Below are 63,080 nucleotides of genomic sequence, written 5' to 3'. Positions count from 1 at the left end.
GGGAAGACAAAGCACTACATGGCCAATACATGAAAAAAAGAGCTGGGAAAGCAGATAATAATAAACCTGGCAATGGCTAAGAGCAGGAAAATTGAAGAAAGAGACCGAGGGACTAATTCTGGCTGCACAAGACCAAGCCTTAAGGACAAATGCATACAAAGTCAAAATTGAGAATACAGCAACAGACAGTAAGTGCCGCCTATGCAAAGAAGCTGAAGAAACAGTGGACCACTTGGTAAGCTGTTGCAAGAAGATTGCACAGACTGATTACCAGCAGCGACATGACAAAGTAGCAACAATGGTGCATTGGAGGATCTGCAAAAAATATCATTTGCCTGTAAGCAAAAACTGGTGGGATCATAAAATAGAGAAAGTCATAGAAAATGACAAAATTAAACTGCTCTGGGACTTCAGAATTCAAACAGACAAGCACCTGCAACATAACACCCCAGGCTTAACAATTGTCGATAAGAAAGACAAAAAAGTCTGGATAGTGGATGTGGCAGTGCTTGGAGACAGCAGAATAGACGAGAAAGAACTGGAGAAGATAACAAATTACAAAGATCTACAAATAGAATTAGAAAGACTGTGGCAAAAAGCAAGCAAGGGTAGTACCAATAGTAATAGGCTCCTTGGGTGCAATCCCAAAACAACTGGAGCACCACTTGAACACCATTGGCATTGACAAATTCGCTATTAGTCAATTGCAAAAGGCGGGCTTATTAGGAACTGCTTCCATCCTGCGACGATACCTGTAATACCATCAAACATCCACATCTGCCTATCCCAGGTCCTGGGTAAGGACTCGATAGGTAGACAAAATACCAAATCCAGTCTGAACATCTGGCTGACTGTGCGATGATTGAGAATAATAATAATAATAAACAGCTAGCACAAGCATTAAAAGATGCAAATATTGCAATATCAAGTATAAGCACCAATTCATTGCAAGAAACAAACCAACTAATGTACAGCACAGCTGCAGTTATAACAGAATACCTGGCATGCAAAATCAACAAAGAAGAAAAACGAACAAACAGTGCACCAGAAAAATGGAAGGTTAGACTAGAAAATAAGATCAGCAAGTTAAGATCACATGCAAGCAAGCTAGAACAGATGAAAGAAAAGAAGCTGAAGAACAAGAAGACCAAAGAATACCTAATCAAGAAATACCACTTAGAAACAAGGAAGATCAAGGAAGCACTGGAAATAATAAAGCAACAAATAACAGCTATAGCCAGGAAAATCAGTAGATATGAAGCTCGAATTGCAAACTATAGGCAGAACCTCCAATTTCAATCCAATCAGAAACGTTTCTACCAATCCATCAATGGAGAAACTGCAAGGAATCAGTCAGTACCTGACAAGGAAGAAACAGTGCAGTTCTGGAAGCAGATATGGGATAACCCAAAGAAATACAACAAGGATGCGGCTTGGTTAAAAGAGGTGGATGCAAATAAAACAGAAGTTGAAATGAAAGAACTAGTAATAACAACAAAAATGGTAGAAAAAAGAGCAAAGAAAATCAAAAATTGGTCAGCACCAGGTGAAGATGAACTGCATGGGTTTTGGTTGAAACATCTAACTGTTATACACCCACTCATTGCCAAGCAGTTCAACAATATACTACAAGGAGGAGAAATTGAAAAGTGGCTAACAACTGGGAAAACCTACCTAATAATGAAAAATCCAGCAAAAGGGGCAACACCAGGTAACTACAGGCCAATTACCTGCTTACCAACAACTTTCAAATTACTAACTGGTGTAGTAGCTGATGCAGTGCAACAGCATCTAGTTGAAAACAATCTCTTTCCACCTGAGCAGAAAGGAAACCGCCCCAACAGCAGAGGAACAAAAGATCAACTCCTAATAGACAAAATGATCTTGGAAAACTGCAAGAGAAGGAAGACCAACCTGAATGTGGCATGGATTGACTACAAAAAGGCATTTGACTCTCTGCCACATGATTGGATAATAAAGTGCCTAGAAATAACAGGAGTCAGTAGAAACATCAGAAAATTTGTGCAAAGATCGATGGCACAATGGAAGACACAGTTGCAGATCAATGGTGAGAGGCTGGGAGAGGTTAATATCAAGAGAGGAATATTTCAAGGAGATTCATTATCACCATTACTATTTGTTATTGCACTGTTTCCTCTGTCAACAATACTGAATAACTCAGGACATGGCTATCAAACATCAAAAACATCTGCCAGACTATCCCACCTCCTTTATATGGATGATCTGAAGCTGTATGGAAAAACATCATCTGAAATAGAATCGCTGCTCAACACTGTCCGTATATATAGCCAAGATATTGTAATGGAGTTTGGCTTGGACAAATGTGCCACACTTACTATCAAACAAGGAAAAATAGTGAAAACTGAAGGAATCAAGATGCCCCACGAAAATAACATTAAGAGTCTGGATGAGGAAGAGTACTACAAATACTTGGGTATCCTTCAAGCTGACAACATCAAGCACACTGAAGTCAAGAAAAAGATTAGAGGTGAATACATCAAGAGAGTGAAGAAGATCTTAAAATCCAAACTCAATGGAGGAAATACCATAAAGGCAATCAACACCTGGGCAATCCCAGTCATTAGGTACACAGCTGGAATAGTGGACTGGACTCAAGCAGAACTAAAAGCAATGGATAGGCAGACCAGAAAAATAATGACAATGAATCATGCCCTTCATCCACGCAGTGACATTGATAGACTTTATCTACCAAGGCAAATAGGTGGGCGTGGAATGCTACAAGTACATCAGATGGTTGAAGAAGAAAAAATGGCTTTGGAAGAATATCTGAAGAACAATGATGAAGATGCACTGAAATTAGTATATCAGGAAGGCTTACTAACTACTGGAGAGACCAAACTGGCCTACAAGAAAGACCAAATGAAGAACAGAATAGAGGCATGGGAAGACAAAGCACTACATGGCCAATACATAAAAAAATAGCTGGGAAAGCAGATAATAATAAAACCTGGCAATGGCTAAGAGCAGGAAAATTGAAGAAAGAGACCGAGGGACTAATTCTGGCTGCACAAGACCAAGCCTTAAGGACAAATGCATACAAAGTCAAAATTGAGAAGACAGCAACAGACAGTAAGTGCCGCCTATGCAAAGAAGCTGAAGAAACAGTGGACCACTTGGTAAGCTGTTGCAAGAAGATTGCACAGACTGATTACAAGCAGCGGCATGACAAAGTAGCAACAATGGTGCATTGGAAGATCTGCAAAAAATATCATTTGCCTGTAAGCAAAAACTGGTGGGATCATAAAATAGAGAAAGTCATAGAAAATGATAAAATTAAACTGCTCTGGGACTTCAGAATTCAAACAGACAAGCACCTGCAACATAACACCCCAGACTTAACAATTGTCGATAAGAAAGACAAAAAAGTCTGGATAGTGGACGTGGCAGTGCCTGGAGATAGCAGAATAGAAGAGAAAGAACTGGAGAAGATAACAAAATACAAAGACCTACAAATAGAAATAGAAAGACTGTGGCAAAAGCAAGCAAGGGTAGTACCAATAGTCATAGGCTCCTTGGGTGCAATCCCAAAACAACTGGAGCACCACTTGAACACCATTGGCATTGACAAATTCGCTATTAGTCAATTGCAAAAGGCGGCCTTACTAGGAACTGCTTCCATCCTGCGACGATATCTGTAATACCATCAAACATCCACATCTGCCTATCCCAGGTCCTGGGTAAGACTCGATAGGTAGACAAAATGCCAAATCCAGTCTGAACATCTGGCTGACTTGCGATGATCGATAATAATAATAATAACAATAATAATAACTGCTTCCATCCTGCGACGATATCTGTAATACCATCAAACATCCACATCTGCCTATCCCAGGTCCTGGGTAAGGACTCGATAGGTAGACAAAATGCCAAATCCAGTCTGAACATCTGGCTGACTGTGCGATGATCAATAATAATAATAATAATATTTATTTATTTATTTTTAAAATTTATAAGCCGCCCCACTCCCGAAGTACTCTGGGCGGCTAACAATAAAAAACACATAAAACATAACAAACAAACAGTACAAAGACAGTCATCCAGGGGTCAGGTTTTATAAACCCCAGGCCTGCCGGAAAAGCCAGATCTTAAGTAGCTTACGGAAGACCAACAGGGTGGGAGCGGTCCTAATCTCCGGGGGGAGCTGGTTCCAAAGCGTGGGCACCATCACAGAGAAGGCCCTCCTCCGCGGCCCTGCCAAATGGCACTGCTTCGCCGACGGGGCCTGAAGGAGCCCAGCCTGTGGGATCTAACCGGACGTAGGGAACTATGAGGTAGTAGGCAGTCTCGCAAATAGCCTGGCCCTGAGCCATATAGGGCTTTAAAGATAATGACCAACACCTTGAATTGGACCCAGAGACCAAGAGGCAACCAGTGCAGCTCACGGAGGATAGGTGTAACGTGGGTGTATCGAGGAGCACCCACTATCACTCGCGCGGCTGCATTCTGGACCAACTGTAGTCTCCAAATACTTTTCAAGGGTAGCCCCATGTAGAGCGCATTACAGTAGTCCAGATGTGAGGTGACAAGGGCGTGAGTGACTGTAAGGAGAGCCTCCCGGTCCAGGTAGGGTCGCAACTGGTGCAACAGGCAAACTTGTGCAAAGGTCCTCCCCACCACTAATAATAATAATAATAATAATAAAGTTGGAAGGGACCTTGGAGGTCATCTAGTCCAACTCCCTGCTCAGGTAGGAAACCCTATACCATTTTGGACAAATGGCTGTCCAGTTTCTTCTTAAAAACTTCCAATGTTGGAGCATTCACCGCTTCTGGAGGCAGGTTGTTCCACTGGTTAATTGTTCTAACTGTCAGGAAGTTTCTCCTTAGTTCTAGGTTGCTTCTCTCTTTGGTTAGTTTCCACCCGTTGTTTCTTGTCCTGCCTTCAGGCACTTTGGAAAATAGCTTGACTCCCTTTTCTTTGTGGCAGCCCCTGAGATATTGGAACACAGCTATCATGTCCCCCCTCATCCTTCTCTTCGTTAAACTAGACATACCCAATTCCAGCAACCATTCCTTATATGTTTTAGCCTCCAGTCCCCTAATCATCTTTGTTGCTCTTTTATGTACTCTTTCTAGAGGCTCAACATCTTTTTTACATCATGGTGACCAAAACTGGATGCAGTATTCCAGGCCTTACCAAGGAATTTTAAAGTGGTATTAATACTTTATGTGATCTTGATTCTATCCCTCTGTTAATGTAGCCTAGCACTGTGTTGGCTTTTATGGCAGCTGCAGCACACTGCTGGCTCATATTTAAGTGATTGTTTACTAGGACTCCGAGATACCTCTCACAGTTACTACTATTGAGCAAGATACCCCCTATACTATACCTACACATTTGGTTTTTCTTGCCTAAATGTAGAACCTTACTTTTTTCACCATTGAATTTCATTTGGTTGTTTGGGAAGTTAGTTCCTCTATTTGTCCAACCAGGGACAAGAACCTATGTAAGCTATGCATGGATGACTGACAGCAGCCTATAAGATAGGCTATGTGGAAATGCTATGTGGAAGAGAACAGTAGCCTTGCTAACATTCTGGAATTTCAACTTCAAGGCTTAAATAGACAGCTTCATTATCTTAGTTAAACCTCTATATCAAATGATATTTTTCCACGGTCCTGGTGCTGACTCCCACAAGATTATTTTAATAGGTTATTTTAATCTCCTTCCAAAGACATCAGCTTTTCCCAGCCTTCATTGATAGGATGTCTGTCTACACTTGATATTTCAGGCAAGAACATTGTCACTTGTTTTCCTTCTGGGAATAAAGTTGTTGTGAGTGGACATATTAGTCAGTGAAGGGAATAGGCTGATGGCATCCACTGAACAGGCTGCCAAAGCATTTTCTTATAGGTAACTTTCATTTAATCAACAACTGTGGTTGAAAACCAAAAAGCTAACCTGGAACATGCAATGAGTAGGGAACTAAGGAAATAGTTATTGTGCACCTGGGATCTTGAGTAGATCTAGTCCATCTCTCCTAATAAAGAACCTTTTCCTGGAATCACAGGAACTCTTGGCTGAGGGCACATAAGGAGACATCTCGCTTTCTCTGGGGGCTAGTTTTGTCCTACTTGCATACTTGATTCATTTGTCACATGAACTCTTAAGTGGGATCCACAGAGCATCTGCTTTATGGTATCAGGGAGAGGGTTACCATGGGTAACCAATCCTTTAAGTAGCTCATCATTCCTGTGGCAGCTCAGTATGACAAGAGTCACTGAGGAGAGAAAACAGGTGGAGTGTTGCACTTTGAAAAGATTCTGGTTCCACCTTCAGGGACATCAAGAATTCCATTCATGTTCTGTGGGGAATCAAAACCCTTTGGAGAGAACTGACCAATATTGCGGAAAAAAGCTTTGTATGACACTTCTTACTGTTTCTACAAGGCTGAAGAGTCAGTGTAAAAATAGGGTAGACTTTAGAGCAACCCTATCACTCTTCAGTCCTCTTGAAGTCAATCTGGAATAAGGTTAGCATATCTGCAATGTAAACATCCAAATGACCATTAGAAGAAACCAAAAGAGAAACATTTCTTTTTCTCTTTGCTGCCATCTAATGTTAATCCAGACTTTTCAACCTAGATGTGGTAGTCATATTATGAAAGGTTTTTCATAACTGATGTGGGTTTTATTGATTTCAGCTGCAGTGAAAAGTTCAGCAAATCAATCTGCTGATCATCGAAACAGTGGAATTTAATTCAGTTTAGCTTTTAAATGATTTCAGTCCATACTTCTTGAATTGTGAGTTAGGTTGTCCTACTAGACATTAAGGTATACCCCATAATTTGGTTAGCCATTCTTCCATAAGGAATAAAAAAAATCTTTTCCAATAAAAACATAATAAAAACCCTTGCAGGTTCAGTATAGAGATTTTTATTTTAATAATTTTATTAGAGATTACCATTAAAAAGAATAAAACTATACCAATCACAAAAATATAAAGAAAAACAAGAAAAAGATCTAATTTCCTCTCCTTGTCCCAATAAGTACACACAATTTAAGTTAATTTATTGCTATATCTTAAGATGTAACATATCCATGTTTTACTTCATATTTCAGGTCATTTATTTATTTGTTTGTTTGCCAAATTTATTTGCCTCAGTTCAAGGCAACTTTCTTAGCTAGAAACAAAATCCAAAATCCTTGTCATTTATTGTCCCCAAAGTGCCTTTTTCAAAAAGGTAAATGGACTTTCTTCGGTTATTTTTTTTCCCTTGAAAATGTTTCACTTCTCATCCAAGAAGCTTCTTCAGTTCATGGAATAGAAGATTTCAGCTTATTGGATGAGAAATAAAATGTTTTCAAAGGAAAAAAACAAACAAGAAAGTCCAGTTACCTTTTTTTTTAAAAAAAAAAAAAGCACTTTTGGGACTACCATGACCTGGTTGATTGAGAATCTCCATAGACATTGGTCATTTATTCCTTATCAGCAAAAGTCTAATAAAGGTTGTCAGATATAACAGATTGTCTGTCTTAACCTTGATTGACTAAGCTAACCTTGTATTCCTTCCCTATATTTTTAATAATCATAATCTTCAAATAATTGCTATTTGCTTTCTACTTATCTTATATTACCTCACCATTCAACAAGCAGCAAAGAGATTCCCCCCCCCAATAAATCTAGAACAATCACCAGATACAAAAGAGCAGTTCCTACTTTAACTTCAGTTTGTGAGGTGCAAATAATGCCTTTTGAAAAAGAGGCCACATCTCCTAAATGGAGACATTATTAAAAGGGGGGAAACTGCTTTTTATATTAGAGTCCATCTCCTAATTGGCTATTATCTGTCTAAAAATTTCCACAGGTAACCCTGAGAATCTCTAGTGCTGAATCTGAGAAAAAAGTACTTTGGATGAACTGGGCAGACTGATAGATGGAGAAAAGATTGTTTTGTCACTCCATTTTGTTTGGCCATGAGACAAGGTGGGGGAGTTGTCAGGAAAAATAGACATTACCTAGTTGGATAATGAAATGTCTGCAAGCAAGCAGTTAAGCCCCAAGAAGCCAAATACTTCACAAAATAAATGATGCTGAACTGTGTATAAATCAGTTTAATCTATTCCATGCCAAGGAAACTACTTGAGCCCATGAAGTGTGGCGTCCGGCTGTCCCTTCTTTTGATTTTCCTTGCATACAGTATCCTGTTGTTTGGACCTGTGTACATTCCAATGGGTTGCACCCAGAATTCTATTCACAGGGTAATCCCATTGGAAAGAAGGTGATTTGCATCATTTCTCCTTTTTTCCTTGTACCTCCTGAGAAGCTGCTTTGTAAAAACTGATGGACCCTTCAGAGCACTGTGGAAGACAAAATTGGGAGGGGTTATACGGGGAGACTGAACTGGTAAAACCAAATTCCTTTTTTTTTCCTTAGTAGGAGTCTCTGCCAAATGTACTGCTTTCTAAGTCAGTTCTATAAGGGAACAGATATTTTGATAACATTATATTGTTTTTGTATATTGCCTTATAATTTTATACAAATAATACAGCTATAGAAAACAAAATCAAATCTCCATTCCATGGAGTGTGTAGGGCAGTGGTGGTGAACCTATGGCACGCATGCCAGAGGTGGCACTCAAAGCCCTCTCTGTGGGCATGTGCACTGTTGCCCCAGCCCCACCTCCCCCTGTGGCCCCCTCCTCCTCAGCAGCCCCCCTGGAGGAGAGTTGCCCCCAAGTGCAGTCCACGCAGAGCAGCACAGCCAAGGGCATGGCAGCCAGGCAGTGGGGACAAGACTGCCCTCACACCCTGTCACACGCAGATGATGCTGCGGGGCATGGGTGCGAGGGCATGATACAATTAAAAATAGCACAGTACAAAGATACTACAAAATAATTGTCTGGAAAAAGAACACCAACATCCCTAAAACAAACATATCAAAAGGGATCCATCAGCCACTCAAGTCCAAGGCCAATTATTCCAGTCAAGAAGTTCATTAATTTCCCCCTCCCCCAACTACCAAAATAAGAAAATTTATATAATCTGAAGGGAAAAACTTTTGGATTGGGTCAGATATAGTATCAAGTGCTAACCATTCCTTGGGCTGCCACAAAACAATGCTGGCTTAAAATGTGATGCCCCCACTGCTAATGCCTATTCTGCCTCCATTCGTATAAGTAATTGCTGAATGATGGTCTAATTTGTGCCTCATAAGAAGCAGGGGGATTGGTTTGCTCCTCCCTTTTTGCTCTCCATGAAACTTAACACATATAATACCAGAAAGAGAGGAACACACCCCACAGTCAGGGCATTGAAGTCAGAACGGTGATGGACCTCACTTTGGGATTTTATCCATCTTGTGTAGTTAGCTTATCTGTGGCCCTTTGGAGCATTTAATAAATTAAAATAACGTGAAACAGACAAAGACATCGGAATGTGCCTGAGCCAAAATAACCCCAGAAAGGAAGACAGTGGTTGTGTAATTGGTAAATTCCTGTGGAGCCTTATGAGGAACCGTTCCTGTTAAGTCCTTTGATCGTGGGCGAATGATGAAGACTCATTGTGTAGTTAACAGCTCTTTATTCGTTTAACAGCAACACTCCAACAACGCAAATGGCACACAGGCCTCTCTTTATCTGCCCAGAGACCCGGACACAATGGCAACAAGTAGCGGAGCGTTTTCGCGCCCTGCACATGCGCGCAAGGCTGGTGCTACTGAGTCTGGTCCCAGGCAGCTTTTGGAATGCCCGGGACCAATGCAACCTCCCAAGCCTGCTTTTGCAGGCTCAGGACACAACAATTCCCTTATTTCTAATATAGGTAAACGAGCAAATAAACACAAGCCCCCTCAACTCCACCATGCTTCTGTCTCAAATGGAAGAGTGAGGTTTTTTTCTCTTCTACCTTGTTGGTAAAGTGAAGAGAAGTTGATGTCAAAAACACCTGAAGGTGGGAAGTGGCACCTAAAGAGATGAAAAGCATGTAAGTGTTTGTGTGTGGGTATGGGTGTGGGTGTGCCAATGGAGAGGGCAAATGCTGAAAGAGAAATAAGTCTAGCCAGTGATCAGAATGGAGGGGCATGCCTGCAACTCCTAATCCTCCCAAAATGTACCTCTGATCACATCCTCTGCTTTTTACCAGACTTTGAATTCACAGTAATTGATGGCTAAGTTCTAATAGATTTTGCATTTGTTGAATAACGTTGAATAACGTTGTAATAAGAAGCTGTATTTACCAATAGTGATGACTGAAGCCTATCTCATTCATGGTCTGGGGATGAAACAAGGGCAATAGCAAGGGCTGAGGAGGGCAAGTACCTTAGGAGTTGTCAGGGTATGATTATGTTGTGGTTGAAATGGGGACCCGATGCATGAATAAAGTCAAGCTATTGAGAAGCCATTCTTGAGAGTGATTGATTACATTAAGCTGACAAGCCTCTCCAAAGGAGATCCTTCTCCCTTTTTTCAAACTAGGAAATGTTTACATTTGGGCAGTTCCTATAAATATATTCTCAACCACAGGCAGTAATATGAAAAGGCTGATCCAATTTCACAGAAAGTAGCAAAGGGATGAAATTTAATATATTCAGCTGGGAAGGGCTGAGTATAAATAACATGTTTTGCATGAAATTATCCATTTGCTTTGTAGCTTTAAATCTGTCCATATTTTACAACAGAAACTCACTTATGCCTATGGCTCCTTGGAATTTTCTTCTCCTTTCTTCTCTGACTAGTCTCTATTTCTCATGAGTTTGCTATTGTATAAATCCCCAAGAGAACCTTAAGCCTTGAAATGAATTATAAACAAGAAGGAGCACAAGGACATCCTCAGAAAATAGCTGATAGCAAAATCCTTTCTAACCTCCAAATTATATTTCTTATATACTAAGATTCTGTGCTATAAATACATGACTTCTTTCAGGGATTGATGCAATTGTAAAGGACCCAAGCCTAGGTCCCTATGAATAGGATTGTTCTTAAATTCAGAGGTGTCCATGGCTCTCTGTGTGTGTTTGTGTGTAAAAAAAATCAAGCTAACAGTTGTGATCAATCAAAGCCATGTCCTTTTATTAGGGCCAACTTTTTTTGACACCATACCCTCTCATATGTATGCCCTGGTTAAGTCTATTTCTGGTTCCTTTTATTTTCTAGCGTCTTTACTCACAGTCTTTTCTAGCCTCTTTTCACATCAAATTGCCAAATTTTTAAAATCCACATTAAAAAAAATATGTATTTTGGACATATATGCTCCAAAAATACTTCCTTAATTGTGTATTAGATGCTTTTTTGCATAGAGAACTGTGGCAGAACATTTGAGACACAAAAGCCAGTAGATCACTAAGTGTGATCCTCACATTAATTCTGGAAGTACAAAATCAGACTAGGCTGCACTGGAACTGACTAAGCTGAGATCCCTCAAATTTCCTTTTCACTGCCTGAGGCAAGGGATTCTGATTACCTGCTACTTAATACCTTTTTCAAAACTGGAGATTCTCAGGCTGAGCATTCTGCCTGCAAAGCGTTCTGGGACCTGATCATGTCAACAGCTTAATGGTTGCCTCTTCCTGGCATGCAAAGTACTTTCGATAACAAGTTAACATGGACTTTAATAAGATTACTTTACAAAGTCATCTTCTATTCTCTGCCAAAGACCATAAACTTGATCTTATGAAAGTTTTGTATTTAAACAGACTTTGATACAAAGTCCATGTTTTTTATTAGGAGCATGTACTGTAGATATGATACATAGGTTTGTACCAATTTTGGGGGGCATATTGTTTTCATAAACTTTTCTTTAAACTGCACGTAGTTTTCTTGAATCTATGAACTTTGTCCATGAGAACAATTAACCAGTGGAACTACCTGCCTCCAGAAGTGGTGGGTGCTCCATCACTGGAGGATTTTAAGAAGAGATTGGACAGTCATTTGTCCGGAAACATACCAGGCCTCCTGCTTAAGCTGGAGATTGGACTAGAAGACCTCCAAGGTTCCTTCCAAATTCTGTTATTCTGTAATTCTGTAATCCTGTAGTTTTAAACTATTGTAATTTCCGGTGTATAAGACGACTCAGCGTATAAGACGACCCCCGACTTCGGCACCGATTTCCGCGTTTTAGAAAGTCGTCTTATACGCCAGAAAATACGGTATATGATTAATTTATACTTAACCTAAACTTGGTAGACATACTTCTAAAACAACAAAGAGAACTTCTTAGTTCCTAATGGAAGACACCTACTGTTACAACTAGATTTTAAAAGTTGGGATAGGTTTGAATATAAGGACCCTGAGATTAGATTCATTTGGAGGAATTCCACTTATGTACTTTGTTTTGTCTCAGACGTTGCATGAGTTAGCATCCTATCTAAAAACGTCTTACACTATTGGACTGTAAATCATATTTAACAGAAAATAATAATAATAATAATAATAATAATAATAATAATAATAATAATAATAATAATAATAATAAAGTTGAAGGGGAGCTTGGAGGTCATCTAGTCCAACCCCCTGCTCAGGTAGGAAACCCTATACCATTTCAGACAAATGGCTGTCCAGTCTCTTCTTAAAAACTTCCAGTGTTGTACAAATAGTCCTTGAGTTACACAAATTTCCATTGTTAAGTGAGACATTTGTTAAGAGAATTTTGCTCCATTTTATGACTTTTCTTGCCACAATTGTTAAGTGGCAACTAAAGTTAATTGCCCAAGTATTCTTATTTTCTGTAATGGACATTGAATTTTGTTGGTACTATATCTGTATCTGAACTTATTTCTATGTCTCATATATTTTGCATGGTAATAGCAGTAGAGTTAATTTATTGAAACAAAAGTTGAATAACAAACTCTTCATATGTCAGAGAACCAGTCCAATATTTTGATATTCTAGAGTATATAATCATGCTGAATTCGAGGTCAATGACCCTTACTATCTCGCTCCCTGCTTCCTTTCTTGAAGATAACATCTGCTAAATTAGGATGTTATAAATGTTCTGTCACTAAGCAATGTTCTTAATCCCAGTGTATGCAAAAGTCAGCAACCACAATGACTGTATTCTGTTTCACAACTGTAAAAAAACAAGTGAGGTCAATAACTGCCAGACCTTGTATTAAAGGTAGAAATGTTTATATTGTGGCTAAAAAGAATCTGTCAAATATATCAATAACAAACCACAATGTTCCAAAACAGAGAGCATATTTTCTCATTTTTCTTTTGCTAGTTATTCTTTGTAAGTGCACTCAAAGTATATGAGGAGAAAGAACATGTGGTAGTTATTTAGTTATTTAACCCCTTCTGTGAATTATGCATGCAGAAAAACTCTGCTTTGCTCTGATTGCCCAAAGTGTCTAGAAAGATAAGATAAAGATTTAACCTTTTTAAAAAACAAATCTCACAAAATTCATTTGAGTATGTCCAATCCTTGCTCGTCCTTGAGCTAGTTTGCTTGCAGATGTTTCATTATGCAACTAGGTAACATCATCATCATCACACTGATGATATTACCTAGTTGGGTAATGAAATGACTGCAAGGAAACAGTTAAGCTCAGATAGCACCAAGGAAGCACCAAGGACTCCATAATTCAATCCTGAGTTACAGACATTTTTTTTCTATTGCCTCCTGAATATATTAGTGGGATGGATTGAAAGTGGAGGAATTCTTTTCTTTACCCAGAATTTTTCCCAATGTTTTCAACATTATCTAAGGCCCTAACAGTTTCCAGAGCATCCAGCACGTGGACAATAATTAATTATTATTGATCAGTGGATGTGTAGTTTAATAAGTTCTGAATTCCTGCTGAAGGCTGGAACTGTTTTGTGATCAGTTCATTTAACTTCCTAAATAGATTTGGCTGCCAAAAGGCCCAAGGCTTTGTAGAGAATTCTTAATTTTCACCTAGAGTATTGTTGAACTAAATTTTTCCTTAGCATAAAATCTGATGTATTTTAAAATAAGCCAAACACTTCCTTAAGGCTAAACATTTAAAGAGGTTAAAAGCTTAAGAGAAACTAGTTTGAATATTCTATTAATGTACCATAAATATCTAAGGAATCCAACTGCCTCCAAAATTGTGCACTTTAGGGGGAAAACAGATAATTGCAGTTTCTTCATAGTTCAGCAAGCAGAATCAGCAAGCACTGATTATTTTATTGTCTTGTTTTTGTATAATTTATATAGCTGGAAATGAATGGTATTTGTGTATGTGTGATACATATGTAGAAAAAGTGTGTGAGAGAAATAACAATATGAAATAAGCACATCCTTTAAAAGACAGTTTTTATGTGTTACTTGTTTGCTTAAATGCTATAAGAGGCAATGAAGTACTGTAAATGTTGTCCTATGCACCCTGGACATAAGGATCTGCCTATATCGATAGAAAGAAAAACAAACAGAGCTGGGGGCTGGTATTAAATGTATCATCAACTCAGAATCCTTACATTGCCAAAAACAATCCAAATCCAGCTCACCCTGAATTCCGTTGCCCCTTATCTAGCACCAATTCAGATTTGAACTTTAGTTGACTAGATTCTTGTGTATAGGCTTGAACAATAAATCCTCTGTGCTGCAAATTAACATATGGTCCTGATTCTTTGCACCTAACAGTATCTGCATTAGGAAGTTATTGGCGACTTTAATCCATCCAGCAAGGGACTATATTCCTATAACACTTTATTGGCATAGATTGGTTCAGCATTCCCTTCCCTTCAGTTGCATTTGCAGACAAAGTGTCTAAATCTGCAAAATAGCAGGAATAGCATAATGTCTGAAGCCCCATTCCTTTTGACAGGCATAAAATGTTAACACATGTATCAAAAAGCAATACCACACCCCCATCTTGCAGAGGTTGACATCTCACACATGCACTGCCAATGCTGCTGCTTCCTTCTTTACCCCAGAAAAGTTCAGATCCTCTTCCTGGGTCTCTTTACTCTCTTTCCCAACCCAAGAGTGCTAGCAACATATATCCATGTTCAGAGCTATTTGAAAAAGTGTTATCTTGTAAAGTTTATTTATTTTTAATTTAGAAAATTTATATTGCTGCCTACTCGCACATAGCGACCCAAGGCGGCTTACACGGATATAAAAACACCATGTAAAAAGAATAAAAAATAACAAGAAGAAAAATAATAAAATAATAACCTCCCCATCCCTCAGCCCCCACTCCAGCGACAACACACATTCAAATTAGCCATTTAATAGGCTCCATCCCACTCTGAGTTCCCCAGGCCTCCTTCTGAAACAGTATTAGAGTGAGGGGCCAGTCTAATCTCTGAGGGAATGATATTCTAGAGAGAGAGGGAGCCACCACAGAGAAGGCCCTTCTTCTGGGTCCCACCAGATGTATCTCCTTAGGAGATGGGACCTGCAATATTCCTTGCCTCCCCACTCTAGTGGGTTGGGTAGATGTGATCAGTAAGAGATGGTCCCTCTTGCTGATCATTCCATCTTCACAATTCACAGGGGCCTCTATTTTCAAAACCATCTCCCCATCATTTCCCTCACCCCTCTTTCTTTTTCACAAACTACTGACTGCTGTGCATGAATATAGATCCTGGAAAATACAGTGAATGTTGGAGAACAGTGGGCAGTTAGCTCATCATTTCATTTCCTTCTTTTGTGCAGTGGGAATGGGAGGTTCTTCCTAGACCAGTGATGGCGAACCTTTTAGAGACCGAGTGCCCAAACTGCAACCCAAAACCCACTTATGTATCATCGGGTGCCGGGTGGGCGTGGCTCATTGGGTGGGCATGGCTGTAATGGTAACAGCAGACTGAGTGGGACTAAAAAGTTAAATCAATCAATTCCAACTTTGCGAGATCTTTTTTTTCCCGCGAGAAGTTGAAATTGACTGATTGAACCTTTTTTTTTTGCACATGGCGGTAGAGAAAAGATTTTATAAAACCCAGCTAAAGGCCTAGGACGGGGGCAATGGCACACGTGCCCACAGAGAGGGCTCTGTGTGTCACCTGTGGCATGCATACCATAGGTTCGCCACCGTGGTCCTAGACCGATAGCAGCACTGAGGTCTGCAGAAATGAGCATGGGTCCAAGTCAGTTTGTTACAGACTGCTGGTCTGGAGGTGGCTTTATCATTTTTTTTTCTCCAGCTGTTCCCGGATTTTGAACTATCACTCTTTCCATCCTAAGCATATCTTTTTCTTGTTTTTTTTTTGTTGCACTTGTATTTTGGTCTGTGACCGCAAAATAAAAAATTATTATTATTATTAAGGCCATCCTAAGCATTTAATAAATAGGTAAATGTACTATATGCAATAGTGGCAAATATCTGTAGTTCTGGTGTAGGATGAAGGTGAAGGTTTGTTCTCCGAGCTTGTGGGTTGGTTTCCAAATGTTTCATTATCAGCCTAGATAACATCTTCAGTGGAGTTTAGAGGATGTCACTGTCAGTGTCATTCTGAGGGGTTTATAGGCTAGTTGTAGGTCAACATAGGTCATTGACCTACAACCAGCCTACAAACCCCTCAGAATCCAAAGCAATCTCACAGCCAACTAGAGACTGCACCAACTCTCAACCAACCCATGTAAGCCCCCACACCAGCAGTTCACCTCCCAATGGCCTGACCTGGTATAACCTCTCCATCACAAAACCCATCACAAGACTCACTGATGACTCACACCTGACCCATTACAAGACCCATCACAAGACTCTCACTTGACACACCCATATCTGAAGCCTTATAAACAGAAGAATACTGACACTGACATCCCCTAAACTCTCTTGAAGATGTTACCTAACCTGCTAATGAATTGTTCGAAAACTGACCCACAAGCTCAGAGAACGAACCCTCACCCTCAATGCACTGTATGTTGATTGTTTGTAGGTAAGTGTGTATGCTGGTCTCATGTGTTAAAGTTACTATCAAAATTTTTTTCTGAGCCTGGATTTTCAATAGGAGGTCATCTCTGCCCCTTCTTCTGCTTTTTAACAAGAATTGGGTCCAAAACTGTCTGAGACGGTTTCAAAGTAGGCCAGTATTATTAACAACATTCTGCAGAAGTCTCACAGAGAGAATAGGTTGCTTAATCCCTACCAGTTATTATCAACATTGTCTACGTTGTTGCAAATCACATGATGCTAGATTTCATGGCTAATGTGTCCAGAAGTCTGGTTGCCTCATATCAATTGTCTCTTTCCCAAATATATCATTATCAAATAGTACAAAATAATCTCAGAGGACAAACTACCTCCATGCCATCTTTCTGATCAAATTAATTCTAAGTCTTTAGACATGGCTGGTTGAGGTAGTCTGGGAATTGAAGTCCATAGAAGGACTTAAAATAGCCAAGATTGAGAAACATTGTTTTATACTATATGATGAAAATTGGAGTTGTCCCTTCTTCCTTACTCAGGAACAAATTCAGGTATGGTCACTTTGTATTTCTGTAGTCATCTCTGCTTTGCTGTCACAATTCAGCCTTAGGCTTTTTTTATATATATATACCAAGACTGGCTATAACAAATCCAACATCTTTCTGGAGGGTTCAAGGACGATATTTATACTTTTCTGCAAAGAAATGGATTGGTCTCTGGAACTGGTCCTATAGTGGTGTCAACTGCGTATTAATCTTTATTGCAGGAATCCAAGCTGAAGGCTATTGTACAGCAGAAAGCACCAGAAAAATCTGTTATCACATTGATTGCACACATTGTGCCCTTGAAGGACTTAATTGTTTTCTCTTTCCCATGTATTCCTTTTCTGTAAATCAGTAACTAGGCAGATCTCTTTAAAAACACCCTGAGCCTGAAGAATAATATACTTGCAAACCAACCTTTGGCATATTCCTGTAAAAGCAAGTGCAAAGCTTTCACTTGAGAGTTCAATAGAATTTACAACTAGTTTTAGTGAGGGCTTTTCTGAATTTCGTCTTCCCACCTCAGAGATTATAAAAGCCAGAGAAAAACTTCTAGATGCACCTTCTCCTCATGACTTACCTTAAAGAAATTATTCTTAAATATTGACCTCAAGTTTTTCTTTTCCTTTCAATATTCTCTTGGGATCAAGAAACATTCCTGCCTCTGTAAGAGAGGTGAGATGGGCGACAAACAAATTTAATGAATATATAAATAAAAATAAAATGTAAAAGCAAAATGAAATATGAAGCACATTACAATCTATAAACAACATTCAGGAACGTTTGATACAACCCTGCCTAGACGGATACAATTCTTGTTGGTTTCAAACAATAGGTATTCTTTCTCCCTCCTGCAACCACTTTCCTATCTGGTGGCAATTTCCTTACCTGAAAAATTTCAAGTGCAGCTTTTTTGAATTCTCAACCAATAATGAAACTCTTGCATAGTAAGAGATTCTGGGCAAACTCCATTACTTATAATGGGCATGCCTGTTTCAACTTAATGTAATTTACTTGCCGGTAAAAATTCATAAGGCTAGCTTCTCATTGAAACAAGGGCCATATAAGGATGTTGTCATTAACTGTGCAATCCTTTGCCTGTTTGCTAGAAAGAAAGACCTATTTGAGTTTGGACATTATTTTTCTGCGGAAATCATTCATAACTCGGCATCTTCACTTGCTTCCTATGGGATTTCACCAGGACTTCAGTGTGACTGACATCTGCTGCATTGTGCTAAAGTCCACATTACTCCCTTAGGTTTTCCAGTAGTGCATAAAGACAGAGAACTGTGCATCAGACTATGCTCTGTAAGCTTCATTATTTGGAACTGGGAGGCCAGTACTAGCATCTCATTTTCTTTTATGGATTCAAAGGAAGGAGTGAGAAGTGATTAGGCAAAGGGTGGAAAGAAAGAACATGGCAAAGCAAGAAGAAAGCATCTTCAACAATTGTCTTGTTTGTTCTGTTATTCCTTTATTCCATTAGAACTTAGAAACTGGACAGCCATTTGTCTGAAATGGTGTAGGGCAGGGGTTCCCCACCAGGGGTGCTTGCACCCCCTGGGGGTACGAGACAATATTCCAGGGGGTGCAAAAATTATAGTGTATATGCATTATTTGTTGCCATTATTTCAAACTTTTGTAAGGGGTGAGAGAATATATCAGAAGCGTTTTAGGAGTGCAGGGTATAGAAAAAGTTGGGAGCCACTGGTATAAGGTTTCCTGACTGAGCAAGGGGCGGTTGGACTAGAATGACCTCCAAGGTCCCTTCCAACTGTTGTTGTTGTTGTTGTTGTTGTTGTTATCTTCTGATGGTACTAAAATAATCAATTCTAGCATTCATTCCAGCCATTAGAAAATGTTCTCATGTCTTGCTAGGCCATTTAAGATCTCTCTCTCTCTCTCTCTCTCTCTCTCTCTCTCTCTCTCTCTCTCTCTCCCTCCCTCCCTCCCTCCCTCTCTCCTTTTGGATGGTATCTCTTATCTTGGTCATCACTGTCAGAAATGCAGTAGATTGACTTTGTGGAGTTGTATTGTGTTAGGCAATTGTGTTGCTGTTCAAATGCTACTGTCTCAAGACTGTTGATGCACTGGAGCAGAAAGACATACAATTCACTTGGCTCTGGGTTATCAGTGGGGCAAAATGTCAAAGGCAACTTGCTTCCATCAACAAATCTTAGGCCAAGACACTACCTAGCAACAGGGAGGCCATTTTCACATGATACATAAGGCCAGTTTTGTAACTTGTAAAGCAGCAGAAGAAGGAAGAAAAGAAAAGAAAAAGAAAACATAAGGATTGGATATAATGCAGGAAAGGGAGTTAATTCTGAAAAATACAAAAAAACAAAATTATGGAATGCTTCTCCATGGCAATGGCAATGTTGTGGAATAGCCTCTCTTTAAAAATTGGGATGGCCATCTTCTTGTTAATTTTTCTAAAATTTCTGAAAACTGAGCCCTTTGAAAAAGCATTTCTCTTATTTGCCGTTAACATTTTATGGCTTTTCTCTCTCTATTTTAATGGTGTTCTTGTGGCTTTTGCTTAATTATCCTTATGGCTATTGTTTTAACTTATGATTGACTGGTTGATAGATTGTACCACAGAAGTTTTAACTGCAACATTTACTCTATGTAAGTTTCAGAGAGGGTTTTTTTTTCAGTTCATTGCAGCAGAGTAGAAATATGTTAACTAAATATATACATATTTGTATTCCTATTAATTACTTCATATTTATATTTCTTAATACTTTTTGTTCAAGCTATCCATTGCTTTCTTTAGGAAATCTTAAACATTTCAATATTTAGATCCAGCTGGAGTAGTTCCTATTTCTGCAAATTGCTCCCACTTGGCATGTTTGTGGGGAGGGGGAAGTGTGGGTATAAAGTCTAACTTGTTTAAATAGATTGGTGGTTGAACTCATGGCTTGTGTGTGATGTAGTCCTCTTGCAATGGGACCTAACTTCTTGCATTTGCCACCCCTCCCCCTTTTCACAGCACCTGGCCAATCTTATCTAGGTCTGAAAGCTAAGCGAGGCCAGGCCAGGTCAGTCCTTGGATAGGAAATTGCCAGAATATCCTAGGACTCCCTCCCAGAAGGCAAACCCTCAAACTGTAACTCTGCCAAGACAATCACATGCGCGTGACCACTAAGTCATCAAGGATTATGCTGAGCTTGAAAACTCTGCCTTTAGTCTTGAGAAGAGAACCATCTTTGTAAAAGTTTGCAATACACCTTCCCTAGCTTTCTGATGGAAAACTAAATGAGGATTTCATGGTTTTGTCAGCTGATTGTTTCTCTTGCCTGTTTTTCCTTTTACTTTGTTTTTCAGATGACTCAGAATTTGGAAGCTTGAATGTTCTCTTGTGAATTTTGCATTGGCCTAATAAAAGTATAATATAGATCCTGTGTTCTTAAATTGAGGATACTGGTTTACTACAATTATCAGGGCAAACAATTAAGAACAAAATCCATGATTCAGTTAGAACTTTTTCTTTTTTCTGCAGACCCTAATTTCAAGAAATTTTCTTTGTGAACCAATCCTCTGGTCTGGATACAATCCCTGGCATGTTCAATGAAAAATGTATGCCTAGTGCTATTAGTGGTAGCATCAGGTGTTGTCACTGTTACTTTGAGCTTTGCTGGAACCTTCCTTTCTCCATTTTGCCCATGTGAAGATTGGCAGCATCTAAAACCATAACCACAGCCACACACATACAAGCCTCTATTGTGCACATGCTAGCCTTGCATTATGTGAAGTTTGACCCTCATTAAACACAACCAGGTATCAATTTATAATCAGTACTTCATTGAATATTACATTATTCAAATTCACATCAATCACAATCATTTGCATTCCTCAGAGACAGTTTTTCCTTATAGATCAGCATTTTGGTCTTCCATTCTAACACTACTTTAAGAAATTCTTAGGTCGTACCTAAGAACTGTATGCAACATGGGAAAACCACACAAGAGTTCACATTAATATGATCCTCTACAATGTAATTATTGTATATATTGGGAGGGGAGGATATACAGTAGTAAGGACATTAGTTCTACCTTCCCTACCTCCTCTCATTCTGTGTATAATGGGTAGAGTTTACCACTGATGAGGCTTTCTGGTCAATTTGGAAGTAAACGGTTTTTATTTAGCACCTTTTAGATGTAGCTGAATTGCAACTCATCTGGGCCAATAACCCTGGGGATGATGAAAGCTGCCATTCAACAATATGAGCTGACAGATGGCAGGTCAGTGAAAACTGGCATCGCTAATGTTTCTGGATGAGGGCTTATGAGATATGGTCATCTTGAGCTGCACGTGCCAATGCCTCTTTTATCAAGCAGAATGTGCCAACACCTTATGTGTTGCATAGTCCCCAGTGGAAAACTCAAGTGTTGACATAAAGGAAAGCTCAGGAGCTTTGCTTTTTCTACGTAAACAAGTTGGAACTTCAGGCTCTATCAGCATCATTGTTTCATACCAAGAAATCCAGCACTGACCTCAGCATACCAGACTCCTCATACTTGTCTCTCAGACAAATGACTCTTGGAAAAACAACTACTGTAGGAGGCGGGGTGGGTGGGTGGGTGGGAAAGCTGTACAGTCCTAGTGAATAGGAGATCTAACACAAAGATAATCTCTGAATAATTTACTATTAGAACAACCTTTCCCATCTGATGTGTTTTATGTGTGTTGGACTAAAGATTTCATGGGCTAAAAATTTCATGTTCATTAGGACAGCTGGGGGGAATTATTTATTCATTATTACACCTTTATTAATTTTTATAAATAACTTAAGGTATTTGGGGCTGAGAGAGAGAGTGAGTAGCCCAAATATATATAGGAGATATAATGTGAAATAAAATAAGGTGATCACTAGGATGAAATCATAAACACAAATGTTTAATCTACAAAACCAAGCTTTCGTTGGCCATACAACTGACATTGTCAGGGTATAAAATGCTGGATCCGGGAGTTTGATTTTATGTGGCTGGCTGGCTCTGCACTTTATCCTTAATTTGGCCATTGAATTCTAGGCATTCAAAATACACCAAACTATAAACTTACCAAGCAAGCTAGAAGTGCATAAGTAAAAAAAAACCAATAAAATTAAAACCAAAGCTTTGACTAGTGTGCAAATGTAGTTACTGACCCTTTAACTGGCATGGTGAATTGTGAGGGTGAAGGTTCATTCTCCCAGCTTGTGGGTTGGTTTCCAAATATTTCCTTACCAGGATAAGTAACATCTTCAGCAGATTTATAAGGGCTTCAGGTGTGGGTGTGTCAAGTGAGGGTCTTGTGGTGGGGAGGTTATATCAGGTCAGGGTCATTGGGAGGTGAACAGCTGGTGGGAGAAGAAGGGGGGCTTGTGTGGGTTGGTTGAGAGTCGGTGCTATCTCTGGTTGGCTGTGCAGTTGATTTTGATTCTGAGGGGTTCAGAGGCTTGTTATATGTCAATGTGTTTGTTGATAGTGAATTGTGTGATTCCCCTCCCCCAGCCAAAAACAGGTAGAGGAATTATCATAAAAGGACAAGAGGAACTGCCCACTCCCCTTATTACTCAGAGTAGACCATGTTGATTTGAGGACTCATTATGAATTAAAATTAAAAGTAGAATCATCTTCAGAGCACTCGTGTAGCCTCCTTAGAGGCTAATATCCTAATGCTCCTTGCAAGCCCCGTACCCTGTGAGCTGCTTTCTGCTACAAAAAGTTTGCAGCAGAAGGCCATACATAAGAAGAGCCTCAAAGCACAATGTCTTTCCTGGCAAGTGGTGCTCCTGACAGCCTGTCAAATAGCTCCTTGGTGAGCTGTTTGGGATACAGTTTCAGTCACGAGAGAATGGTGCCATTGCCTGTGCTTTTTCAATCTTCCTCAGCACAGTTTTGACACTGGCAACTTGCCAACCAGCTGTTTAGTGGGTTCTCAAGAGCACCATTGAAATGGAGAAGAACATGGGATAACTTGTCACCATTTGTTTGCTTGCTTACTAAATTTATATTGTACATCTACATATGCTGTATTAGACTTATATCCACCCCTCTATTTCTGGAATTTAAAATATTGTAATACTCCTTGCTAACCTTCCCCCAAACTTGCCCGCCCACCTGCCCATCAACAATCTAGCAAGATAAACCGGGCAGGATAGAAAGTGATGATCAAGTCAGCTTCCATGGTGTTAAGGGTGGACTAGGGTCTCCCAAAACCAGTTCAATACGTTCACCACCACCCACACTGATTCTCACTTAGAAGTAAATCTCTTGTATCCTGTCAAACTGATGGGTACTGAGGTGAAAGAGAGAGAGGTAGGAGTGACCTTAACCCATTGAGAGATTTACTGTAGATGCATTGAAATGGGGGATGAAAGCCTCTTGGTGGGAGGGGTGAGATAAGAAGAAAGATAGAAGTGAGAGGGGTGAGATAAGAAGAAAGAACGCTGTGTATTTTGGGGCTCACTTATATCGATAATCATATTTATCTTCCTATTTCTACATGATGCTTTCCATGCACTTTAGTATAATTTAGCTTTATATTCAAACAAGGCTAATTTTCTTTGACTGATGGAACTCTTGCAAAGTATAGACTTTCCATTTATGTACCTACCTCTCCTATTTCCTGCTCAAATTTCCACCAATTTCTGTTATACATGCCTTCTATTTTAATGTTCGGTTCTTCACAAAAATAGGGCCATATTTCTAAGACTCCTACTCACACCTTGGAGAAAGCCCCAATGAAATGAATAGGGCTCATATCACCAAGATATGGTTAGAATGCACAGATCCATCTTCTACATTTCCCTTTGGACATTTATTATTTACTCTGCCGTCATTCAACCTGTGCTAAATTTGAAGGGCATTAGTCCTTGGAAGATATATCTCAAAATCATAATTGCTCTGTCAGAGGTTATCAGCAGTTACAAATAAGTCTGTCCAATGATAGTATGCAATTGGCAAGTTATGCCTGAATAGTTGTATAAATAGTGCTGTTATGCGGTTAAATTCCTAGATGTCAATCTTCAGACAGCCTTCCAAATTGTTTACCTGGTCTGATTACTGAGCCTTCAGAGGTCTCCCTTAAGATTGCTTCCCTTCCCTAAAACCTCTGCCTTCCAAAACAAGAGAGAGGGAATCAAACAATATTGGAAGCTGCCAGAAAACAGTGGTTCCCACCCCTCACATATTAATAGTGTATATAGATATTAGTTAATGCTTGTTATTATGGAGGTTATTATGGAGAAGGCAATAAGAGTGTTAGCTCTGCCTGGCTCGGCCAGGGCCTCACAGGCATTCTGCCATCAAAAGAAGAGGGGGGGGGAGGAAGGATGAAAGGGGGAAGATGAAAGGGCAATAAAGCTTTGTGTGTACATGATAAGAAATCAGGAAGGGGGGGGAATGACAAGTGAGAAGGACCAGAGCATCCAGATCCTGTCTGTACCAGCATCCCATAGTCAGATACCCTGAGAAATATGTGTATTACCCCCAAACATCTCAGAGTTTTCAAAACATCTTGGTGAGCTCCCGGTTGTCTGGAAAGGGACTGGGCATGGGGGGGAGGGATGGGCTGGGGGCAAACCTACACCTTATTTTGTGAGTGCAGTGATTTCAGAGCTGGCTTGAATTTACTGCAACCAACACTCTTAGTAAAAGAACTAAGATTTACTTTAATCAAACGGAGCAGAAGGCTTTTCTTTCCTAAGGGATCAGATTGGGGCAGGTCTGACAAAGAGAATGACTCCAGCTGTGAATCTGTCCACAACTGTCTTGTGCATTTCTGATATTGCCCAGAAACAAAAGGAATTTTCCCATATTAGCTTAGTTGCTGGATGGTATTAGATTTAGCTATATTTTTGTGGAGTAACAAGTCAAGGTCAAAATTTCACCCCAATGCTGTATCTCTCAGTGACAAAACTTTATTATGTTTCTGTTCATCCAATGATATCTTAATGTTTAGACACAGTCTCTGAGTGCATAATAAAAGTCTCTCATGCCATATTCATAGCTTTAACTCCCAGTGAGTAAAGTGGTTGGATTCTACTAGCATAAGAGTAGCTTTTCTGGCAAAAACAGCAGCAGATCTTCTGAATCCATTAATGCTTATCAGATCCTTCTGGCCTTGAAGTGCCATTTTCATGTTTAAAATGGATCTAAATAGGATACAATCAAACTATGGGCAACAATATCATTTCCTACATTAGTTTTTAATGCACTTCTTTCTTATCCCTCCTAATGGTTTCATTAACAATCTGATTGGCAATAAAAGGGATAGGCAAATCAAGTTTATTTTTTGCAGCAACCTGTTGAAAGTTGAAAATTACCAATGAGGAGTGAAGAGTAAAATAAGTAGAAAATAGAAACTTCTGAGATGTTAAAAATAGATATATCTGTTGAGATGTAAAGTTACAATCCATTAGGATAGCCTTCCTTAATCTGCAGATGATGTACAAATACCTATTGAGCTGTATGTCTATGGAGATTCCCAGTCATCCAGATCATAGTTATTCTGAAGATGCTTTTTCATGAGGCAACTGGACTTTCTTGTTTTTCGCTTCTTATCTAAGCAGCTTCTTTAGCTCCCCACCATCCAGTCATAGCTGAAGAAGCTTCTTGGATGAGAAGCGAAATGTCTTCAAATAAAAACAAGAAAGTCCAGTTATCTTGTGAAAAAGCATCTTTGGGATGCCTATTGAGCTGTTTGATATTCCTTATATTCTGAATTATAGGTAACAGTACAAAGATAATCATAATAGCAATAGCACTCAGACTTATATATCACTTCACAGTGCTTTACAGTCCTCTCTAAGCAGTTTACAGAGTCAGCATATTGCTCCCAACAATCTGGGTCCACATTTAATTGACCTCAGAAGGATGGAAGGCTGAGTCAAGCTTGAGCCGGTCAGGATCAAACTCCTGGAGTGAGCAGTGAGTTAGCCTGCAGTACTACATTCTAACCGCTATGCCACCGCAGCTCATAATAATACAATAATTGACAATGTTTTGCCTCTTTTAATACCACTTGAGCTGACAAATCTGGTAGTTGTGCATATAGACTATTCTTCTTCATCCTGGAGACCAGGTGATTGGACTGCTGGTGCCATTTCCACTAGGTACTGATGGTTAAAGCCAGATCTCTTTGCAATAAGGCCACCCTAATTTGGTAATAGATGAGAAGCAGATCTGCCATATATTACTGAAATGTGACTTAGTGAGTGTGACAAAGATCTATCTAGCTTTCATTTAGATCCCTTTTAGTCTAGATTCAGACTTAGATATAGAATAATGACAGCATTGATTACTGTCTTGGATTCCCTATCTCAAGACCTATATAGCAGTAGTGGATCCCCTATAGTTTTACTGGACTTCTCAGTTACTTTTGATACTTTCAATCATGGTACCTTATTGGATTATCTGCAGGACATGAGAACAGGAGAAATTGTTTTACAGTGGTTCTACTCCTTTCTCAATGGGCAGTTTTCAATCTATCATGGCGCAAGGTGAGCTCAGCCTTTGATGTATGAGGTACTTAACTCCCCTGCTTCTTAACACATATACAAAGCTACAGGGAGAGATACCCAAATGAACTTACTCATCCTTGGCCATGAAGGAGAGGCCACTGATGTCCTTTCCAAGCATTTAGAGTCTATCAGGGTCAGGATGGGAGACACCACAAGAAGTTTAAACCTAAGTAAGATGGAGTTGCTGTTGATATTTCAAGGCTCTCTGTAGTGGAACATTGGAATGACTTTGGAAGATAGGAGGAAGATCAACAGTCTAATTAATGGTCTTATGTGACCAAGATTAAGTGTGGGTGGGGGAAAGCATGGGAAGTATTTCAAATGAGACCCTCCTAGTTTTCTGGACACCAAAAAGAGAGGAGGGGAGAAATATTTTCAGTCTTACAAGATTCTATTTGAGAGGTTACCACAAAGAGGAGGGGATCAACTTATTTTCCAAAGCACCAGAAGGTAGGACAAGAAACAATGGATGGAAACTAATTAAGGAGAGAAGCAACTTAGAACTAAGGAGAAATTTCCTAACAGTAAGGGAAATTAACCAGTGGAACAGCTTGCCTTTAGAAGTCGTGGGTGCTTCATCACTGGAAGTTTTTTTTTTTTTTTTTAAAAAAAAGACTGGACAGCCACCTATCTGAAATGGTATAGGATCTCCTACTTGAGCAGGAAGCTGGACTTCACCAGAAGACTTCCAAGGTCCCTTCCAGCTCTATTCTGATTGATTTTTTTAAAGTAACCTTATAATGAAAATAGTGCTGATACTATTTATTATAACTTTGACAGGATTTCTTCACTTTATAAGCTAATAAAGAAAAAAGAAAGAGGTTTCAAAGGGCAGGAGATGATTACAAAGCAAGCCCAGGCTTTATTGAAGGTTGGTTCTGACTCAGAATGACTAGCATCATTTAGTACTTCCAAAGATCAGTAACTCTCTCATTAAAGATGATTTGTATCAATATGCATGTAGAAAATTAAATACATTTTTTTTTCTTTTTACAGCCCTCTAATCCCTTTTATCGGGGTGGGCCGACTAAATGGAGCTGAGTGTTTACGGGCCAGCAGATCTGTCACTGTCTAGGATTGAACTTTCAACCTTCTGAGTGGAAGGTGAGCATCTTCACCTCTGGGCCACCAGAGCGCTCTATAGAATTGATTAATTAATTAGAATTAAATACATTTAATCCTTTGAAATCAGTTGCACAAAAAGCTGTAAAATTACATTTTATGGGAACACTATTCTCACATGAATGGAAGTGTAGGGATTTTCTGGTGGTCTACTATCCAAGAAGTAACCAGGCCAACTCTTCTTTAGCTTCTTTGATCAGCTGAAGTTAGGTAACTGCTGTTATTTCTTGAGGCAGAAGCCTAGGTGAAGTCTAGATATAAATCTCACCAACTATAAAGTTAACTGGATGATGGCACCATCATGGAACATTCACTCCATTATGCTGGAGCACAAATACCTAGACAAAAATATCACTGAAGCCATTGGTTTTCGGGGGAGAAAGGGGGTGTCTGAAACTACCACAGAATCAGGGAATTTTTGCTCATCCCTCCTTCTTTATTCTACTCCCTCCCCATCTGGCTCCAGAAGGAGAGAAATAAAACACACGCACACACACACACACACACACACACACACACACACAGAGCCTAGAGAACACCTACTTTTGTTGGCATATCAAGGTTCTTTATGTGGATCCTCTTCTCCCTTATAGCAAGACGAGAAATCTGTGGTTCTTCAGATGTCATTGGGATCTAGCTCCAGCCAACATGTAAGGTTTGTGTTAATGACTGACATTTCACAGGCGTACTAGGACATAAACTAAAACTTTGAGAATTCTGACCTTTTTTTGTTTTTTAAAAAAGTTGCTAATACACCATCTGTCTGGTCTATACTGCTTTCCCAAAAAGAGGTCTGTGAGATTTTATGGCAGATTCTGATACGCTTCTGACAAAGAGCATCCTTCTGCATTTGGCTATGGAATCTGGGGCTTGTTCAATCATTCATCTCTGAGATAAACTCAGGAATGGCAGGTGCTGAAATTTATGTAGATAACATAAGCCATTCAAAATCCCTAATTTACAAAGGTTACTTCTTACTGACTTTATGACTGAAGAAAGAGTTACTCTGTAGATGCTGTATCCCCAACCTAGCATCCTTCAGATATGTCGGATTTCTGCTCTTATAATCTGTTATCAACAGCACCTTAGGCTAGAATTTTTGGGAATTAAACCTCAAAATGTCGGGAGAACATTTTTAGGGTTAAGAATTTTGTTTTAAACTGATAATCATGTTGACTGGAAGACTCAGCCAACCCAGTACTGCTGGAGAACACCAGTTGCTTATGTTCAAAACCTAATTTTTAATTAGGGCTTCAAAGAACAATCTTTCCCCCCTTTGTTTGGAGATATCAGTTTTATTTATTGCATTTCCTTGGCTACTGAGGAATGTTTTCTCTTCTCTATCCAGATGTAAGATAAAAACACTCTTTTTCCTTTTAAGCATAAATCATGGAAGGATTTGGCAATGCAGCACCTATAGGAAATGCTGTGTAGACCCATAAAGAATAGGAAATATAAAAAATATTCATTCTTTACCAGCATGGAGACCATCAAGTATATGAGATGGATATCAACTTGCAAATATCCCCACACTGATGTCTTAGGGAGGCCTCTGGACTTTTCCTCAAATAGACCCCAAAGCTTTCTTCTGAGAAAGCTTAGCTATAAGTTAAGGTTTATAGCTGAATAAAAGGCACCTCCTTCCTTCTATGATGTTTCATCCTCCTCATCCTCATCCTCATCATTTTAGTTATTGTCTAACCATTGCAGGATGAAGGCCTCTTCCTCACGTTCCCAAAAAATATGGTCTAGAGCTTTCTTTTGCCAATTGGGCCCACAATACACTTCTTCTATAATTGGGGCCTTGACGAGGTGAAGGGGTTTGTCTGGGGAAATGAAATTGTGGGCATTTGTCCAGAAGGGTGTCCCAAGGTGAATAGGGCATGATGGATACCCCAGACTAACACTGATCATATCCTCATTGGACGAGCATGGCAGATTATGGTCTATTCTTCCACATGCCAATACAACCTCAAAAATAGACCTTATTCCCTGGAGCAACTACCCATGGTAGCAAGAAAATCTGTAATATATATAGTTTGATAAATCATGAATCCAATGAAACAACTTAGAAGACATTTGTTGCTTTTCCTCAGGATCATGTGATATTGCTGCCAAAATTGTCACCATTGTGGTTTGGACCTACTTTGCTGCTGTTTAACTGGGTTTTTGTTTATCTAGTTTTAGCACTTGAGTAAAGAACAGATCATGTCTAAGGTCATATCTATGCAAAAATATTGAAACTTCAAAAGAGTTCACAAACTGTGTTAGCAGCCTTTGTATTTGTAGTTTGATTATCATTTTATTTTGTGTTGACTTAACCACATTGCAGAGATGTAAACAAATTAGATTAAAAATCCCACATCCTTATTTTTTTTTAAGTTCAGGGTTCAGTGATCCCCACAAAAATAAAGAACTCACTAGAAAGGAATGCCTTTAAAATCCCAGATTTAAATTTGATTTTGTGTGGTAGTCATGAGTTTCTTATGGAATTTGCTTCCCAGAAAAAAAACAAAACAAAAAACCTCACCTCAGGAAGACTTAGAGTACTGGATAGCAAGCCAAAGATGTCAGACTCAATTTATGGCTAGATAATTCCAGCCAAACTTGGAAGATTTTTCTGAGCAAACAAGCAGGAATGTGGAAGACAAAAACAAGCAAGCATCCATCATTAATGGACACACTATGTGGGTTCGAAAGCAGAGGAAATCCAAGTCTCCCTGTCTGAGAGGGCAGTGCTGGAAAGATTTTGAGAGCTATTTAAATCCATTCCTATTCATCTGAAAATTGTCCACTGTCTGATCTCTCTCTCTCTCTCTCTCTCTCTCTCTCTCTCTCTCTCTCTCTCTCTCTCTCTCTCTCTCTCTCTCTCTCTCTCTCCCCCCCTCCCTCCCTCCCTCCCTCCCTCCCTCCCTCCCCCTAGAATGCAATAAAGATTTGGTTTCTAGTTGGGTTTGTCCTTGTTTCAATGAAAAGCCACCAAAAAGTATGAATAAGACAAGTCTGTTTGAAGCTCTTGATGTAAATATTCTTTCAGATGTTAATTTACTAAATTTATGAAGGCCTGGTCTCTTGATTTCAGTCTCATGTACCTGTAAAGTCTGTTCATAAGAGTTGTTCTATTAGGTATGGCAGGTGTTAAGGATTTATTGAATCTTCATGTCTTCTTAGAGACTTAGTAGAAGTATAGATGCGAATCAATATGAAGTTCCGTAACTCTGAAAATGTCAGAATAATTCATATCCCTATCAAAATGAATAAAATATTCATTTCTGAGGAATTTCACAGGATTTCTTCACTCTCGAGAAAGAGGTTTCGAAGGGCAGAAGATGACTACAAAACAAGCCCAGGTTTTATTGGTTTAATGGTTCTGACTCAGAATGGCTTGCATCAATTAGTACTTCTACGGATCGGTAAGTCTCCCTATCGGGTTACCAGGCCTAGTACTTACACCACTCTTTCTGCTAAAAGAACTCAAGAAGGAGACAATTCTTCTAACAGAATCAATCATCCTTATGGCTGAAATACTTTATAACATGACCACCTGCATTCTTTCATCTATCTCATCTGTTTGTAACCTCATCTAACAAAATATTTTCCCTCCTAGATTGGATTGATTCTTAATGTTACACAATTTTTCTTCCGACTCACTCCTGGTTTTTCCATTATCACCATGCATAAGAACATAACATGTATCTATCTTCAACTAATGGTTTTTTTTGTCCCGACAACAATCTAATGACACTTTTGCATATCTGGGCATACAATTTAATACTTTCACTCACATGTCTATGGAGATTTTCAGTCATCCATGTCATAGTTGTCCCAAAGATGCTTTTTCAAAAGGCAACTGGATTTCGTTTTTCCTAGAAGATGTTCTCATCCAAGAAGATCCACCAGTCAGAACTGAAGCAGCTTCTTGGATGAGAAGGAAAACATCTTCAAGGGGAAAAAAAGTCCAGTTGCCTTTTGAAAAAGCACCTTTGGGACTTTCACTCTCAATTAAGCTTGCACCTTCGCTTTCCTTGTGGTGTTAACTAACAACCCCCAAAAGTCAGATCACATTGTGTCCGTTATAAATCACAATCTTTCATATAGTATGCTCATTTACTAAATACACCCAAATACATCGATTTCCATGGCTTATCATGGCTTGAGTCAATCAAATCCTTTACATCATCCTTTGTAGTAGTATACAAAAGGTGTGGCTAGTCATACTTACATAATTCTTACATAATTTCCTACTAATGATAAGGATCGTTCAGTTTGAGTACATTATGGCCATTATGCCAAAGTACAGTTTTGCTCTCAGTCAACTCACATTACTTATGCAAACTAGGCTCTCATTACCTTGCAAGCCAACATACCAGCAGGTAGGAGGTATATGCAGAGCACTGACATGCATGCAGCTTTTAAAAGGACATAAAATAATCTCTATATAAACCAGCATATATACCAGTGGTGGCGAACCTATGGCATAGATGCCAGAGGCGGCACTCAGAGCTCTCTCTGTGGGCACCCGCGCCATCGCCCCAGTCCTAGGCCTTCAGCTGGGTTTTATAAAGCCTTTTCGCTTTAGGCCTCCGCCGCTGTGTGCAAAAAAAAAAAAAAAAAAAAGGTTCAATCAATCAGTCAATTTCATCTTCTGGGGAAAAAAAAAGGTCTTCCAAAGTTGGAATTGATTGATTGAATTTTTTAGTCCCACCCAGTCTGCCATTACCACTACAGCCATGCCCAGCCAATGGGCCACACCCAGCCAATGGGCCACACTCATCCGGCACCCGACGATACATAAGTGGTTTTGGGTTGCAGTTTGGGCATTCGGTCTCTAAAAGGTTTGCCATCACTGATATATACTGTAGAATTAAAAACATTTAATATTTTGGAATTGTTTGCACCCAGAGCATTAAAAATACATTTTATCGGAATACTGTTCTCACATGAATGGGAAAATAGGAGCAAATATATTCTTTAAGGAGATTTTTTTGGCACCACTCTACTTCTCATTCATTTGTAAAGAGTTGGGGAGTTGCAGTACCAAATTTCAGCAGTCAACACTGAACTGACTTATGTCCAATAAGTGTGTCCCTCCTCCAGCGTTTCTAAGCAACAACATAATATAAAGTTATAAACTGCAGCCCATTTGTTCACAAGTGTTCCACCTCAATTGTTTCCTCTGATGTTGCTGGCATTTTCCATTGTGCCTTTTATGATTCAGATCTGCCTGCCTCACTCCCTAGATTTTCCTTCAAAACCCTGCAGAGAAGGTCAAAAAGGACAGAAATGAGAAAGCTTTCTTTCAAGCATCCCAGGGGGCCATAATTTTAGCTAGTAAAGATAACTAATGTAACATGCAATTACTGCTAGTATCCAGTCATAACACTGGACAATTTTAAGAATGGAGTGAAAACTGTGCTTATTTTGGAAATTAGTTAGATGTATTTGATTTTCAAAAAAAAGCAATTAATCACCAGAAGCCCTTCTGCATAATAAACAAAATAGTCTCAGTTGATGTTGGATGTCTCAGAGCACGTAAACATATTGCACAGGAATTTGGGCTGGGAGGTTAAGCAAATTCTGCTATACCAGTTCTTTGTTATAATCTTAAAGATTGAGTGGGATAGTTCTTCAATCCTGGCATGTGATGTAGAATGCTTTTTTAAAAAATAACAGAATAACAGAGTTGGAAGGGACCTTGAAGGTCTTGTAGTCCAATCCTCTGCTCAATTAGGAAGCCCTATACTATTTCAGACAAATGGTTGTTTGATCTCTTCTTAAAAACCTCCAGTGTTAGAGCACTCATAACTTCTGGAGAGCAGTCGTTCCACTGATTAATTGTTTTGTCAGGAAATTTCTCCTTAATTCTAGGTTGGTTCTTTCCTTAATTAGTTTCCATCCATTGCTTCTTGTCCTACCTTCAAGTGCTTTGGAGAATAGCTTGACTCCCTCTTCTTTGTGGCAGCCCCTGAGATTTTGGAATACTATCATGTCACCCTTAGTCCTTTTCGTTAAACTGGACATACCCAATTCCTACAGCCGTTTAGCCTCCAGTCTCCTAATCAGCTTTATTGCTCTTCTCTGCACTCTTTCTAAAATCACACCTTTTTTATATCATGGCAACCAAAATTGGATGCAAGCCATTATAAAATGGTATTAACATTTCACATGAACTTGATTCTGTACCTGTTAAGGTAGACTAAGTGTGTTGGTTTTTTTGGCAGCTGCAGCACACTGCTTGCTCATATTTAAATGTTGTCCACTAGAACTCCAAGATTCCTCTCACAGTTTCTACTATTGAACCAGGTACCACCTATTCTGTACCTGTGCATTTCATTTTTCTTGCCAAATTGTAGAACTTTACTTTTCTCAGTATTGAATTTCATGTTGTTAGATAGGACCCACTGTTCAAGTTTGTCTGTATTTTGAGCCGAAATTCTGGAGTATTTGCTATTCTTGCCAGCTTGGTGTCATCTGCAAATTTAATGAGTTCCCCTTCTATTCCCTCATCTAAATCTTTGATAAAGATATTGAAGTGTGCTGGGCCTAAAATGGAGCCTGCATACTACAAAAAATGTCCTGATTTTATAAAAAGTCTTAATTTTATTATTTGTGTTAAGGGAGTTCTGGTTTTAATTTTTGTACACGGCCTAGGGTAATCTGAGTGAAATTTGTAGTTATATACAGGGCTTTTTTTCTCATAGAACTCCCAGAACGGAGTTCAGGCACCTTTTTCAGATGGAACCTTGTAGGGTAGGCAAGGCGGGTTGTATGACATGTGTGAGTTCCGGCACCTTTTTTTTTTTTAAGAAAAAAAGCACTGGCTATATAAATTATTGAATTGAAAGGTAGGTTACAAAGTCAGAATGCTAAGAATAGTAATATTTATGGTAACAATGGACTTTGATCATGAAGTATGTTATATGCTTAAATTGAAGTGTTCCTGCCCTAGGGATGTGTGAAGTCTGGAGAGGAAGATTGGGGTTTTTTTTGTCCTTTGGGATGTGTTGACCTCAGATGTGCAAATTTCTTCCTTGTTCCATTTTATGAGGGCTCTGGCATTGGGGTGCAGTATTGTGATAAAAGATGATCTTGCGTAGATTTTGTTTCTTGGCGACAGCCCAAGTGTCAATGTGGGTGGAAAACGTTTAAGCAGTTTCTTTGTAGCTTAATTTTGAGGTTGTTGGTAGATCAGACGTAGTTGGAGAATGTGTGATCTACTTTTGAGAGAATGAGATTGATTCTCTTGCAATCAAGGCCAGTGACAGATATGAAGGCACTCTGGCCAAGCTGGCTTCAGGCAGCACTTGTTTGCCCATCCCAACCCAACAAAAACTGTGAGTCGGGGGTGGATAGGTAATGTGCACATAGATAGCTGTTCAGATGCAAATGATCAGGTCACAATTGAAGGTCCAATGAAACTGATTTATCGCTAATCATGCTTATGCACGGGAATCTACTCAACTAACAATTCACACCTGCTTGTAGTTAGATAAAGGTCAATGGAGTTCAAGGGATTTAGTCCACTTGTGGCTACATAAGGATTCCAGGATGGTTCCTCTTTTCATTCCTTTGCCCCTAGCTTCTGCCACTTCTTCTCCTACAATAGTACTGTCAGAAGCCCTCTGGAGGTATCTTTCTTCAAGCAGAGATCAGAGTTTCTGGACCCTGCTAATTTGCAGGAGCAGAATACCAACATCATCATTGCCAATCAAAGGGGTACAGCCTCAAACTCAGCCTTTTGATAGGGGTGCTGCTGAGCCTGCAATCATCATTTAAACAGTCGCCTTATGTTTTAAAACAGCTTGGTCACTTAAATGCTACTGCCTTCAGTAACATGGCACATTGTAGTCATTCTATAAATAAGCATCTCCCCATTTTGTGTGCGCAACAATGCCTGGCATTCAAAAGTCTGCCCATCAGTCCAAAAATGTTGCCTCCCCACTCAGAGTAATTGGCAACAACCAGTCAATTTCTGCCTTGAAAAAGCTAAACAGAGTCAAAATGTGTTAATATTTGGATGGGAGATCATCCTCCTCCCAAAATTACAGACTGCAATGGGAAGTCTGGGGGGAGGGAATGTCCAAAGAAGGCAACAGTATATTACTTCCACACTGATAGCAAAACAGCTACAGTATTCAAAATACTATCATTCAGATATCAATCTCAGGTTTTGAACTAAGAATTATAGCAGCATCTTGGTCTTATCAAAAAAAAAAAATGCACTGACAAATTGCCATAGGAAACATTATCGAGCATTACAAGTGGAAGACATCGTTATTTGGACTCCTGAAAAATTCCACCATTCAGATAGGATTCATTACAAAACATCTTTTGCAGGCCCATGAGTCCCTGTTGCCCCTTCCATCACCTTTTCCTCCACCTAGCATGAGCCAGAACTGGATGTGCCAAACAAAGAGATCAGCTGCAAGTTAAGTGGGAACATTATATTACTTAGGGGTAATTGGATTACTAAAAGCATGCTTAAGTCTTCTTTCGCTTTCCCTAAACACTAGTGTCTAAACATTGCAAGTAACTAAGGGTACATTTTGAGGACAAGGAGATTTGCTGAGGAAATTTGACTTGTTTTACTGCCCTACAAGTTTGTTTGTTGATGTTTATTGCTCTTAAAGTCCTGAGACAATGCATATGGTTCAAAATGATGGTGGTAAATGCACCATCAGATCAGAATGTTTCCTGAAAGGAAAATAGATCTGACTTTTTATCATCCACAGAAGTCAGAGGTTGGTAAGAAAAGTAAAATTTAAAGTGATTTTAAAGTACCATTATGGGCTATACCTCGGCATGCGATAGAAGGAATAAAAAGAGGTGCTAAAATGGACATGGTGTCTTATAGACAGTTGCTTAGGTGGGATGGACAAAACTGGCAGTTAAAATCATGGGAAGAGTTAACACAAGAAAATATTATTTACTCTTGGTTCCAATACAGGCAACTAGCAGATAGATGGAAGGTGGATTGTAAGGTGGGTTTTCTTAGAGAAGATGAAAATTTTATTAAGCAAGTGAAGGATCAAAGACAAACCCACATTAAGAGAATTTATGGGGTTTTAGTTGAATTGGATTCAGAAACGGAACTAATTAAAGATTGTATGATCAGATGGGCGCAGAATTTTGGTGAGCCAGTTCCATTGGACACCTGGGAAACTATTTGGGTTAGAAATGTCAAATTTACACAAGCACAGAATTTAAGGGAGAATTTCTATAAAATGTTTTATAGATGGCACCTTGATCCACAAAAAATGTCTTTTATGTACCCTGACCTACAACCTAAATGTTGGAGATGCGGGTGTACGGATGCTACTTATTACCATATTTGGTGGTCATGCAGAGAGATAAAAGCATTTTGGATTAAGATATGGTGGAATATCCAGAGAATTTTTAAAAGGAGGGTAAAATTTACTCCGCAATTATTTTTGTTGGGTATAGTTACTGATTGTGATACAAAGGAGGTTATATTGATGTTAAATTTGATTACAGCCGCGAGGCTGTTAGTTGGACAATATTGGAAGAAGGAATCTTTGCCTACACTGCAGGAATGGTTTTTTAAAGTGTCTAATTTGGCGGAAATGGCAAAGATTTCGGCTTTTTTAAAGCAACAAACGCAAGAGAAATTTCTTGCTGTTTGGGATAAATGGATAAAATTTATACAGTTTAAAATGGATATTAAAAATATTATATAGCTTTTTCTTAATTTTTATTTATATATATATATATATATTTTAAAATATAATTTTTCTAATTGTTTTTTTAATTAAGCCTATATTCTGCTCTGGGAAGCTCGGGGGGGGGGGGAAGGGCGGGTGCTTGGGGGAGGTTGGGGAAGGGAGGGTTTGTTGTGTAATGTTTAGTTTTTTCTTTGTATATGTTTTTTGTCTTTGTATTGTTTTGTTTTTTTTCTTTTTTTGTAAAATTTATAAAACTTTTAATAAAAAAAAAAAGAAAAGTAAAATTTGATATGAGAGAAGAAAATAAGGTATCATCTTTTTTACTTGTATTTGCATTATAGTGCTGATATCCCAAATTCTTTCTCAAAAAAAGGAAAGCAAACAATTAGAGAGAACTTGGCTAATCATGGACTGGTTGTTACAGTGGGTGTGGCAGTCATAAACCTCCTATTTCCCAAAAAGCAAACGGGGGGAGTAGATGCTGATCCCAATAGCTCCTAAATATGCTAAATCTTTTAATGTATTTATTTTCCTAAGACAAACAAGGTTCCCCATCTCTTCTTTAATGATGAGTCTTGCACAGCTTCAGACAAATATGACTGAACAGTTATAAAAGGGGGTGAATTAAAGCTCTGGGATGGTAAAAGTTGTTTTAGAAATGTCTTTATTGTTTATTGGGCAATTTCTTTGAAGACTATTACAGAATTACAGATGGATAGATGCAGTGGTTTTATATTACATATATATGGAAATTAACTTAGAAAATGAAAAAGAACCTCTAAAGCAGGGGTGTCAAACAGCTGGCCCATGGGCCGATTGCATCATGCAGAGGCCACGCCTACCCCAGCTCCAGCAATGTGAAAAAAGCTGCAATCCATCGCGACATGTCATGTGTCGTGACAAGTTTGGTACCCGTGCTCTAAAGGATTTGGTTCTTTTATCTTGTGTGATTTGGGGGCATGAATTAAAATAATACATCTATTATGGAATCACAAAGAAGACATGAGTCACAACAGCATTATCTGATGGCAGCAGCAACAATTACCTTTCTCCTTCTGCAACACTTTTCCTGAAGTGTGTATCCTCCAACTGTATTTAACCCCACCCATAATGGCCAACTTATTTTAAGGAGAGGCTGGGGAAGCTTGATCAACACAGGAGTATGATGTGTTCTTCTTTCAGTGATTTTAGTCATTTTAGCCAGTTTGGTGTAGTGTTAAAGGTGCTGTCCTAGAAACCAGGAGGCTGTGAGTTCTAGTCCTGCCTTAGGCATGAAAACTAGTTGGATGACTTTGGGCCAGTCCCTCTTTCTCAGCCCAGCTCACCCCACAGAGTTGTTGTTTTGAAGGAAGTGGAGGAAGAAGATATATTATGTATGTCTGCCACCTTGATTACTTATAAAATAATAAAGATGTAATTTAAAAATCTAATAAATAAATAAATTTTGTTCTTGCTTTTGCCCAGATCCCCATTGTTTAGTTCCTAGAGATTGTCTGCAACCAAGTCTGCTGAAAATGCATTGATGTAGTGATATATTTGCTTATTATATAAAGGAGTCTACATCTGAACATAAAGTTTATATCTGTGTAGTACAGCCTGGAAGTTTGGTGGCATAGCTGGTTCAACTATATATTTGCAGAAGAACCAAATCTGCATTTTAGGAAAGTTTCCACTATGATATCTCCTAATTGCACTGAGATGATTCCCAGAATTAGCAGTCCACTGAGCTTGTTGACTGAGAATTAAAAAAAAAAAATTACTTCCAAAGCAGCTGGAAAACACCAAATCTTGAGACATAACGGGATGTGAGAAGTGTGGGTTAAGAATGGATCATACCATGAAAGCTTTTCATTATTTGCTTTAAAGTCAGATCAATGTTAATTATTCTGCTCTTAGCTATTAAATTATGGGTAGGTTAGTAAAAGGTTTATGGGAAAAAAAACTAAAATAATTTAGCAACAGGAATTAAGTGATAGAGACAATTTTTATAAAAGCATTAATTCAACCTTACTCAGAAATGCTACTTCAAAACTTAACTTCCATTTAAATGAATACAGGATTGCAACTATGAGACCTAATTTGTTTAGATCCAGAATCCGCCAATCGTGTACACTACAAACAGACGAGAGGGGAATAAATATGAGCCAAAAGAAGGTACAAAGAAGCAATTTTAAGTTGTTCACTCATTCATAATTTACTTGCTTAGAGTTTTCTTTGAGGCATTCTGTTCCTTGGCTGAACTTCGAAAAGTAATACACACTGGAGGAAACTGAGTATTTGTTGGGAGGGTAAAAAGTGTTCCAGGGAGTAGAAATGCCATCCACATTTACTACTCAGTACTCCAGGCTTGTGAGAAAATTTTATTATCTTCATACGTTGACCCCAGTTTTGCAAATTTACATTCTCAAATTAATATGGATCCCGGAATACAGTTCTTCTTCAGGATTTGTATTTTTGAGAACTGCAATGCAACTGAAATTCAATGTAGAAAATTAAATTTTCCCTCTTGTGTCTTGTCTCTATCCTGATTTAAACCCAAATTTTAACGAGGCAGGGATGATTGCAAGGGAGGAACTGAGTAAGTTGCTATCAAAGCTAGCTCTTACCCAGTGGAGGACACAGAAACATGGCTCGCCCAAATAATGCCCTCTACAACAACAATTTGATATGTCCCTGCATACACTTCATAAAGCTTCCATCATGTGAATATCAAACCATTTGAATACTTTCACATGGAGCTAAATAAAGATAGGCATAGTGTTTCAGGATCACGATGTCCAAGCCTTTGTTGGCAGACAGCAGCCTCACTCACACAAGCAATGAAACATGTCAGGCAGCACAGCAGATGAAATCCAAGCATTTGTGTTCTGCAGCAGACAGTTGGCACAAGAAGCTAAGCTCACTAAGTTTAACTGAAAAAAAAAATAACCCAGCAGGGTAAATCCAACACATGCCAGTGTGCCCTGTCCTTGAGTTTAAAAATAGCCGGATTTCACCTTCCCCACCAAAACCTCTCTTTGTGTTCAACTGACTCTGAGCTGGAACTGTAGGCAGTTTTAAAAGAGGACAACATTTACCTGATGCTTGCCTATGTAGTTACCAAGCCATAATGCGGCAAACAGATTAGTCTATATTTATTCTGCACAATTTTGATTAGGCTTCCTTCCCTATAAAGGATCTTGTAAATTAGAATTTTAGTGTTGCTAATCATCCTTCTCTAGTTCCTCAGTAAATTTTCCACTTAACTAGGTTCTAAAATTTTCCTTGCAGAAGGAATGAATAACTCTGATTTATTTAAAATAGTGATATACCATCTGTCATGCAGTTTAAGAGGCAGATATTCCTACTGTAATCTCACCTAAATTTGGGATAAGTTGTTTTGTTCTCTGCTGAATTTTTAAGCAAAATGGTAATTTATAATCGGGATGCCATCATAAAGCACCTGCACCAAAGATTCTTTCTCTTAATAAATCTGTTCTCTCATTACCAAACATTTTATGTTTAGAATTGCTTGGAATTATATACAACAACATTGTGAGCTAAGCCTGAGTATTATTTCTATTTTAAAGACCAGGTGATGGTCATGTCTCTAATTTAGATCCTTTTCCTAATTATTTTGTCATGTTAGTTTTCAGTGGAATAACTATGGAAATTTTTATTGCATCATTTTTGTTAGGCTTGGAAGCCACCTCGGGAACACTTTGGCAATAAAAGGTGGCTAAAAAATAGAGCTAGTTCAGATTAAATAAATTAAAACTTTGGAACATTCTTTCCTTGTTGGTTTGCCAAAATCAAGCCTACACAACTTCTGGAGATGTGTTAAAATCTTCTTGAGCATTTTGTTCAGGGCTTTTTATTATTATTATTGGAATTATTTTCAGATAAGTGTTTTTAGCTAGTATGGAGTAATTCCAACTGAAATAAATTATAAGTGAGGAAAAACATCTATTTTGAATGAGTGAATACAAAGAAAAACATAACTTTGGAACAATATAATTAGTGCCTTGTACAAATCTGAATGGAATGCAATATAAGGAATCCAAAGATCTAACCTTGAACTAATGGGTGGTAGAATGGCTGTAGAGTACGTAAACAAACCAAAGATAAGCTCTGTGCAAGCATTAGAAAAAATATTTAAAGTTCAACCACCCAAGAAGTGGAGATGGGCTCCATCCCTTTGAAGTCATACTGTTGATATCTTACCTATATACCTGTTTTCACACATTCTGTGAAAATATTTACACTTTCATCTAAGGATGCTATGGTACTCTGATAATAGCTTTGGGTGCTGTGTTCCCACAAAATCATCAGTACTGCAGAATTAAATTGATTTATTTCCTGATGAAATGCTATGATGATGACAATAATGATAATAATGTTGGAAGGGACCTTGGAGGTCATCTAGTCCAACCCCATACCATTTCAGACAAATGGCAGTCCAGTCTCTTCTTAAAAACTTCCAGTGTTGGAGCATTCACCGCTTCTGGAGGCAGGGTGTTCCACTGGTTAATGCTCCCTCCTCCTCCTCCTCCTCCTCCTCCTCCTCCTCTTCCTCCTCCTCCTCCTCCTCCTCCTCCCCATTGGATGCAATTCTTACTTTGTTTGTCCTTCAGGAAATACTAGCTTAATGGCATTGCGACTTCTCATCCATTGCTCAGATAAAATTGCAAGAATGAAATCACAAGAATTTTGTCAATTCTCACCTTTTCTTCAGACTGGAAGGAGCCATTCAAATATCAAGTGACTGAATTTTCTTTTATTTTCTTTCTTATCCTTCTGTTTGCCATCCTTCCTGGACGAGAGAGGACTTTTGTTGTAGCAGAACCTGTGACTACCTCAGAAGCAGGGAGACCGTGATTCCCACCTCTCGTGGTTGATATTTCAAGTTACAGAGGTAAAAAGATTGTTGGATCATCTCTAAGTTCTTTCTGAGGATTTGGAGACTGAAAAAGGGTGGACGTGACCTCAAAGGGAGTTCTCAGGCAATGCTGTGTGCATGTTGGCTTCTGTCTGAGTTTGAGCCCTATATTATTAATGGAATTTATGAAGATTTTGCTAGAATTTTGCAAAAAACTTCATTGCTGCAAAGATGCCTCTGTAAATTAGACATCACCCACCTTGGCAAGGTAGGGGTCATTCCTATGGTTTGCAAAGAAAAAAAATCCTTTTGTTCCAAAAAAAAAGGAAAAAAAAGACAGAATCTAAAACTGCTGGGCTGTTCCATCAGCAGTTATGCATCTTATCCTTCTCTCAACCATTGATTGAGAGAAGAAACTTCAGAAAACATCAAAAGGGGAGTGATGGAATAAGCACCTTAAACATTTGGTAATCAGAGATAATAATAACAATAACAATAATAAAAAAGTTGGAAGGGACCTTGGAGATAATCTAGTCCAAGCCCCTGCTCAAGCAGGAAACCCGATACCATTTCAGACAAATGGTTGTTCAGTCTCTTCTTAAAAACTTCCAATGTTGGAGCATTCACAACTTCTGCAGGCAGGTTGTTCCACTGATTAAATGTTCTAACTGTCACAAAATTTCTCCTTAGTTCTAGGTTGCTTCTCTCTTTGGTTAGTTTTCAGCCATATGTATATATGAACTAATATCTAACTAATATCTAAACAAGGGCCACAAATCCACCTGAACATTTCATTCCTAGTCCCTCCTCCAAATACTTTTATTTTTCTCACTATACACTTAAGAGAATCTCATTAGGCAGACTGGCCCAAGATTTATTATATCTATTATGTTATTATGGTTATTATGGTTCTCCTAATTGAATGAATAAATGGAAGAGATATTTCACAGCCTCCTTTTTTTCCAGAATCCCTCTGATTCTAATGCAGCAGTTCCCAACCTTTCTGGCTCCACAGACCAGCAGCGGCGGAGGCAGCAGCGGGGGGGGGGGGGGGAAGTGATGGTATCACACGCATGCACACCACTTGTGCAAATGAAGCTTTGCGTGCTCATGTGCTCACCTGCAGCTTGTGTGGCCCAGTTCCCAGCAGGTCACCGATCAGTACTGGGCTGCAGATCGGAGGTTGGAGACCCCTGTTTTAACGCATTCCACCCAGTCTTTGCCTTTAAATTCTCTGTGTGTTTCAGAGATCCTAGTTTATACATTTTGAAAAGGTGCCTAAGTTTATCTACTCTTTCATGTTCAATCAGATGAATATATTTTAATCTTGTTCAGAGAAAAAGATACTAATAATGGAATCCTATTGTCTCAGTACAATGTTCAGGGTGAAAGTATGTCACTAAAATTTTTACAGTTCTCATATGCCAGTGATTTGGTTTCTTTTCAGAGCTAAAAGCAAACATTTCCATGCATATTCATAGAAATGTCCTCAGAATGAAGGTGAAGGTCTTCCATCCTATAGACCAGAAACATACAATCTGCACTCTGAATCTGTTATAGTGTTTCTAGCTTTGGGAGACTAAGTTAGCTGAGCACCTTTTAAGAACAGCCATTGCCCCTCAAATTCCCACAACTGCAAAAATCCTTATATACAAGATATCTTGAGTCCATGCTGTGCTATTGCCCTGCCCACTGTTGTCCTAAAAATGCTAGTTGTTATTTTTGGCCATCCAAAGCTTGCCCACCTATGCTATAAACAAAATAAGAAACCCTACAGGTTTATTGCAAGTTTCAACCTTAGGGTGAGATACAGTACATGACACCATCTACATGCCATTTATACTCCATCCACACTAAAAAGAGAGTATAGTAGGAGGGAGGAGGGGAGTACAACAAAATTTATACGATAAACTGAAATATCTTCAGGAGACTGTCCAGCCCTTCCCCCCTTTCCTAGGTAGTCCAAGGAAGAGTGAATGTTCTCAAGGGGAGTGGGAAGGTGGCTGATAAGAAAAAGATGAAAACTAGGAAGATGAAAACCAATAGAGTGGCGGTCCTGAGGCAGGCATGACTGCTGGCTAGCTGATACCTTTAACTGGATCATTTTGCATTGTAGTGTCTTGTTGCAAGTCCCAATTGTATTATCACATAGTAACTTTTATGAACTTCCTAACCAAGGCAGTATAAATCCTCTTCTCTGAGCATTAGAGTCATTAGCATGCAAGAAATCAGCTCACAGTCCAAACAATGCACTTGAGATACCCTCCTTTAAAAACAGTGCTCATAATCTCTGAATAAGGGAGTCATTTTAGCTTTTAATTTAATGAAAATAATTATTTTTTTAAAAATGTAATTCATATTACTTTCTTTATAATGTATCTCCAAATAGCACACTATATATTTGCTGAATTTTTGAAAATAGGTGTTGAAAGGTGAAAAAATTCACTGCCTGGGAAGGTATTTGGATTTTAGATGGTGACGGAGCAGCACTATTCCACCACCCAATTTGGAAAGTTTTGAGTGTACTATAAATTCTTTCAGTTTCTTGTTCCAAGAAACAAAACAGCTTCCTAGAATTTTAGTTCTTCAGCTTCTTGAGAAAAGCCAAGAATGGAAAACAAGATTTGTTTTGTATATGAGTCTGAAAAGGTGCTACATCAGTGGTTCTCAACCTGTGGGTCGGGACCCCATTTGGGGTCAAACGACCATTTCACGGGGGTCGCCAAACAACGCAGTCCACTAATTTTTTTCCCCCTTTTCCTTAGCTGTGCTACTCCCTTCTATTCTATTGGCTTTTGAAAGCTAATAGAATAGACTCTCTTGAATAGAGTCTAATTCTATGGCTTTCAAAAGCCAATAGGATTTGTCCAGGCTGTCTCTGCCCTGCTGAGCCCGCCAAAAGTCCCATTCTGCAAACTGTGCTGCACCAGTTGAGTAGTCCTTGACTTACGACCGGTTGAGTAGTCCTCGACTTACGACCGGTTGGGGGTCGCGGCATTAAAAAGGTTGAGAACCACTGTGCTACATAATGTTTCTGTTGTTCAGTTTCACATACACAAGGATTCACACACACACAGATATCTTCCTCATAAAACACTAGATGGGATATGTGAGCTCAAAGATAATATTCTAAAAGTACTTCCTCACATTTTCTGTTTCTTGCACCAACATGCCAAATGGCTTCCATGCGTACATAAAAATGCAAAACACTTATGCCGATTATTTGGTTGCAATGCACCAACCAGCTTTCAAGGAGACAAAACTAGTTGTGGCAACACACAAAAATGGCTATATACTTGCCATCTCCTAATATTTGCTTTTGGTCGCTCTGTTCAATCATGTTGATTCTCAGAGACTGCCTGGACAAATGCTTGCAGTTTTCTTGAAAAGGTTTTTCAGAAGTGCTTTGTCACTGCCTCCCTCTTAGGGCTGAAGAAAGTGATTAGACCAAGGTAATCCATCTGGCTTTGTGCTTTAGGTGGCACTAGAACTCACAGTCTCCTGGTTTCTAGCCTGATGCCTTAACCACTATATAAACTGGCTTTCTCCTAATATAATAATATCTGCAAAAGACAATGTGTCATCTCATTTTTCATGATGAGGAGGTGTCATGTGAAAACTATCGGATTGGCAACAAAAGTCCTTGGCACAGTAACCCAGCTGATCTATGTAAATAAACCGGAGAAGAGATTAAGAAATCAAGATGGAAAAAGCATGACGATCAGCCATTTAAAAAATACATAGAAAGCTACATGAAATAATACAATTCCAAATCAGAAAACAAAAATCCTACCTGAACACAAACAAACAAAATGATCAGAGTTTTAAAATCAACAGAATGAAATCACTACTTAGGAAAAAAAAAATGAACAAGTGCAACTCTTGCTGATTTCATGGATGAATTAATGCAGAATTTTTGGTAATAGTTGGTGTGTTTTGTCATTGCTTTCTTTGGGGATTTTTTCCCTCCATCCTGAAGTTTTCTGATGAACTTTTATCCAAGTGGCGACTAGCCCAGTGGTGGGATTCATATATGCAAACAACCAGTTCTCTGTGTGGATGCCGCTTCCGGAAGTCCATTCTGGGCCTGTGCCACAAAAAATTAACTACCGGTTCTGCTGAAGTGGTGTGAACCAGCTGAATCCCACCACTGATTACCAAACTTCAAGCCCAAAGAATATCAGTCAAGGACTACCATCTGGCAGTTCTTAAATAAGTGTCTTCCAAGCCTACATTAAAGCAGGCAAAAACAGTTCTTTTGAACTTGTGTAATTCAGATCCTGGAATGCTAAAAGGGGTTTGGGTGTGTGTGTGTGTGTGTGTGTGTGTGTGCATGCATGCGCATGTGTATGTGAGAGAGACAGAAATTTATCACAAGTTTTCCAGGCAATATTCTCTATTGCAGGGCTTTTCAATCTTTTCACCCGTTGTACCACTTTTAGGATATGGCAACATCCGAGTACCACCAGTCGCCTAGCAAGGTCTCAAAAACTTGATGATCCCCCTCCCCCCAAAAGGAAAAAAGTGATAAAGTACAGGTAGTCCTCGACTTACAACAGTTCGCTTAGTGACTGTTCAAAGTTACAATGGCACTGAAAAAGGTGCCCCCCAAGCCACAGCCGAGCAAGACACCTGCCTGGCTGCCTGGCGGTGCTCTTCCTCCTGTCCAAGGTTTTCATTGGTGTGAGCATTTCTGTTGAGAATTGGCAGCAGGGGTGGGGGTTATTTCCCCCAGCTTCTGGGTGGTTGCAGCAGTTGTGGGTCACTTCACATGACCCCGGGACACTGTGACCGTCATAAATATGAATCAGTTGCCAAGCATCTGAATGTAAATCACAAGACCCTGGAGATGCTGCAACATTCCAGCTGATAGGCGCTTCTTCTGGGCTCAGCAGAAGTGCCAGGATCAGTGTGCTTTCCAGCTGATTGTTGCTTCTTCAGGGCTCAGCAGAAGCACCAGGATCAGCGCCGAGCTCCAGCTGGAGCCTGATGCTGATCCTGGTGCTTCCGCTGAGCCCTGACAGACCTGAAGCTCCAGCCATCTCTCGCTCAGGCTTGTGCGGTGCTGCCACCGGTTCAGCTCATTCCCCCTCCCCTGCTACCACTTTTCTAGGATGGTTGCGTACCACCTGCCTGGTGCCAATTACCACAGGTGGTACCCATACCACTGGTTGAAAAGCCCTGCTCTCTTGCAATTTCTTATGTCAATTTTCCCAATATAGTCTGAAGGCAGGTTGATATAGTATTCTACTTTCCCAATGTTATACTTTCCCAGATGCTAATTCCATAAACAGAATTCTGAGTGCTTTAGAAGGGAGGGAGATTTAAAAGAAAAGAGATGTGTTCATCATGTTCAACATCTATTTTACTTATTATTTCTTTTCCTTTTTTCTTATGAGCAGCACAACCATGTGGGGAATGACAGAGAGGTTGCAGAAAGAAGAAGAGCCCTTGGTCACCTAGCTTTATGTAAGGGGATCGTCTTCATAAACACAGCTTTCATCGTATTTATTGAAAAAATATTAAAAGTAAAATGTAGCTGAGTTAAATGGTAAAATAAGAGCAAGACACAACCAGACAAATATAGCAATCCCAGAAAATATATAGATTAAATATGGCATTTAATAACCTTCTCCCCATGTGGTTAAGAATTTTGGCAGTGTGGAAACAGAATATTTTATGATATTTATGCTTAATACTCACTCTTAAATTTATTAGGTCTCATTTTGAACTTGTAATCTGATCAAATATAATAAACATCATCATAATTTCCTTTGGCTTTATTTACATTTGGCTCTAGTAGCAGAACAGCTCTTGAGTCTTCTTTGGAATTTTCCTACTTTGGCAGGTATAGGCAGACAGTTCAGCCATTCCAATGAGAAGAGCAGTGAATGAATCTTCAGCCAATTTTGCAGAGTGTCAATGACAACACAGGAGACAAAAAAGTCTATTGATTCTGTGTGAGAAGCTCCCAAGTTGCCAAAATATAAGCCAGATTCAATGTATATTGACATTTCAGCATCCTTTTCATTTTGGCAAAGATTTATTGTTAGAAAACCCTTTTCTGGATAATTTTATGTCCTATTTGCAAATTACACAATGTGATTTTCAATCAATCAATCAGAATAGAGCTGGAAGGGACCTTGGAGGTCTTCTAGTCTAGCCCCCTGCTCAAGCAGGAATCCTTATACCATTTCAGACAAGTGGCTGTCCAATCTCTTCTTAAAAACCTCAAGTGATGAAGCACCCACAACTTCTGATGGAAAACTGTTCCACTGGTTAATTGTCCTCACTGTTAGGGAGTTTCTCCTTAATTCCAGGTTGTTTCTCTCCTTGATTAGTTTCCATCCATTGTTTCTTCTCTTGCCTTCTGGTGCTTTGGAAAATAAATTGACACCCTCCTCCTTGTGGCAGCCTCTCAAATACTGGAATACTGCTAGGATGACCCCCCTAGTGCTCCTTTTCTCTAGACTGGCCATTCCCGAATCCTGCAACTGTTCTTCATATTTTTAGTCTCCAGGCCCTTAATAATCTTAGTTGCTCTTCTTTGCACTTTTTCCAAAGTCTCAACATCTTTTTTGTAATGTGGTGACCAAAACTGGTTGCAGTGACCAACTTTTTTACAATGAAAAGGAGGACACAAATCAATGAAGAAAAAAAATATCGTACATAAAAGAAATATTTATTCATTGCAACAATAATACAGAATACACTATAATATGATAAATGCAGAGTGGGCCCCGCAGCTCCCAAAGCACCAGGCGCTCTGGCTCCAGCCCTGGGGGTAGCCCGCCATCGACACACCCTGCCTGCAGCCATCCCGCCAGCACCACCGCCCACCGTGCACACCCCCATGTAGAGCAGGCCCCACGGTTCCCATACCACAGGGACAGCAGGCCACCACCGCCCCTCACACCCCTGCCCGCAGCAGCCCCACTGCCCCTGCCTTTTGTGCCCGTAGCCATTATTGCCCTACCAGGGCCGAAGATCAAAAGAAAGCTACCGTGGCGTCGCTGCTCCAGTCTCCTCCAGGTATCTTTGGGACTAACTAGGAGATGATGTAGTTGGGTAGCAGGGAGGGGTGCAAAGTTCCTGCCAATTCGCCTTCGCTGCAGACAACATGCATGTGCAACATTTGCCGGCTGCGCTCAGCAGCAATTTGGCGCACTCAGCAGCAATTCCTACTGGCTTTTGAAAGCCAATAGGGGGAGTAGCACAGCTCATGCAAAAGTTGAAAAAAAAACCATCAAAAAAAGGTGCCAGAACGCCATTCTGAGCATTCTATGAGGAAAAAAAAAATCCTTGCAGATTAGTCTTCAAATATTGAAAAGGAGACATGTAGGAGGACACTTTTCGAGGGAGGACAGAACTTGCAAAAGGAGGACTGTCCTCCCTAAAGGAGGACGGTTGGTCACCTTAGCCAGATGTGGCCTTACTAAGGCTTTATAAAGCAGTACTAATACACATGATTTTGATTCTGTGCCTGTTTATACAACCAAGGATTATATTAGCTTTTTTGGCTGCTGCCGCACACTGCTAATCTGTACTTGTACCTTTGTTTTTTTCCTGCCCAGGTGTAAAACCTTGCTTTTCTTCATATTAAATATAATTTTGTTAGATAAGTCCCATTGTTTAAGTCTGTCAAGATCTTTTTGGATTCTAAGCTTGTCTTCTCGGGTGTTGGCTCTTCCTGTCAGCTTAGTGTCATCTGCAAATTTGATGAGATCCCCTTCTATTCCCTCATCTAAGCTATTTATGAAGATATTAAAGAGTACTGGGCCTAAGACAGACCCTTGTGGTACCCCACTGTTTACTTCTCTCCATGTAGATGTAGTACCATTAAGGACTACTTGTTGAGTACAGTTTATCAGCCAGTTACAAGTCCATTTGTGGTAATGCTGTCTATCCCACATTTTACCAAGAAGTAGGTTGTGGTCTACTTTGTCAAATACTTTGCTGAAGTCTAAATATACTATGTCCATAGCAATTCACTGGTCTACTAATTTAGTCACTTTTGGGGGGGGGGAAGAACAGTATGCATTTCCTTCTTCAGAATCAGACAGAGAAATCTTCATATGTACCACATTCAGGTAGAACAATATGATTGTCCAAATTTCCAAATAAACATGAGTTCAGACTTTTTTTTAAAATAGCCGGGATGAATTTGTTGTGCTTGCAAAGTTTTATGAGAACACTGAAGAAGTGGTTTGAGCAAAAAGCAACAGCAACAATCCAGTTTGGGAGATTCATCCTTCCCTCTTTTCTTAAACAAGCAGCTAGACTGCTTCCCCTCTCTGAAGAAATGGAGCCGGTATGTCTGCAAAATTGTATGATGGAAGCAATTTATGTAGTCTTGGTCTTGAACCTCTCTGCAGAGCATTCCTCTGGAGAAAATCTGGAAAGTTAACTGTCTAGAAGGAAGGAAGGAAGGATATCCAAAGTGACATGGGAGTTTTTAACCCTGGCCATTTTCCCACCTAAAGAATAAAGGGAGGAATGGAAGATTGAAGGCTACACACACACACACACACACACTCTTACTTGAAGAAATTAAATCTCTCTCTACAGGGAAATCTGGCAACCATCACCACCTATTTTTTTTTTTTTAACCAAAGCACCTTTTCGAAGTAGGACTCAATTAGATTGATAGTTATGAGCCAGGCAGATTATTTCTGAAATGTCAATATTACCAACAATGTGAGTTGGGTAGTATTGACACCTCTGTGCTACAGAACCCCTGTCAATCAATCAATATAGACAGTGGGAAACTGAATGGACTAATAGTCAACTGTAGAATTTCCCTAAAAGTAAACTTGGAATAAGATATTAATATTCTAACTAAAAATATTTTATTCTGTATAATCAGTAAACTTAGGTTATCAAACAAACTAACAATTTCTATATTTGCACTATGATTTCCTTCCTTCCTTCCTTCCTTCCTTCCTTCCTTCCTTCCTTCCTTCCTTCCTTCCTTCCCTTCCATTCTTCCTTCCTTCCCTTCCTTTCTTCAAATTAGAAAGGATTGTCTTGCTTGCTCTTTTTTAAATACAAACTTTTATTAAACTTTAACATTTTACATACTAAATCCAAACTTGAAGTATAAAAATGTCACAGAAAAGACACTACTGAAATATTTTAATTCATATATGGCTCTTTTAACCATGCTATTAAAAAGAGAGCTCAATTGATTTTTTTTAAAAAAATTGCCAACATAAAAATTGTTCTGACTAAAAAAAGTAAGTATATTAGCTCTTCCTTATCATAATCGAGTCCTAAAATTTAGTTTTTCTGCCATGGCTCTATATACACACATGTCAATACCAAGTACTGAAGGTTGTAATTTTATTTTTTTACAATGCATGTCTAGAAACATTCCAGCAGCAGTTAGCATGAAAGCAACTAATTGTTAGATATTAAACCCCAAATTTAGAGACGTCAACTATAAGTTGAAATAAATTTACCTTAACCTATTCCAATTAAAGGGGTTGTTTGTCTTCATATGTACTAACTTGGAGGGGTCAAGGGAGGAAAACTAACAAATTGTCCTTAATTTTAGCTGAGGAAGGAGAACTTCATTTCCAACCTCTTGTTTTATTCTGTCCTGTTTCATTTATGACTTTGTAGAAATCAGTTTCCCATGTCAATCTAAGACCAATTAATGAGTTAGTTTTTAAATTTATTATAACACCCACTTGGGAAATCAGGTTTTATACTTGATTGCTCCATTTTTTTTCAAGGCCTACCATTTTCCAAGTGTGTGATTTTGATTCTCTCTTTTCACAGCATGATCCATTTGGGGTAATTAGGGCTAGAGAATGGCCCTGGGGCCTTGTAAACTCAACAGCACTTTGAGTTCCTCATCTCATGGCAAAAGAGTCATCACTTTCTTATCTGTTTAGGAAAACAAAAACAAAAAAAACCCAACTTCACATATGTCAATGACTGCCAGCTAAAGGTCAAAACGTTCCCTTTTTCAGAACAGATTAGTATTTAATACTGCTGTGCTGCAGTTTGTTTTGGTTCTCCTCCCTCAGTTTGCTTTCTGAAAATCTGAGGTATTTTTGAAACAGAAAACAATCCTTTATCTTTCTATTTTATAACATTTGTAAAGTTGCACTATAAAAAATATATTTAGCCATCCCAAAGAACTGAAAAGATCAGAGCTGGGGGAGAGAGAAAGAAACTACAATTGTAGAACTGAGTTTAGACTTCTCTCTCCAAGGCTGCATTTCCTTTCTTAAGAAGAGATGCCTTTATGTGGCATATTTAAATACTGCCATTCAAGTAATTAGTTCCTGGGGCAATGAACAAGATCAGCTACCATAAAAACAGACTAGTAACATAAAAACAGGCAATAAAACAGCAGTGAAAAGCCGCAGTTTAAAACAATTAAACCTGGAAAGCTGAAAGGGTTTTTTAAAAGGTTCTCACCTGAACAAAATGAAGAGGGAAGCAGCTGCCACTAGAATCATGATAGCACCCTTGATGAAAAGAAGCAGCTCTTAGCTTCGTCTGTTCTCCCAAATTAAGTAGTGTTCTTAGAGCAGGATAGTTCCAGGTTAGAATACTCTTCCATCATGAAATCGGGACATGATGGAACAGTATTCCAACCTGGAACTATCCTGCTCCAAGAACACTACTTAATTCAGGGGAACAGACAAAGCTAAGAGTCCACCAACAGAGTCAATTTTCCAAATTGTTGACATGTGGAGCCCAAAAGTTTCACCATCACTGCCCTAAAGGTTGGGGCTTTCAGTGTGAGGTCATAATGTTGCTTTTGGCATGATGAAGAAAGTGGTAAATTTATGGATGCTTTTGAATGCAAACTCTTGACAGTGAGGTCAATTAACCAGTGGAACAGCTTGCCTCCAGAAATTGTGGGCGCTCCATCACTGAAGATTTTTAAGAAGAGACTAGACCAGACATGTCAAACTCGTGATGTCACGTGACATCGCGTGATGTATTAGGACAGTTTTGCCATTGCCGGCAATGGGGTGGGCACAGCTTCCACGTGACGTGTCACATATCACACTAAGCCCTGTATTTTTTTTTTTTTATATACTACCTGGATTCAGACATGGTTATTCTCTTAACTTGTGCTTGAGCACTAACATAATGCAACATGACAAAAGGCCGATTTCTAGGGAATTGTAGACTTGCTTGAAAGAGGTTTTGTCCCTTTAGCTAATTGGGCCTAAACCTGAACCTACGCAAGTCTCAGCAGTGGAGAAGCCATAAATGTGTAGCTTTCCTTGTACTGATCCAGAAGACAATTTATTTGATCAAATATGGAAATGCAAATGACTTTGCAAACTGATAGCCAGAATAATATAGTATACACTTCTTTTTGTGCTTAATCTTCTGGGTCAACTTGATTTCAAAGGTGGTCTGTATCAGCCCATATCTGCTTGAACTCTCCCGGTTTTATATTTCTAGTCATAGATAAGCAGCAATCATGAACTAAACTGTTCCTGAAAATTAAAACGTGATGAAAGAATTAAGCCTCTTTGACTGGCAGCACCAACAAATCTTACACCTTTGAATAAAATAGTGACACAATAACCATTCAGAAAACTTTTTGCTGGAAAAGAAATTAATAGCTGATTCGTATTACATAATTTCTGCCAAAACTCCTTGCTCAGCAAATAAATGAACAGGGGGAAGAGAGAGAGCAATAACCTATCTCTTTACTTTGCAGTTTGTCTTTATAAATAACATTAATTCTGTTGTGAAGCTGGCAGTACAATTTAAAATGCAGCAGCTCTAGGTTGGTCTGAAGCCTGATCAGAATCTTTCTTTTCAGTGCAATGAATTTAATGGACTGATTAATAACAGTTTTTATTTGGAAATAAGTCCCAGTGATTATAAATGAATCTTTCAAGGTAAGTGAAAAAAGGGATCATAGTTTTGTGACCTAATACTATGCACCACATCTATTCAGAAATAAATAGCTCCTGCTGAGTTAGACAGAATTTGCTCCTATGTAAGCATTTACAGGATTGCATTGGCTGAGAGCTTTAAGAAATGACTTGGAAAATTATATTGAAATTCTCAGACAGGAATTTCCTGGATTATTGTGACTAAATCAATCATTGTTTAATTCAGCCCTTTATCTATAAAATAGTAATGATCCATATTTTTTATTTTTTTCTTTGGTATCATATGCAATAACAGTAGTTTTTATGCAGGAGATAAAATTACTGTATGTTAGAACAGGGTCCCCAACTCCCGGTCCGTGGATGGGTACCGGGCTGCAGCATGCCAGCAACCAGTCCACACAAACAAGCAAAGCCCCATCTGCGAGGTGCAGGCAGCCCACAAAACCATACTCCTTCCAGTCCATGGAAAAACCTCTCTCCATGTAACTGGTCCCTGGTGCCCAAAAGGTTGGGCATCTCTGTGTTAGAATGTTGAGTTTTTAAAGCGAACTGTACAATGCCCTGAAAACCTTCAATCTTTCCCTCATAAAAATACTTCTTAACATAAAAACTAGAGTAGCCGGAGAAAACAGTGCCCTATTTCTCCAGTTTTAAGTTTTTTTCCTGAAAAGGATTTTTTTTTTTAGCAAAGAAGAATTTTAAAGGTACAATCCTCACTTGCAGTCTGAAATGACACAACTTTAGAATCCTGTCACTATTATGATGCTAATAACTCAGTTCTCTTTGGCTCATAGAACCAGTTTTAATGCAAAACTTTTAATTGTATTATTCATCCCTTTATTAAATGTGTTAAATTTTTCACAAAATAGATTCCTCTAGGCTTTACCTACTTCTTTTAAAATAAAAATAAAACAACACGAGAATAAAACAAAATTGTCATCTGGGAAAAAGCAGAGGTTTATTTAACAAATTGCTATATTCAATCTCACATACACACTCACACAAGTAGACACACCAAGGCACCTTTTAGTCCTCAGATCCACAGCATTGCACATCCACTGTTATTTCTGCTGTGAAATAATATGGTAGAGATAATGGAGATACCATAGTTGGAAAGCAAGAAATATAATGAGTGCTTCGGCCACCCATACAAATTAAGCATTCAATGTTGTATTTGGTCCTAGGTAAAGAGAGGAAGATCTATGGCAGTATTGCTACACTATTTGGTGACAAGACAAGGACACACACACATTCACTCACATAATCCTTAAATATGATAAAGTAAGAAAGTCAATGCTTGGGGTTTAGCACAGTAAAGAAATTTTGATCCTTCAGAAATGGTATTTTTGGATATTTGATATCAAGATCATTTCACACATAGTTGAAAGCAAAGGAAGAAGATGGTAGCAAATCAGCAGAAAGACGAGAGGAGAAACCAAATTAGAGCTAATGTGGAATGAAAGCATTAAAGAACTATTTAAGTCTAGCATGCCAAAGAATACTTTTAAGCCTCATGAATGTCTATTTTCTCTAGGAACAAAGTTTGCCTATACAAAATTAGATTAAGTATCATCTACTTATTTGCCAGTTGTTCTAAACTTTAGATTCCCATCCTGTAAAATGTGTGTAGGATGTAAGGGTTGAAAGAGATCTTGGAGATATCTAGTCCAACCTCTTGTCCAGAGCAGAAATCCACTATTACAGCATCTCTGACAAATGAACATCCATTGCTATTACAAACCTTCACCAAGGAAGAGGCCACCATCTCGTAAGGCAGTTCTTTCTACTGTTGAACAACACTTACCATTAAGATGATTTTTTCCCTGATGTCCAGCCAAAATCTATGCAATTTAAGCCTCATTTTGTCCTCAGTTGTTCAGTTCTGCTCCATCTTCTATATGTCAGCCTAGGCTAAACAGATCCATTATCTCCAACCATTCCTCATACACACTTTTTCCAGACCTTTATCACCTTGATGGCTGTCTCTTGGGCACCCTCCAGTTTATCAATGTGGTGTATAGAATAGATGTTCTAGATACAGTCTGCAATCCAATGCAAAATTGAGAGGAACTGTGATAATAAGGTTATAAATACTACTAAGCATGATAGGAGAGGAATGCAGTGGCTCAAGTGGTTAGGACACTAGGCTGATGATTGAGAGGCTCAAGTTGCTATCCAGTTGCTACCATGGGATGGGATGAACTCCCATCACTCACTCCAACTCTTGCTGACCCAGAAGTTCAAAAGCAGGTGACTGTGAGTAGATAGATGGGTACCACTTTGGTGGGCAGCTTAATGAGGACATGAAAAGAGCTGCCAGCTGGGCGTCTCTCAGCAATGATGATGTTACTAGATAATCCTTTCAATCCAGAAGCGTTTCAGTGCTCCTGACATGACAGTAGTAGTAGTAGTAATAGTAGTAGTAGTAGCAGTAGTAGTATGATAACATATACTGTATGTCACCTTTAGCAGTGCCTTCATATCAGTATCACTTGTTGGCAAATATATGAAAATGATGTGATTGCATCCATGCTTTCTCATGGGCATTAGATTAAATCAGGGTGACAACTCCAGATTGCCAGACCTAAAAGAAAGTATTTTATTTGTTCAGTAAGAATTTTCTTTATATTTTCAGATAGTAGAACTTTTAAATATCTCTACTTGAGATTGTGTATGTGTGTATTTTTTCATAAATAGTTGTACTGTATGTAATGTAATTATGTAATGTAATTATCAAAATAATTGTAAAAGAACCAATGAAAATAACACAAGAAAATGTGCTTAATATATTTGCACAACCGCAACAATTCTAAGTTATTTCAGCCAATCAGCCCAAAGAGTACCATGAGAAACTGGTGGACAAATAATTACCTGAGATTCTTTCTTATCCTAGATTTTTCAATTTCTTTGAATGCTGTGGGCTCAACCTACATCTTCCTATACACATAATACAAGCTAAAAAGCTTGTTTCTAAGCTATAGCCACATCTCAGTATGTGCAATCATATGAATTGGAAATAATCTGTTAAAGAAAGAGAATAATATATTACATATCCATTTCTAACCAGATGCTATGTTTCATACATCTAATTTGCACTTGAAGATGACCTATGGCCTTCCTATACCCCTGCCTTTAAAAGACTTTTGTCAATCTGGGTCACACTGTAAGGTTTTATTGTCACATTAGCACCCATGGAGTTGGAAAGAATCTTAGGTCATGTAATCCAGCTTCCTGATGAAGCAGAAAAATCCACTACTGAAAATCAATATCCACTACAACCGAGTTCCCCATTTTTCCATTGGTATTTTCATCACTGTTTTAAAAAAACCTTTCTCAGTAATATTTCAACACTTCATTCAAGAATCTCTGCTTGCTGGCCTGCATCTCCCATATGTGTTTCTTATGCAGCCAAGGAAAAATGATAGTATATTGTTGTCCTATTAGCTTAGTCTCTACATATGAGTCTGATGATTGAGGTAGCCCATTACTCAATGAAGCAGGCTAAAACAATGTTGGCTCTTCTAAGTGTTTCTATAGGACAGGTTATTTAAAAATCATCTCTAGGACTATGCAGCACAATCCCTTTGAATACACAGTATTCCAATCCAAATATGCTTAAGATTTGCCTATCTTCACTGTGTTAAGTTAGATGCTTGTTAATTGCACTCTATCCATTTTTCATTCAATGTTTAGCTCAACTTTCTTCATTTTTGCTCTGTTGTTGGTGGGGGAGGGGCAGGGGAATGCCCTTTGCTTTTATGCTGCAAGATATGTCTCTGCTTCCCCCTCCCGCTCCGCCTTGCTTCATCCTGGCATGTGTTCAGCCAAATCTCCCTCTTTGGCAACAACCAGAGTCAGATGTTTGACCCTCACATGGAGGCCGAGTCCTTGTAATATAGGATTATACATGCTTACATAAGATAAAGAGGCAGGGACAGAAGAAAAATAGATCCCAGGGTGAGGACTGAGTAACAGAAACTGTTAACTTCTGCAATCAGCTCTGATATATATTTTTAACTATGCAAGTTACATACTATTTCTTTTGTCTCAAATAGTAGGCGCGATTAGATGTAGGTGAACATAGTACTGAAGTCTTGCTTTTCAGTTTTCCAAAGTATTTCTTCTCCTTTGAAAAGGGAGCTTTGTTTTCTCCACATTCATTTTTAGGATGCTTCGGAATTTTTTTTTTTTTTTCAGTTGTGTTTTTGAGCTGATTTGATTGATGGAAGGGTGCTATTGTGGAGACTGGTGCTTTTAATTACATACCTCTCCATCAGGACATGTCACATCTGACCTATAATAGTTTTACCAACACTTTTTCCTCCTCCTCCTTCTTCCTTCTGAAAAATAAAAAGTCAAAAGCAATTTTTCCCCCTTAAAAATAAATAAAAATGGTCAGAGGAAAAAATGCAGAGTAAAATACAAGTACGGATATAGTAAGTAGACAAGTGGAAAAACTGTGAACGTCAAAAGCAGACAAGATTATTTTTTTTAAGCATTTCTGATAGATTCCCTAGAATGGAAGGATCTTTGCAAATGACAAAATTCAAGTGCCTATTAGTCTAGATGAGAGGTTTGGAAAAGAATAGTCTCACAATAAGGATATGTATGGATATGTTTGTCCTAGACATGAAAAGCAAAACCAGAATTCAATGGGAGCTTAAGTGTCGTGATTCAATCCTTCTGTGAAAGAACTATTATTCATCTAGAACAGAATTGGATTAATTGATCCATATTGTAACGATGGTGATGAGAATAGTGAGATTATAGGCTTCTACCAAAGCTCTGGAGAGGCTGGAGATATAGAGGACTTTCCTCTAATATAACGAACTATAGGTTGGTTTTCTGGTAGAGGGAGCTAGAAATTGTAAATATTATAAATTTACTGTGGTTGCCTAGAAGCTGTGGTTTGAACAGGGTGTTGGAAAGGAGCACTTATTAAATGTTTTGAATTAAATGTTCTGGCACTTAAAGCCATTTGCAAATTTTTCATTTGCTTGACTTCAGTTAATATCAGCAGTGATAGTATTACTCAGACTGTCAATCAGGCAAACCATCTTCTGCGTCAGATAATTAAACATCTTGATCTTATATGAATAGAAAAGAACACAATGCTACTTGGGCTAGGCTCTTTCTTTTTTTTTAGCTATAGAAAGTAATGGTAAAAAAAATATTCACCTATCAGGAGATGTAACATATAATTATTTGAAGTAAAATAGTTTTACTTCAAAATATATTACCAGGCCTTAGGAACTACAGTAGCTGGCTGACCTTCTCTAGGTTTGGAAGCTAAGCAGACTTAGGTCTCATAAGTATCTAGATGGGATTTCTCCAGAAAAATATTAGAACTGTAAGATAGCCTGAAATGCTCAGAAAGCCTCCTGGAATAAAGTTCAGCTCAACCAGAAGGAGACTTTTGCTTTATTGTGTTTATACTCTACAAAGCATGGGAAATAAAACACTATAATAACCCATGTTAAGGAAGAAAGAAAAGAAATAAGTGGAGTTCAAGTCCAGCAACTTGAACTATCGTGCTTGCACTTAAGTTCAGAGTCGGTAGCATTTAATTGTACCATAAAATAAATTTTATTTACTTTTCAAGGTCCCCATGGTAGATGATAGCAGGTGGTGATAAAAAGGAAGGTATTATATTTACTTCTCCTGTCGAAACAGAAAAAAGTCTTGGTGCTTCTAATCTGAGGGCAAAAATTCCAGTTTTTAATATAGCATTGAGGAGAAAGTATCTTTGGGCATCTTTAAAAACAATTATTTTCAAATCTTTTGTAGATTGTTGGCTGATTGTTTACCATTATCCATAAATGGGCAAGAACATTCGTCTCTCATAGTAGCAAAAGACCTTTCCTCTCAGAACATTCTCTCTCTCTCTCTCTCTCTCTCAGGAGAAAGAAAGGTGTAAGGAGGTCTGTGCTGGATCTGGATCTTACAGACAAATAAGATTTACTTCCTAAATATGTACAGATAGATTTACGACTATAACTGAGCCCAAAATTTATGTTGCTAACCAATACAGTTGTTAAGTGAGTTTTGCCCCATTTTACAACCTGTCTTGCCATAGTTGTTAAGTAAATCACTACAGTTGTTAAGCTACTAACACGATTGTTAAGTGAATCTGACTTCCCCACTGACTTTGCTTGTCAGAAGGCCGCAAAAGGTGATCACATGACCCCGGGACACGGCAACCATCATAAATATGAATCAGTTGCCAAGCCTCTGAATTTTGATCACATCACCACGGGGAGGCTGCAATGATATTAAGTGTGAAAAAAGTCACTTTTCTTGATGCTGTTGTAACTTGAACCATCACTAAATGAACGGCTGTAAGTTGAGGACTACCTGTAATGAGATATCATGAGGAAAGGAAAAGCTGATTCAAGCAGAGGGAAGGAAAGAGGAGGAGTAGCCACAGGCATTACAATTGGACACAAATTACTTGAGCAGGGCTATTAGTTTTACTATTACTCTTGGAACTGTTGTTTCTTAAATAAAAGGTGAGGTTCTAACTAAAGCTGTTTTCCACGCCAAATTGCAGCAGTTTCTATCTCTGATTAGGTATCTGGAATAAGCAGAGCTATCATTTTAGCATTTTTAGTGATCATCAAGGAATGCTATTAACTCCCTTTTCACTATTTGTACAGAGAATGTCATTGAGAGGCCATCAAAACTATCCTTAAAAACAACAACAACACTAATGCAAACCCATGTGGGTGGGAAGCATGGAAATAAACAACAGTTCCTTGTGGTTCAGGAAAGTCATAAAATCTGTTATTCGGAAACAGAGAATGTTTTTTTTATAAAAGTCTTGTGGAATGTGATTCTGGTTTAGAAGCCAAGGATGATTTAAAACATTGCATCTGGAAGCTGGTCTTAAAGGGTGATGACCTTTTGGACACAATCTTCTTTCAGTATTGCCTGAGATGCCTCACGGACTTACCCCAAAGCATATAATCTGAAGACTGTATTTTTATCCTGGTTATCTCTCTAAGGAACCAGGCGAATGTGACATCTAAATTGGTTGCCAAGGAGACCAGTTGAACCAAATATTCCGGGGCTTTCCAGCTTGGCAAGGTCATTAATTTCTGAGTCAATTCCGAAGAAAACATTTTCACATTTGTAAAGAATTAAGGCTACACAAAGAATTGCAATCGATCCACTGGCCAGATGTATCAGATCCCTCATTTAATTTTATATAAAGTAAATGAGATCAGTTTTTTCAACTGGCCTTACAACGCTATACGAGTCAAAATTTGGAAGTCAGTTCTCTGTAGGGCTCTTGGAGCTGTGCTCCAGTGTACAGAACAAAGTGATTTAAGCATCATTCATTACATCAGTTTTGCTCATTTGTCTCTGCCCTTCTCTTATCATAAGCCAGCATGTTGGAGAACTGAGATGTTTAACATGAGATGTTCCCTTCCATACTTACAATGAGAATTATCTACTTATTGCATCTCTGTATTGTTAAATTTAACTGACACAGGGCAGATTGCAGTAGAACTGATATAAAATAAAATCCCATTTAAGCATGATATCAATAAAATAACATCAGTAGAATGATAAAATAACAATAATGAGAACTGTGGTGTAAGCCCTAGTCAACCTGACAGCAAGAAGACTTTTGTATTAGTCAAGGTCCAGAAGAATGCTAGAGCAAGTTCCAAATGAGTTCTTAATGGGAAACTGTTATGGATCTGCAGTTGAGTGCAGCTGGCATATTGTTAAAGAAGATTGCTCTATAGGGTACTGTTTAGAAAAAATATGGCAGAATATAACTCATAGCCATCCGTTATTAAGCAGCTATAGATTTCCTTTTGAATGAGGAGGTCCATCAATTTGTCCAGTTATGACTGAGTTTGGGAAACTTTATTCTGCTATGTTTTGGAGCTGAATCACATGAACAGTGTTCCAGTTCATTGAATATATATCAAGTACCATTTGTATCTTTAGGAGTGCAAATTGGAGACTACATATTTAATGGTTGTCCATAGCAAACATTTTGATAGGTCTTCAAACCGTAGAACCTATGTATCCATGCCAACTTATTTTCTGCTTTTGAACTTTTCTAAGATGTCTGCATGAGCACTGTGGAAACAGAATAGGTCTAGTTAAATCTTTGATAGGGTGAGTTCTGCATTTATTTATTTAACTATTTATCTATTTTATTTATTTGCTTACAGGTAATTTCATTTAGCAACTACAATTGGGTCCAACAACTGGGTCATTAAGCAAAGCAGTTGCTTATGATCTTCCTTCAGGTTTTTTGTTTGTTTTGTTTTACAGACTTGCCAAAGTTGTAAATGTGAGGATTGGCTGTAAAGCTACTTTTCATTATGATTGTAATTGCAAATGGTCAGTTTCCTGTATCAGGTAATTGCTAAACAAGGAGAATCTATACTTCCTTTTTTATTGAAATTTTATCCTCCCCCCCCCATCTCATCTCTCTTAATAATGCTATTAAGAACCATAGGGTAGAAAAAAACTGTACTGACTTCTTTTAAAATAATTAAATAACATTACTAATCTAATTGCAGAAGGTCCTTTGAACTTTTCCGAAGAGTCTAGGATAATCTTTCCGGCTTTACAGACTGGTGGGTGGGAGGAGAGGGGATGGTTCTGTACAAGAACCAGCAAGTGTGCACACACAGTTTCATTTGCATG

The 63,080-nt window shown here is 38.8% G+C and overlaps 1 long non-coding RNA gene across 1 annotated transcript; it reads right to left on the bottom strand.

The window, feature by feature from the left end:
- Positions 1-8,166: 8,166 nt before the first annotated feature.
- LOC120317860 lies at positions 8,167-56,731 on the bottom strand. The gene is made up of 3 exons (XR_005559323.1): positions 56,212-56,731; positions 17,935-18,018; positions 8,167-8,342 (listed from the first exon to the last, which is right to left on the bottom strand). It is a non-coding gene; the product is annotated as an uncharacterized LOC120317860 (long non-coding RNA).
- Between the last annotated feature and the right edge of the window lie 6,349 nt (positions 56,732-63,080).

This window comes from Crotalus tigris, unplaced genomic scaffold (genome assembly GCF_016545835.1).
Source record: "Crotalus tigris isolate CLP2741 ecotype Arizona unplaced genomic scaffold, ASM1654583v1 scf7180000019856.1557650, whole genome shotgun sequence".
NCBI lineage: Eukaryota > Metazoa > Chordata > Lepidosauria > Squamata > Viperidae > Crotalus > Crotalus tigris.
Note: the sequence above shows the minus strand (reverse complement) of the source record. Positions and strands in the feature narration are given on the sequence as shown.